Here is a 71,198-nt window from a genome sequence, read left to right on the forward strand (position 1 = left end):
TCATCTGTATAACCATTAAAAAAAAAGACGAACAATGAAATTAAGCTGCACCTAATCAGCTTTTCTAGCATTAAACCTGATGGGCTTTGTAACCTCTCACTTCAAAGGTCGACTTAATCTGAGTCGATGAGGCACAAAATTAAGTTCCATCACAGTCATTGATAAATATCTAAATACTTCCAATAACTAAGAGTAAATCCCAAGTTGAAAAACGTTAATTGTTTTCACATAGTCACATGATAGTTGATGTTCTTTTCACAAACGAGAGCTTAAATATAGCTGATGGTGCATACTAGTACTACATAGAAACATTTCATAGAGTTTTGTTCATTAAATTATTTTATTACATTTGGGAACATTTTTTACTAACGTATGTTATTGTCTATAGATTGTACATGGTTTAAATATTACCAGTATCAATTATTAGCCATATTGTACCTTGCGTTTCCGAAAAGGAAAAGATATACTGTATTCTACATCAATCTTCCTACAAACAAGGCTTCTTCTAACCTAACCAAAACCTTGTTGTGCAAGGGAAGATAAATCATGAGCTAGTGTGCACCTAAAAAGTCACATCAGCATGCACACATCCAAGATCTATAAACAGTAAGTGGCATGTATAACCAGTGACTGAATACCATCACGTTCACAAAATATTTAGACTTGTTCTCTTGATCGAGGCAAAAAAAATTCATGTAGTGTCCACCATTGTGTATAACTCTATAACACTTATTATATGTGACTAATTCTAAAACCTGGATTGAGTTGTTATCTATTTGATTCAAAAGACAAAAATTTTGTATCAATAGTAAGATTTTGTACCCGCATGGTGTTTCTAGTAGTTTGTCCGAAAAGTTTTGCAAATCTAGGATATTACACAAGACCAGCATCCCCAACAACGCCGGACTTGCATTACATATTGTACGGATAGTAAGATTTTGAAACCCCATGGTGTCTCTAGTAGTTTATCAAAGAAGTTTTGCAAATACAGGAAACCCGACGTTTACAACACCGGCTTTCACGAAAATCATACAAGACTGGCAACAACAATGCCGACGATGTGTTACGTTGTCTGCCATTTCTAGCTTACGTGTATAGTAGTAGATAGGAATGGCAGACCACGTAACGCAGTGCCTGCATTGAGGTTACCCGCCTTGTATGATTTTGCTGAAACACCTGTGTTATAAACGCCGGTTTTCCAATATTTGCAAAACTTTTTTGATAAACTACTCGAGACACCAATACACCATGGGGTTTCAAAATCTTACTATATGTACAAATTTGTCTTCAAAAGACATTTGAAAAACATGCACTTCACTTTTACTAAATGCAAACTTCACTTTTACTAAATGCAAAAAAACATTAAAACATTTCCCAGAAAAAGAATTTGGAGTCATTAAAGTTAAATAATAAAGAAAAAGTAAAATAAAATCACCATGTTTAAACTAAAGGTAACCAACTAAAAGTAATATGGCATTTTTGGGAAAAGCCAAAAGGAGCAAGGTAAAGCACGAGGGTGGTATTAAACTAGTACTAGTATAATCAGTAAGAAGATTTTGACCTCAACGACTCCGGTTAAGTCTTCAAACTCCAAATTCATGGAAATTGAACTATGGGTAACAATAGATATGTCTAACAAACATGCCTAAAAGTGTGCCTAATGCATTCATTTTTTGACACATGAATTTATTTTATATGTGTCAATATACCATTGCACATATATATACGTACACAATATAGACAAACATCAGTCAATTCAAACAAACACATGCAGCCGGTAACGGAGTTAATAAAAAATACACACTACATAAAATGAATGATGATTCACCTGTAGATGATGATGATCTCCTACGAGACTTCCATAAAACAGGAGTAGAAGACACTTGCGAGAATCCATTCACAACAACTCCGCCACTTCCTCCTCCTGTTACCTCCTCCTCCAGCTTATCTGCTTCTTCCATTGATCTTTTTAATTAACTTTCAATGTTTCAAGTGTTATTATTATAAATATATATAATTATTATGTAATTAATATGACCACAGTTAGTTTAGACTACTTTAAGGTTGTAAAATTCTATAGTAACAAGACTTAATTGAACACCACAAACGTAAAAGACTTACACCCCACCACAGATCAGGTAAGACAGAGATCGAGCTTAAGAAACACTACTACTTTGGCTTTTTAGTATATGTTTTTATTTTCACTACTTGTTCTTGTAAAACGTGTACTACTTTCTTATTGGGCCGATGGGTTCGATGGCGGGATTGAACGGCCAAGATTTTGTGGATGTGGGGCCCATTGGGTTTCTATGGTAGATGTTCGGTTTGTTTGTTTGTCGTCCTTTTTTAATGGGATGTTTACGAGAGATTCACGCTAACATGTAGGATATTTATCGAGAGTATTGTTGTGAGGAAAAATGAAAAAGATAAATGTTTTTGTGTATATTAGTTTGTATGCAGTGTATAATGTAATTTATTCTTTATGAAAAAATGAATATGTTATTATCGTCATAAAAAAATATATTTGTGAAAAGAATATATGAATAACTATTAAACTCTTTGTAGAAAAACAATGTACATATTACTCCATGCATGTGGGGGATACTTTTTTAAAAAATAAATTGTCTTTCGTTTATATATATTTTATTATTTGTTGAAAAGTGAATAAATACTTTAGGCCTCATAATTTTTATTGAATAAAAAAATTAATATTTGAGGGTTTCTCAACTAAGCCGGAGAAACAACCCTATATTCATTTCCCATTAAAATATATATATATATATATATAGATATACTGATTCTTTTGAAGAGGATATGTAGGCAATTTGGCGCCGGATGTGACCCCATCCACTCCCTCCTATATATATATATATATATATGGGGATAGGAATATAAGGCTGTTAGGTACATAAGCTTAGATGTCGGACACTCACATATTAATTTTTTAAACCATAAAAATCATGGGGGTCCAGACATTTATTCATTAAACAATAAATAATAAAATATTAGTATGTGAGAGGTTTCACATCTAAGCTTAGGTGTCAGACAACCTTTCTATCCCCTTTTCCTATATATATATATATACAAGTACGTTCTCGTCAAAATAAAACAAGTATTAAGATAAAACAATAAGTTTTTTTCACTGAAAATTATCATGCCTCACAAAAATTATCGTGCATCTATATGTATATTGTGATTCGTTAATTTCCATGCATTAATTTTCTATCAAGATCTTGTCTTACATATTTAATTTACTTTAATACTTGATTTTATATATATATATGTATGAGTTATTATGGAAAGTGTTTTAAGGTGCGAAATGGACGAAACACTAACTAATATGCAACTTAAATATCACGAACATACAATGTCAATAGGAAAACATAGAACTTAATTATTTTATTTCCTATCCACACTAACACACATCTTAGAGTGTGTTAGTAATTGTTTAGAAGTACTAACATACAGTTTAACTATCACTGATATAATGTATGTTATGTCATTAATAGTTAAGAATGCTAGTACTTCATCCATGGTGAAACCATGACACGACAACCCGTCAATACATGGCAGAGCTATGACAGTTGTGTCACTCAAAGCTAATAGGTGGATCCCCCCATTACCGGCTATCCCTTATGACTTATCAGCACCCAGTTATCCTAATCAATACCCTTAATGGTTCAATCCGCTTCGAATCATAGTTTTCGACTACGGGGGAAGAAGATTGACATGGTGGTCGCATGGAAGAAGCATCCACCGTAAAAGATGAAAAATCACACACTTCCATTCTTGCATATTAAGGCACTTCCAACATAACCTTTCAAACACGCACATATATATGGTAAAGTCATGTCATGAAGTGTCTAAAAGTGTGAAGCATGTAAAGCAATTTTATTTTCATTTTTTGTTCTTCCTTTCTTCTACCCCACCACCACTACCGCCGAAAATTGTGATTTGAAGCGATCTACGCCCTTAAGGGGGTATTTGATATGAGGAAACCATAAAAAAAGGAATCAAATTAGAGAATATACATGTAAAGAAAGAAAAAAAGAAAAAGAGAGAATAAAAAGAAAAAAAGGGCAAATCCCTACTTTTGTATGTAACTATTGTGTAACACTTTTCTATTTTTATGGAGTGGATAATCTTTATAAAGGAGTATATATATAGATTATTAGGGGGGGGGGGGTTCGAGAGTTATGGATTTCATCTCAGGCATACATGGTTCGAGCTCAGCATACTGCCCACTGTGATATCTCGAATGCTTAACGACTAACTCGTTGTTAAAAAAAAAAAAAGAAAGAGTAGGTCCTGATATGCTCCTTGGGAAGGAACTCCAAGTGAGTTGGATGACTAGTTGGTATTCTACATAATATGTTCTTTTTGAAAGAGTTTTGATTGTCAGTATGTTTGATACTGTAGATAATGTCTTGAAAGTGGATACATTACTTGTAGATAATTGTCTTTGAAAGTGGATATATTTATACTATGCTAATAACTTATATGCTTTTACTAATTCTTATGTCTAAAGTACAACATCAATTACTTTTTAGTATTTATATATAATTTTGCATGGTGTACAACTTGAATGGCTTAAAAAAAATAGGTCACAACATATATACTTTTACTGATATTTGTTTGATTTTCCTTTATTTCCTTCTTTCTGGCATCTTCTTTTTACGTGAGCCTTCTATAATACACTTACTTCATGTTCAATCAATTCTATTACTCACATAGTCACATGGTTTATAGTCAAGGTATGTTGTAAATTTGTTTGATTATTTTATTTTTCTTATTACTTTATAACTTACATACTTTCTGTTATGTGAGTGAGTACGAGGGGTATTTTATTCGAGTAACCAAAACAAACACAATTATATTACAGCTTTGCATCTTAATTGTGAACTTTTTAATTTTTTTCATTAATTGTTTTTCTTTTAATAAGAGTTATTTAATTTGGGCCTTATATGATTTCCAAGGATTATTTGAGTTAATATTTGTTGTCATGTGTATGTTTTTTTTATATATATATATTTTTGTTAACCTTACTAAGAGTAATTTTTCTAACTAATTATGTTACCTTCCCAGGTGAATCTGTTGTATCTTTAGTTGCTTTATATTAAGACAGGTTTGTTATCTTTTGTATAGTTTTTTTCATACCACGGGGTAGTATCTGTAATCTCTAATATAACTTAAAACATGTCAACTTCAACAAAACGTAAACACAAAGAAATTACGCTTGAAAATGCTAATTGCACAATATTCAGTAATCAGCTAAATTGACCATGACCGTTCTACAACACATACTTTACCTCCTAATACACCTTTTTATTTAGACATTGGGGATTGCACTTGCATATGTGAGTATTGCATTACACGATTTTGCTATGAAAAACGTTGTCATCAGACATCAGACATGTCAAGTACAAACAATGTTGTGAAGAGTCAGGTTACCCTTTTCTACAAACATATAACCCTACTATTGTTAAACCTCTTTACAAAAAATGAATTTCTCAATAACATACGTGCCTATAACTCAATGTTTTCTATGACGTCATTCGATGCAAAAGTGGACGATACGGTTCTGGTCCATATGTTTTTAGAGTTGTAGGGCAAATATGCCAAATGGATTGGAACATTATGTCCTCCAAAAGATGAAAAACCAAGATTTTGCAAACGCACATCTACGACACCAAAAATGAAATCGATCACAGATTGGAAGCGTTCAAGGACAGTAGTCGACCTCAAGTACTTGACCTAACTTTTTGTCAACTTTCTTTCACTTATTTCAAAGGAACTTGAAAAGTCCAACAACTTAGTTAAGCTTTTCCATAGCGCTAGAGACCTTATTCGGCTATATGGTATGTAGTAGATAACGCCTAACCAATCTTTTGTTATGATGGTTGATGTTATACAATGTATGTAGTAGATAACGCATAACCAATATTTTGTTATCATGTAAATAGTTGGTGTTATACAATGTATGTAGTAGATGACGTCTTTCACTTTCAAACTAGGGCCTTGATAGTCTAATATAGACTTACTTATATTAATGCAAAATGCAGATTATATTGTTTAATGAAATTTATAGCAAATATAAAAGATTTGACCTGCTTTCTACTACAACAACCATTACTCTGAAACTGATTTAAAATTATAGTCTATAGTGTACATTGTATATAGGCAAACTTTACTCTTTTGTACTAATGCATCTACAACCTACCGCAACAACGCGCGGGGTAAGAATCTAGTTACTTCTATATCTGAAATAGAATGTGATTGGCAGACTTATATAACTAATGGTTTCATTTGTTTTTGATTGATACATACTTTCAATGATGTCTGGAAATATATTAGGAAATGATCTACTTCAATCTCCCTACATATTCTCTGTTTTATGTTTTGCTTTTATATTTTATTGTTTTTATTTATATTTAAATTTGTTTGTGCTGGATCATATATATCATACAAGGAATTGTCCCCTTTGGTGAATAAGTATCAACTAGCAAGAGGTGAATAAGTATCAACTAGCAAGAGAAGAGCTACCATCTGCAGCAATTTAGGACCGCTTGTCTCCCAGACTCCCACTGTGTTTTATGGCTGGAACTTTTTGAAATTATTCTCCAAAATGATAACTTACTAAAAGTCTAAAACTACTTCAATCGTGACTTATTATTATTTCTTTAAATCTTTTATGTGCAATTGATTTGGTGGTTGAAAGGCTATTAGATTGAATGGCCTCGGTCAATGTTGGAGTAAATAGTTATTTTGTTGTAATTTTGGTGATTGGAAGGCTATAAGATTGAATGACCTGTGTTACTCTTGGTCTATATCTATTGATAGCAGAATCAAATGCCTCTTGTGATGCATCCGTATCTGCAGTTGCCATTTTATCCGCTAATAATAGGTTCACAGAGTTCCCACGCCAATGGAGATGACGACGACATGGAAGCCGGTCTTCATTTCTGATAAGATCCAGCATCAAGATTCTGTCAAGGGCAGCCGCTGTCTTTTCTGCAGCCGTTTGGGTCTTAAATGCACTTGCAGAGGAGATCCACGCCATGACTGCAAAAAGGGAAATCCTCTAATATTAATTGATGACCTTATTACGATTGTTATTTGAGTCATTAGATCGGTTCTAGTGTAAAGCTGGATCCCCTAAACGTGCCAAGTCTTGCCCTCCAGTGAACCTTAATCTTTTACAGGAGTCAAATCCTGAATCTTAATTATGGGGTGCCGGGATTCATCAAGGGTGTGTTTCCTAGTCTTTAGTGGTAACGTGAAGCAGATAAAGAAAGAAACCTCCAAGTTTGACAAAGGAGAATCTTTTGTACTTCTCAAGGGTCTTCAACATTAGCTAATAAGACTCAACATATGTTGGAGGTCGGTATGCATAAACCTGCAAAAAGTAATGTGAAAGGATCTATAGCCTTTTCATCAGTGAGATGTGTTCAACCTTCTATTGATGATTTTGAAAAAAATCTACTGGTGAGCCATGATATGGGATCGGTTTGTAACGGTTCAACCCGTATATTTGAGCAAATGCTCCATTATAGTAGTGCTGCATTCAGTTTCCAATGAATGTTCTTTCATTAAATGTTTGCAGTGCGGGACGTGTTGATAAACGTAGTGATATAAAACCTATTTTGTCTGAAAAATAAAGTACTATTTTTGGAGCTCAGGAAACGTTTATGGTATCTCATGACAACAACAGTATTTGGGGAAATATATGTCGATTTGATTTTGCTGAGGCGTTATCCGAGGGTGAGTTACCTTTCGGTATGGGATTCGAGTTCTTTCAATAAAATATCAACCAAGTATCTGTCATAAAAACTACATCTTTGTGGAAGGAGTTTGGTGTGCTTTTAGGTTACGATGTTTCATGCTCCCCAGGCAGAAAGTGATAAGGTGGCAATATGGCAAACTATCTTAGATTTCAAGGCTGGCAATCCGGTTCACTACATGATTTTAACTATGGATGGCCTGGAGAGGTGTCTTTTCGAGTTGGTTTTAGCCTGATGGTTTCTTTTGAAGAAAAGTTGAAAAGATTGAAGAATGATGTTTAGGTGTGGAGACATGATGTTTAATATGTACGTTGATGACAAAGAGTATCAAGCAATGGGATGAATTATTAGCACAAGCTAAGTTTATATATAACATTTCCCCCAACCCAAATTCTACCACCAGTCTGAGCCCTTTTAAAATAGTGTTTGGTCATAAGCCGTGTGCTCCAGTTGACCTTGCAATAACCGATGATCGTTACAGCCCAAAAGCTAAGTAGTTTGCCACTGACATTCTGTCTATACATCAGCAAGTTCAAGAACGCATTGTTCAGATGAATGAAAAAGTTAAACAGTGAGTTGACAAACATCGACGCAGCCTTGTATTCCATCCCAGTGATCTAGTCTGTGTCCATTTTCACAAGGGACGATCTTCTTCTAAACGACGTTCATTGCTCAATTCCAGATCTGATGGTCCTTTCGAGGTTCTTTGCAGGGCTGATGACAATGCCTAGTAAATGCAACTTTGTACGAAAAGCTGATGATTTTCTGAAAGCTACAACCATTAATCTCCCTTCATGTGTAGATGCGGAACATGAAAGACTGATGAACAGATAGAAGCCAACATTCCTACCAAGTACCCAATGATGGCTCCATATGTCACACATATAGGCCATTCCTGTAAACGGAGAAAGGGAGTCTTGTAAGGAAGAATAAGGTACTAGGAGTGGAATGGACCAAGAAAATTATAATAAGTTAGGGCAGAAAACCAACTGTAACCATCATATTTGACTTATAATATCAAATTACGCATTCTACAGTCTGCACAAAAATAACATTATATCGGAAAAACTGACCCCAACTTTTAAAAGTTACCAAGTAGAAAGTTTTCTTGGACACCAAAGTCAACGCCTACAAATGACTTACATTCCCTAGTCTGCAACTACAATAGTTTCTTATAAAAACTAAAGCCAACCACAATTGTAATTCACTACAAAAATACATATATTACATAAGTGAGGGAGACTTGATAATGATTTGAGTCATTTGACTAGCAATGAACATCATCTTAGAGTGGCCAAAAGTTAGCCTTACAATGACAAAGTTCCAAGAGAGTAATCAGAAACACATTTTACCTTCCCAAGCAATTCTATATCTATGTACTTTCTACAGAGAAAAATTGTCCTCTATAATTCCTCTCATTATATATGTCATTTTTCTTACCATAACAACATGCAAAGATAACACATTATTATATGAGTTTATGTAGAGGTGAAAAGATGGACTGGTGCAGCAAGTTGGTTAATATATCACAGATGGGTTCGCGGTGATACGGGTTGCTTTTAAGTACTTGTGGCTGATTTGAGTAGTTGACCCGCTGAAAATTTTGTTTATTATTAATGTTTTAATATATATGAATGCTTTCATTACACAATAACATTATCGCTACAACAATAATCTAAATCCAAATCTTTTAATATGACAATTAGAAGGCAGTATGCATTTAATATAGATCCTAAGCTGGAGTTCAGATTTAAGAAAAGGATACCTGCCACGTCCTTTCCCAGTCAAGTGGCATGGGCCAGGCCCCAAACCAAGCTCCAATTACTGCAGCATGTGCAGGTAAACAGATCATATAATCAATAGATCCAATTGGCCTGAAAGTTAATTAAAAAAAAAAAAACACATGTAACAATACCACATAATAACGGATACCAAAATATTGATGACACTCTTTTTTGGCTTGGTATAGTGTACTATATCTAATTGTACTGAAAAAGGTAATGTAATTAAACTTGTGTTTTGATGGATAAGCATTAAACACTCATCTATCTTTACATTTTAACCATGTCAGACGAAGTCATGTGTACACTTTATATCAAGGGGAACTTACTTTGTCTGCGCATATATCCGATGCCAACTACCCCAAGATGAGCCATAGACAGAAGCTGCAGGGACAAACTGCAATCAACATATGAACACATATGTTATCCAATTGAGCACAGACACATCAAACCTTGTAGCAGATCAATTCGGTGTTCAATATGCAGCCCAAGTGATGTTAATTGGGTCACTTCAATTAATATTAGTTTAGTTTTATTTGTTATGTCAACAAAACAAGCCCGAGTCCAGAAGTTTAGAAAATGTCACACGTGAAGTTTGCTTTTAATTTAGAAGTTTGTTTTAGTTTTTCAGTTGTTTGAATTTGTCAATTCATCATATTGCCTATTATTTAGCAAGTAGTGGGCAGTTTTATTTTTCTGGTATTTGTATACACGATGGAATGAAAGTGGCAGATTCTTTTGGCTTAAGTTTATTCATTATTCTCTTTCAAACAAAACTGTTAGGGAGTAATTATCCAATGCTAGCCTAAATTGTGGCAGATTTGGGTGGTGAACTTTGGAGTCTAGTTTTGTAGTCACGTGGTGTAACTGTATCGTGATTGCAAACTGGAATTGCTCAACGAACAGATTCGAGGGGTGTGTCTGTAACTCGAGTTTTTCGTTGTAATTTGATACTTTTGACATTTTCGGGTAGGAACTATCCTATCAACATATATGATCAACAAGAGAATTACAAACTATAATACTTAGATACCTTAAACCACAAGAGTGGTACATATGATACAGTAAACTAGAGGTGGGAAGTCCAAGCTGTTTCTGACATAACAGTTTGATTTTGGATTTCTTTTAGCACTAACTGGTCAATGATTAATAAAAACTTAACTAAAACGGAAATGGGTCATACAAGTTGAAATTCTAAAAAAGTGAGATATTTCTATAGCTTTGCACTCACAGTAAATGCAGACATCAGAAGAGACCAGTTAAGGGTTCTTAGAAAGTACCTGTATTTCAAAAGAGAGATTATCAGCAAGAACTGAATATGCAAACTTATGCAAAGCAACAGCCAAAAGAGAATTGTTTATAGGAGAAATTATAAAATGTAATAGCACATTGTATCAGATGATATTCTTCTGAGTTTGTCTTACAATATACATTAACTACAATTTCTGGTTAAAATTTGGGCAGTCCGGAAGGGCTTTTAAGATTGATTAAACTTCTGTTTAGAATCATTTATTAAATTAAAATGCCGAGAGAAACCCTCCATTTAAGTGTAAAGTACATACAGAGTACCAACAGGTGCCCCTAAAGCAATAGCTCCAAGTGCATTGACAACAGCCCCTGCATATCAATGCATGTTTAATGTTATTAAAAGTAGACCATAGTATATTAATATTAAAGGGAAAAGATTATAGAAAACTTGTAACATCTATATATTTATTCTAAAGAGGAATATTTACAAAAAGCCATTTTCCAAAACCAACAATACATATATTCAAAATATTTCTATAAATGCACTACACAATTTGAAATTTGTGTGAAACTTTCAATAACAAAAGATTTGAGAGTAAGACTAACCAACTGGAAGTGCTAATAAACCTCTAGCTACTGCCTTTAAGTACTGCAATGTAACATATGATAAACCCTAGTTAATTACATACAATCAAATTTACATATGAAAACCCAATCAATTAAGAATAAAAGAGCCAATGGTTTACCGAATTCTGATTCTTATCTTTCCGAAAGGAACTGTATATCAAAATTACAACTGGAATATGAATCAGCTGCAAGAACAAATTCATAATTAGTTATGAAAACGACCTTTTGTTCATGCTGGGTAGATACATATGAATGGATTTTTAGTGGCCGTTTGGTTTAATACTAAATTGGCAATGACATTGCATTCAGGTAAATAAAGTTGTTGAGCACATTTATCCTCTGGTAGCTTTTTGGTGCATTTTGATTACACTAATCATTTTGACCCAATGGGTAAACAAAAGCCTTTTGGTGTTACAACCTTTCCTGACCCTGATAAATTTCTAATGGCAATTTATGTGAAGCCTAGTCATCATATTGAAAGATAACTTTTTCTTTTTGGGGTTTTCTACGTGTAGTCCAAAATATGACAGCAGCGTGTTTGTGATAACCCAGAAGGGTAGCAGATTTGGTTCAAATACTGGAGTACTGGACTAGCATCACAACAGAAGATAGATCAATACTTTAAAAATATTCAGCTAACCACATGCCAAGTCACTATTCAATTTCAAAAACTTTTTAATCAGTTTCATGGTAATTAGGATATATGACATGGTGCAGAATGCAATGTTTAAAGCAAGATGTTGTAGCCCCTGGTATCTTTTAAACGTGATTTCTACACTACCTAAGTAAAGACACACCAAATGCATAAAAAGAACAGAAAATTATTCACTTAAGTTTAAATAATAGCTTCTTATTTCAATTTTCAGGAGATCTGCAGGTTTAGTTTGGTGATGCCAAGTCTTATAAGCATTTCTGCAAATGAACAAGACTACTCTACTTACGGTCTACGGAATGTTCTTTGGCAACCCAATTCATCTTCTTGCATTTTACTTAAAAGCAATTCTCTAACGCTCATAATGATCCGAGATACATCACCAGGAACACCACTAGTTTCCTTTAGTTAAATAAAACCAATTAGTGTATAAAAAACAAAAAAGAAGGCACACTGCTAGTAGCAAGAAGTAAAGCTCCTTAACCGGAAAGGATGTCCAGGACTACAAGTCATAGAACATATAAATACAATCGATAAAATGATCTTTTTCTGGTCTTCCCGCTGGTTACTATATGTATATGGATGCCATCAAGCCGAAAACTATTTAACAAAAATAATTCACGAAATACAGCCGTGATACTTTATACAATCTCAAATATTGCCGAAATCAATAACTCAACTTAGCCATCCCCTATCACTATCAGACCATATTAACCTCTGGTACTTGACTAACTCGCATCTCTACGTCTATCTTTGTTACTATAAAACATTTATCCGTCTGAATTTTGTGATTCAACACTATCAATCACAACCTGCCATATCTTTCCTTTCTAATATCCACAATTCCATACACCCTTACTTACACAAATTCACCACCATAAAACAGTCATAGCCAAAAAAATAAATCCGGAAACTATTCGCCTATGTGGCCGCTTTGCTAATACATAGTATTAAAATCACTCATACTTATGTACAGATATCATCTAACACCTAGCTACAGCATAAACAAATGATTCCTAATATATGACATCATCATAATCATCATCAATATATATATGTATATATATATATACACAATCTATTATATTAGGATATTGAGAAATTACCGATAGTAAACGGAGAGTATGAGCTGGATTATGGATCAAATTAATGGAGTAAACATTATGCGCCATCCAAAACGATGAGCCTAACGCAATGACGCAGATCAAATGCGATACAACTACTTTCATAGGCGATATGTTTTGTACGACGTCGTTTTCGCCGGTGGTGCTTTTCATATTGTGAACCTTCTTTTTCTTATTCTTCATCTCTAATATCAACTACTAAAATTCACAGCTACTTTTCTTTTTCTCCTAGTGATGGAAATTTGTTATTTGTGAGAAAACAACGGTGAGAAGATGTGTCGCCGGAATCTGGAGGTGCATTTCCGAATTTTACGGGTATTGATGTTAACCCGAACCGGAATGATTGTCTCTTCAGGCACGACTTAGCCCAGTTAGGTTTTGTTTACCAAGCCCATCAAAAGAAAATTGTTTTACTTTGGGAATTAAAAAGAATAAAATTGTAACTCTTCGTTAATCTCTGTTTTTTTTTTATGATTACAAATGCCTGTTTTATGTATTCGCGCGTTGCGGCGGTGAGATGGTGGGGGTGATAGGTCATAGAGTATAATAGCCAAATGTTTTAACTGTACGGGTTCCGCCCTCAGATTTAAAAGTTCGTCGAAAGTATATCAAATAACATTCTAATGAAACAGTATGAAATTTTAAAAATACCCATATAACTTTTATAATTTATTGATGTACGGTTTTTGAGATAAAAGATTTTGAATGAATTGGAGGAATAAATGATTTATAGAGCGGGGAGAAAAAAATGATTGGTTGAGATTTAAGAAAAGAGGAAATGTATTATAGTTAGAATAGATAAGGGGACATTTTGGAAAAGTAATATTGAAACTAAAAGCTTGATAAAAAAAAACATGTTTTTAATTCTTTTTTTTATTATAAAGGTTATATAAAAAATGTTTTAGAAAAAGTGTTTAAATTTAGCTTAAAGTACACATAAATAATAATTATTATTATTAGTTATTCATAATGTACTTAATAGTATATGTATACCTATTAATGCTATTTTATAGTTCATTGAAATAACTCTTCTTTTCAAATAAAAACATATAACAAATCATGTAACATTTTTCAATGTTAGATCAAATACGAAATGATTGAGGTTCCTTAAAGTTGATCCAACTTTATCTATAAAGTTGGATCAATGAATTATAAAGTTTAAATCAATAGTCAAAATTTAAATATCATATTTTAATCTTGACCATTGAATTTAATCCAATGGCTATAGTTGATCAATTTTACCTATAAAATTGGATCAACTTTAGGAAATCCTAATCCAATGCGAAAATAACAATGAAAAATGTAAGTAAATGTAACACCAAATGACGTCTTTTACGGGTTTTGGGTTCTAATACATCGACGGTGTATGGGAGAGGTTAAATGTAAATATGGTTACTTCTACCGAGATAAAGAGACTGTTTTCAATTTCTATCTAAATCATAGAAAAAGACCTCCCACTTTTATTTGAGGCGAGGATTGAACTCATACATGAGCATTATATCTCCAAAAACAATGGATGATATACTAACTTTATAATCACACGTTCACACTGGTAGCTATATCCCCTGGGTTTATAAAGTAGTTTATTATAGATATAGATAGATATATATACTTAAATCATAAAACTAACTAATTTAGCACGTAACATATAAATAATTGGGTTAGAGTATGCATTTCGTCGCTTCTCACATTCTCCTTTTATTTTGTCACATATTTGAGTAGTATCTCGGTGTATCACACTTATTCTTTGAAGAGAAAAAAATATGTGTGTATGTAACTTGTCTTCATCCACTATTGTAGGAAATAAATTTTATTTTGGTTTATTATATGTAAGTTTGTCTCAAACCTGAACAAATGGTGTAAGAAATCGGTCGGATACTAACGTGGCACCATCAAACATCTGATACGTGGCCCAATGAGAGACCGCTACATCAGCATTTAACAGATTATTTACACGATTCGTTCAGTTTTAGCAGGTTATTTACATACAATCAACCGAAACAAAGTTTTTTTTACCTACAATAGTAGCTGAAGACAAGTTACATAAACACACATATTCTTTTCCCTTCTTTGAAAGTCATAGACGATAATATTGCTAACACTAGAATTAATGCAATTGAAAAAAGTTAGTACTTTGATGGTATATAGTACGTGAGATGAGCAAATACAACTATAATGTCGTTTAAATTAATTGGTTTTGTTTTTGTATATCTTGTTACTAGTTCTAATACCTATACGATATACAGTAGCTATATAGATTGTATTATACATGATTTGTGAATATATCACATACATGATTCGTGAGTATGCAATAAGCTGTGGTTAAAGTAAACCGATGATCGAAGCTAAATTAAAGTAAATAGTAATGATAAATATAATATATGTTTAGTTAGAGTTTTGTATTTACCTTAAATTTTTACAATCACATCAAAATTGAAACTTGTAAGCATAGTGTATGACGACAAATAGCCTTGTGATTTTGGATCGTAAACTGAAATTTTATTAAGTCTTCATGTTAATAACTTATTATAAGTAATATAAGTAATAAGAATTGAATAATTGAGAAATAAAAAGCGACAATTTATTTATAAGAAAATGATCAATCAAATAATGTTATAATGTGTTTTGAATATATCTGCCAAGAGTTAAAGTTTAATTCTAAGTCTGCTAAGAAAATTGAATCTATATACAATTAAAAAACTAATTTAATAAAATAAATAAATTAAAAGAACACGTGTCGATCAATAATTACACCACGTATCTTTAAAAAACATATCAATCTTGTGTTAGCTTATTGGTATATAATAATTGAGTTTGACCGAGGGCATATTGTTAATATTATTATAATATGATATGTGAGTAGTTAATTTCACTTTTGATTGACGAATAAGTTATCATATCAATTTTTATTTCGTAGCAAAAAAACTTTTATCATATATTGATTTTTATATTGTATGTATCATTTTGCTATGTTCATGTGCCAAAAACCATGTGCGAAGAAACAATATGTATGGAAAAGGGTTAGTTAGACTATAAGGACGTGGGTCGCTAAAGGAGGTGAATCATGTATGGGGGTGATGCGCTACCTGGCCACGTGCAAGACGGTGGTGCTTGTGGTTCTGGAACAACATATCTGACAAATCAAAGTATGAAGAAGAGACATATGGTGTTTTTTGGCCATAAGTACCATGTCCTCTTTGATGTTGCTGCTTTTTAACGTGATACCGAAAACTCTTTTTCCATTGCAATACGGTTTCATATATTTTAACGTATTGTTAAATTTGTAACTATGGTACTTGTATATGTTTTGGTGATTGAAGTATTTTACCAAAGAAACTGATGTAACTAGGGATGAGCACGGTCCCGACTCGGACCGGACCGGCAAAACCCGAAACCCGAAAAATGCACAAACTAGGAACCGAAGACCGACCCGATTAGTGATCGGTTCGGTTCGGTCTAACCCGAAAATTATCGGTCCGGTCTCGGTTCTACCCGATTAGGCCCGTTTTTTGACATGAACTTTGTTGGGCTAGAAAAGTTGGGCTTCATCCCACCTATATGTATGTGACATACATCAACATAAACAAGAAACAGAATACGCATCAACAAAATGCAAAATTACAAAGCAGAATGTAATTTACATTATGTAACCAAAAGAAACAGAAGAACGAGAACAATAAAATTACATTTCCAAATTTTCATTTCATTCCATGACATTGTTCTTGTAATATGATTTTCGAAAGAAAAAAAAAATGAAGGAAGATTGTGGTAGGTTTTTGTTTTTGTTAAGTTGAATATTAAGTGGTATTTAAATATTCAGTGCGTGTGTATGATCAGATCGAGAGATAGAGGGAAACGTCTAGTTTTTCAAAACTAAAACTAAAACTTATTAGTTTAATTTTTATAGATAAGATTCGTCGAATCCTTAATACATATCACTATAAAAACGAGAAAAGCTTAACCCAATACCCACAACATACATATTAGTGTTATTTCCGGGTTTTTTTCGGTCTCCGGGTTTTTACCGGGTTTGGACCGAACCGACCCGAGAACCGAATTTACCTTAAACTAGGAACCGAGGACCGGACCATTTGGCATACGGTCCGGGTCGGGTAGGTCCGGGTTCGGTCGGTCTTAGGCCGGTTTTCGGGTTTCCGGGCTTTATGCTCATCCGTAACATTATGATTTATGATGGTAAAATAATAAAAATCAACTAATTATGTGCAAACTAGGGGATTCAAAGAATCCGCGTTGAAGCTTTAAAAAGAAAAATATACCAACGCAGTCAACCCTTTGCAAATTGCAACTAATGGCAATTTAATTATCTGGTCAACAATGCCCACCTTTGCTAATATGTGTTTTTTAAGACTTTGTAAGATAGATATGAGAAAAGCTTTGATTGAAATATTATAACCAAAAATCTTAAACGTAGGAGCACAAAGCTAAAATTTTCCAAGCAATTAGCTGCCTTTATCTTACTTGTTTTTTTCTTTGTTTTTCCTACTCTACTCTTAGTTCGTCTTATGACAACATTTACACTTATTGATATATGTCGACATTTTAGGTGCATGAATTGTGAGGCGCAAAGCATACAAATTACAAAGTCCATCTTATTACTCTTATTTTTACATGCATAAAGGCCCAACCGTAGGAGTAGAATTAGGTATTGAAAATATATATGTATGTATGTCATACTACTTGTCACACGTATGCACAATATCGTAGTGTAGTGGCGACAGTGGTGGGTGATGACGATGATGATAGTAGGTATGGTTATTTATGTAATACTCCGTAGTAATTGTTGTAAAAGAGATTAATGTAGTTTTTTAAGAATTAGGGGGAGATATTGTAAATTAATTAAGGATATTATAAGTATTTCAAGTAAATTTTTTTAAAATAGTACGTGAATAAAAAAAAAAGCATTTTGGGTTATTAATAACTTAATTGAAAAAATAAAGTAAATTAAATACTTTATCTATACTATATTATATTATAAAACAAATTCACTTTTGATTTTTAACATTGAACTTAAAATTTCAATATTAATTTTAAGTTTCAACAATGTACAACACTTTAATGCATAATTTATCACACATCAATAACTTCCACCACTCACTGACGTCACCACTACCACCACCACTGATTGCCGCCACCACCACCCGTCACCGTCACCACCACCGCCGCCATTAGATCACCGCTGCAACACGCAAGTACCGTTCTCATAATATAGTATATAGATTTAGATATACTATATAATATTTACAAAATAGGGAATGGTTATATAAGGTTGTTAAATACCTAAGCTTAGGTGTGAAACACTTATATATTTATTTTTTAATCCATAGGGGGTTAAACATTTATTCAGTAAACAAAAAATATTAAAAATTTAGTATGTGAAGAGTTTTACATTTAAATTTAGGTGTCACACAGCCTTAAATTCATTTTTTCATTGCAAAATACACTTTAAAAATGAAAATGGTGCACTAGAACTCTTCATATATATGGTACAAGGTTTCTCTTTTTGGATCGCATAATTATATATGGTATGAATTACGATAACAAGTCGAATTATTTCCAACAACATGGTAAGTAACTGCCCTTTTCCATACACGTTGGGAACTAACGTGTGTATGGACACATATAGTTGACAATATGGGTGAGAGACAGTTAGTTATTCCGTTAAAAAAGCAAGAAAAAAAAACACTCATATGACTTGTGTAATGTATATATGTACTATGTACATTTTGTACACAAGTTTTCAAGTTGAAGGAAACGCGGCTGCCTGTTTGCCAATCCAAACTCCCACATGCCTAATTTTAGAAACTCCATAGAAACAACCAATTTTTCATTATTAATCTACAATAAACCCTAATATTTTATCATATGACATTTTCTTTCTAATTATTATTCTTTCACCTGGCTTATTATAACCCCCTCTTACCCTAAATTCCATCTCACTCAAATATCAAAATTTTATTATCATCATTGTTGTTGTTATTAGTTTATTGAGGGGTTTGGATACTTTTGCTTTTATTTTTGGTAATCTAAAGCTGTTTGTTTACCAAAAACCTACAAGCATTTTGGTTTGATATGGATTTGGGGTTAAAGAACAAGAAAAGGAGTTTATTATCATTATTATCTAGTAATGATAATAATGATGATAACAATTGTGAACCAAATAATAAAAAGAGCAAGAAAGAATATGAGAGCAAGTATTATGGAGATGGAATGGTGTGGTCTAGAGGTTGTTTGATAGGAAAAGGATGTTTTGGTTCTGTTTTTCTTGCAAATTTAAAGAAGCCCAAATCAAGGTACACATCATATCCACCAATTATGGCTGTTAAATCTGCTGAAGTCTCGGTTTCGGGCTCCATTCAGAAAGAAAAAGAGGTTCTGAATAACATTGTTGGGTGTAGGAATGTGATCAGATGTTTTGGGGAAGAGATTACCAACGGCGAAAATGGTCAGATGGTTTATAACTTGTTGTTAGAGTATGGTTCTGGTGGAACCCTAGCTGATTTTATTTTCAGGCAATCTGGCACCGGATTGCCTGAATTAGATGTTAAACGTCATAGTAAGGAAATTCTTTGTGGATTGAGGCATATACATAATTGTGGGTATGTTCATTGTGATTTAAAACCTGAAAATATTTTGCTTGTTGGGAATAATTCGGTTGATAATAAGTTGTTTGCTAAAATATGTGATTTGGGGTTAGCGAAAAGGGCTGAACAGATCAAGAAAAGTAACAAGATGGTGCAATTTTGGAGAGGGACACCAATGTATTTTTCACCTGAAGTTGTGATGGATGGTGTTCAAGAAGCTCCTTCTGATATTTGGGCATTTGGGTGTATTGTGCTCGAGATGTTAACCGGGAAGCCTCCCTGGGATTCTAAGTTGGATACGAATGGTGACGAGGTTTTAGCCTGTATTGGTGAAAGTAATGAAGTGCCTGATATTCCAAGTACGGTTTCAAAAGAAGCAAAGAGTTTTTTAAAGGGTTGTTTCTCTAGGAAGCCTATGTATAGATGGACGGCCGAGATGCTGTTAGCCCATCCCTTCTTAGAAGGGATTGGTGATTATGATGAATATGATAACAGAGTCGAAGACTTGGGTGATCTTTTTGATATAAACGCCATCACCTCTTCGATTCTCTTCGATAATGACGATGATGATGAGACTAGTTTCTCTTTGTTTTCGGATGATTTAAGTTATTTATCTGAAAACGAGCTCGATTTTTGGATAGAAGAAGATGTTGATGCGATTGAAAACGATATAAGTTCTTGTTTATCTGTAGAAAAAAGAAGTAGCGCCGCAGCATTAAATGAAGTACATCAATATCCTGTTTCCTTTACCATTACTTCAGGAGTCTAGCTAGGCAGATATATGTTTGTAACATTTTAATTAGTAAGTGCATCATAGTATTTTTGTTCTATAGTCATATTTGATTTTTACACTAATCATTTAGTCAAATTTGATTAATTCTTTGTGTAATTTACTTCATGTATCTTTGTTTTCTCTAGTCATACAATATGATGGCTGGATTTGGTATGATATTTGTTGGATTTAGATCTTAATTAGTACTACTACTTTCCTTTTTAAGCATTATTGGAGTAATTTCAAAAGGTAGATTTGTACTTTTGTAGCCATCTTCATATGAAATATCTGTTTTGCAGAACCATAAGTACCCCTGCTAAGCCATGGATTCGATATGTTTATTTGATTTCCACATGGGAACTTCAACTAGAAATGTTTTGTTGTATCTTGCTACTGCTTTCTTATACTCAAAAAAAAGTTTGTGACTCGTGTTTTATTAGATACTCAAGCTGCTTGTTCCTGAAGTTTAGGTGTGTGTAAAATTACCTGAAATTGATTACAATTTACAAAAGATGATAAACATGCTATGAATGAGCAGAACTTTAACCCTCTGCATTTAAAGTTTTGGAGATTTGTTCAGTGCTATACATTTCTGTTTGTTTGACAATGAGCTGATATTAATTTGTTCATGCAATAGTCTGAGCTAAATGGGCATCTATATGTACATGTCATGAAGTCTCGGTGAATATGATGAAGTGACTCGTTTTTATTGTAGTCAAGCGTGATTTCAAGAGTATCAATCTATCAATCAGAGATATTGCGGTATCCTTGTGCACAATGCCGGTTTGGTTTACTATTATATCCAATCTCTATCTTTATGAAATTTTGCCATCAATGAGACATATTGAGCATTTTTTGTGAAATAAAACACCACCTCATTTAATGGAAATACATCGATACAATTCATTAACAAATGAAAATCTACACTTCCTAGAAATCGGACATTACCCAATGATGGAAGTCAACACCTTAACCTGACTTTTTGATCGAATGTTCAAAGGAAAGTTAGTTGGGCTTTTCTAGGACCAGCTTGGTCTAGGCTCTTATTAGCCCCAAGACTAACTGTCTTTCTTATAACATATTACATATCGATTCATGGAAAGAAATAATTCATTTGCAATACTGGATCTAAACTGAATATTCTTATAGAAATAAAAATCAAATCAACATTCTTACTTGGCGAGTGAACCTCTTCGGGAAAACAGTGGATCATTGCCTAACTAAATGTCTCTCTTATTCACCTATGGATAAAATTTTTTATTATTGGAATTCTTATCCTTTCCTGCTAATAAAACAAATTAACAAACACAAAGAATCAAGAGCGTATGGCAATCAAAATTAAACAAATGTTAATTAGTTTTTAATTTTAGAAAAACCAATAGAAATTTAAACTAATAATTGGGCAGGGGCTGCGCGAACGCAAGCCCCCAAAGCAACAAATAATGACATAGATTCGACCACTTGGGCCGATCTTAGACAGGCACCTCTCCGATATGTGCAATGGAGATCACCAATCTAGGCCATGGACCTTCTTGATCGTCCATAGACCCTGTCCAGGTAAGTGCCTTTTCAATTGCCCTCCCTCACCTTTTATATTACAAACTTCACTTCCCCTTTTTGTTCTCCCTCCAATGTGGGATCAGAAACCAATTTTATAAAATTTAAGTTCGCCATCATCTAAGCTTTACTAATTAACGTCCTGCAATATTTAATTGTATGAAACTAAGATCAAATACAACTCTTCGAAATCAAAGAGATTATTATTAAAAAGAGATGAGGCCATCAACAAGACTTTTAATACTCTGTTAGCCTTTCTAGGAAGCTTGTTTAAAAGTGTTCCTAAGAAAGTAGATTAGCTATAGATGAGATTTTGTTATTACTTTCGGGGTGTCGTCGTTGGCTTGTTGCCAATCTAACAGCAGTTAGTATCGATTGAATTGAATCTTCCAAATCATCGGAGAGAACCACTACAAAAGTAACTTCAACCGAAAAAAGTCAAAATGAAAACGTGCTAAACACATCAGAAGCAATGGTTTGTGCAAACGAGTTAGAAAAGGAGTCAGAGGTATGAATTCTGAAGGAGTCAGAGATATTAAGTGTCAGTGGTTGGGAAGGAGAGCGGTGGTTCCTTAATGTATGGAACCTGAACCGGAAACCTTGTTTGAAAAAGTTAGGATATTTTTTTAAAAACTTTTTGGAAAGTTGATACTTTTACTTCGTAAAAAAAAAGTAGGATACCTAACAATTAGAAACAGACCAAGATGAATACCTTAAAGTACGATATCAATGACGGCTTTTTAGTCATAATGAACACTCCTTTATTTATTTGCCTGTCAATGATGAATCTGTAGACACCAAAAGGGTTCATAGGTTTTGTTTTGTTGCTACTGACACTTGGAGGAATGAGTTAAAACTATTGATGATAAACACACCGACATTGACATACCTCTCCATCACAATATTGTACACATGAGCATTCTCATCACCTGAAAACCCTATTCGGGTAAGTCACTTACCTGGTTACGTTTTGACGGAATTCAGAAAGACATGACATTAAAATTCAGACATGCTAAACCATATCATAATCATCAGAACAAGCAGAAATAACCCAAAAAAGATCATCAAGTTTAAAAAAGTTAACTTAATACTGGAGGGGTGTGCCAGGCCTTGGTGGTAGTGTAAGACCAAGGCGACACATGAAGAACCCCACTAGCAAGCTAGCGTGATGGGCCTTCCCCCATAAAAAATAAGATTAATATCGAGTGAGCCGATGGCTCACATATCAGATATTAAACTGATAAGAACAGATACTACACTTGATCTTAGCCAAAAGGCCGAGAAAGGTATGCTTATCTAATTCTTGGTCCTTGGTTTTTATAGCTACGCAGAAGTTTTCTATTTCTTTCCTTCAGGCGATGTGGGAGGCATCTGAATGAAAAACTTCTGCTTATGCTTATCACTTATGCTTATGCTTTGCTCATCACTTACCATTAACTTAATACTACAGCTATAGTTACATATCTCTTGCAACTATCTATGAACATGTTTCAATTTTTTTGAGTTTCTTATCCTGATTATATCGTCTTGTCATGTCATTGATGCTTTGGTTTAGCAAAGTTGGTGGCTAGGTTTTTTAATGAGGTATATATGACATGTCAGATTATTGCCAATGGTTAAGCCTTGTGTACTTTGATACCTCTGCAATTCTCTGTATGTATGGATGATGGTATTGTGTATCTATCAAGACCTCACTTTCCAATATGTTAACATCCAAATTAGATCGTTCTATATCATGCAAAACAAGTTATTCATAATTCTTGTCATTCTAACCATAACAGTTTGATACTTTAGATGAGGAAGACACATAAATTATGTATCATCTATACTTGGATAAGAACTAATATTGCAAGGGAGGAGTAATGCTTAACATTATTGTCCTTTTAGACTAACTATATAAGCTGCAATCATGAATGCTATGCTGCAAGAATATGCTTGGAAACAATATAAATAGCATTTTAGCTGTATGTTTACTGAGAAGAGTTATTGATTATTATGTAACTCACGAAAACATACAACAGATAAAGGTTCAATGGCTGAATATGTTGGCTACTTTGAAAGAGGGTCGAGATCTCTCTTCACGACATATTATTGTGTTAAGATGTTATTTTATACTGAGTTAGATTTGCTATATATCCACATCATTGTTCATTGATTTGCACTATAAAGTTAAAGTAGACTAATGTGCCATTGATCATAATTTACATATATTACTGTGATTCTAAAAAAACAGTATTAAAACCTTTATATGCACAGCTAATCAGTTTACATATACAATATACTAATAAAAAAAGAAAGATTTGATACTATAAAATGGGCAGGGGCTGCGCGAACGCAAGCCCCCACAGCAACAAATTATGACGTAGGTTCGACCAACTTGAGCCGACCTTAAACAGGCACCTCTCCAATGTGCAATGGAGATCACCAATCCAGGCCATGGACCTTCTTGATCGTCCATAGACCCCGTCCAGGTAAGTGCTTTATACAATGGCTTCCCTCGGTTTTTATACCATCAGCTTGCCCATACTTTTCTTTTTCCAACCAATGTGGGATTAGATTTACAATTCAGAACATGGCAGAAACTGAACTCTTCAATCCATTACTGGAACTATATAGGGCACGAATAGTAACTAAACCTTTGTACCTATTACCTTTATTGCAAGACTCTCTATTGAATGAAACATTGTAAGTCGTTGCAAAAACCTATACAAGACATATGTTACGACTCTCCCATTCCTTTTAAGAATTTCTGCCCCAAAATCCAGCTCAATGAGACCCTGACACCTGATTAAGTTTACTGATCTTATACCGTGTCCACTTACCACCACGCGTCTCATGACTAAAGTACTAAACCATTAGTTGACTTTAGTTTAAAGCACCATATCTGTTAGAATATAAGCATATAATCATACATATAATCACGAGTAAGCATAACGGAAGAAATCGAAACATATATGCAATCAAATTAATTAACAAAGAATAGAATCGAGATGTGTACCTTATGCAAAGCTTCAATATAATTATAATAATAATAGTATTATTATCAAGTAGGGTTTAAAGCAAAACCCCTCTTCGATCGCACACTAGACACCCCTTAAACCGTATGCTAGTACCCCGATCACGAACCAAAACAACCCTTTGTTTAAAACCTTAAACTTAAAACCGAAAACCCTCTATGAAGAGGAGGTTCGGCCGAAACAAGAAAAGGAGAGAAAAAAGAGAGAATTTGCTTTTTTTAAATGTGTCTGTAAAAACCCTTAACTTCCCTTAACTTAACCCTCTATTTATAGGGTATAATTAGGTTTAACTTTGCTTGGAAAATAAGCTAGATTAAGGCTTTACAAAGCCTTAACCCAACCCCCCCCCCCCTTTAGAATTAGGGTCCAATTCCATTATCTAATTTTCACATTTGAATCCTTCTTTTTAATTAATCAAATACAATTAACCCTTTAATTATGTTTAATTAATCATTTCGTGATCAAACTAATTAATATACTACTTTAATATATCAATTAGTAGTTTAGAGTTACCGTGTCATTTCGTGTGACCCCGTAGGCTTGAATTATTTCCGGACATGCGATTTATAATAAAATGATCACACTCTAACAATATCAACTCTCTAACTTGCAATCTTGCATATGAAAGTGTACTTGGAAGGTATAAGCATATACAAGTGATTGCTTTGAGTTTGAACCCAATATCAAAATCAGATATATTATTACAGTAGTAAGTGTGTTAAAAACTTAGTAAATTATTATTAGCAGGTGAGAACAACCAAGTTCCTATTTAACTCACTTGAAAGTAATTCGTAGCTCCAAAGATGAAAATAGGGCAGTGGCTAGCAAAGACACTCCTGCTAACATAAAAGATGAAATAGTTCTAGTGTCTTTGAAGTTTGTTGGGCCTTATCCAACTTACTATAAATTGAGGATGTAAAAATTGGATATTGTTAATCTATTGTTCACCTTTTGGTAAATTTAGCTGCAGTAAACTTTTACTTGATATTGGAGAGGTGTGCCAAGCCCTAGTGGTAGAGTAAGACCAAGGTGACACTGAAGAACCCCACTAGCAAGCTAGCGTGATGGGTCTTCCCCCATAAAAAATAAGATTAATATCGAGTGAGCCGATGGCTCACATATCAGATATTAAACTGATAAGAACAGATACTACACTTGATCTTAGCCAAAAGGCCGAGAAAGGTATGCTTTTTCATTCCTTAGACCTTGGTTTTTATACCCAATTCTGTCTTCTTTGCTTTCATCACCCAGACAATGTGGGATGGATCTTAACATATAATTAAAGTTAAGCACTCAGTAAAGCTAATTAAAATGCATCATATTCTCAACTATCTTTACTCAAAGTCTTGGACAGGCATGACTGTTCAACTACCACTAAAGATAGCTTATATTATAAATTAATAATAAGAAAAGAAACAGATTGTGTATCTGATATTCTATGAGTATAATATTCTTTCTTTACTTTTACTTCATGAATCATGAATATGGAAAAACAAAGCAAGCCCACAAACGAGTAAAATACACCGAAAAACTAAAGTTAAAGCTTCAAGATGAAGTTTAACAATGAGTTTCTTTTAGATAACTATTCTTAAAACATATGTATTATATGATTAGTATTAAGGTATCAGTGTTAAACTGCACAAGCCATACATCTGAAATGAGATCAAATATCCTAGTATGCCTATTCTTTCTGTTCTTATGTGACCAAGTTTTTTCAAGTTATTTTGTTGATAATGATCTCCCACACTCAAATAATCGAAGTTTACTTCAGGAACCTCGTGGTTAGTATTTAATGATTCATCCATTTTCATAGCGTTGTATTGATTCGTGACCCACACATATTTGCAGGGGTGGTTGAAGGAAACGAAGTTACACACAAAAAAGAATATGAATTAGAAGAGGGGCATCATGGCCCAGGTGGTGGTGGAGCAAATATGAATCGCAATCACCGTGTTCCACAAAATAAAGCACAATCTAAGCTTACAAGGTCTATTGCGGTCACTTTTGGACCCTATTTTGTTCTCCTTTTCACCTTCTAAAATTACAACTTTGGATGTTTCTCAAGAAGGTTTATCTGTAACTGTATTTGTGATGATGAACATATATGTTTTTTGTATATAAAAGACCATACTTAATCACATATGTATTGACATAAAAGTAATAAGCCGATAAGCTGATGAAAAACTGTTTCAGCCTCCACTGACATACAACAATGTGTCTTGGAAAAGTTTTATGGGTAGTAAGTAATTAGTCATTTATATATCATACAGGAACTCACTGAAAAGCTTCATGTGTTCGGCTTGCAACGAAATAGCAATAGAAAGGCTCCCATCATTAACCGGGCTTGGTAACACAAAGCTCAACCCTTCATATGCTATCCCACCCGGCCCCATGAATATGGGTCGACCCCATCCAAAATCCGCGTCATGGATAGGAAGTCTAGCCCAGCTAGTTATCCCAAGATTCGGGCATTTAAAGGTATGAGCACCACGAACCAGGGCCTTTAGATCAGGCTGCAGTTCCAAGTAATCAAGTGCTGATTTTAGATAATCATTGTCCATCTTTGCCAAAGCGTCATGAATTTTACTAGCAGCGTACCAAGTAGGCTTGGACTGTAGATCCCCTGCTACTGCTATCGGGGTGGTCGTGAATATGACATTTCCAAAATAGCCCGGGGGCAGTGCTGGGCGAAGCCTAGCTCGCCCATCAGTTGCTATGTAAAGCTTCGTGTCCTGATCATCAGGCAGGCCACGGGCTTTACATACTGACCTCCAAACATGGCCCGAAAGCATTTCATAAGAGCTATAGTTGATTGTGTTGCCATCCTCTTTCGATTTGGCTTTTAGTGCATTGAGTTGATCTCGAGTTAACTTAAAAATAGAGACCGCGGTTTCAGGGACTGTTTGGTCATCTGTGGATGAAGCGGTTTTCATTGCCGGAGCGGGCTGGTACTCCACATGGTCAAAAGCCGGCTGGGGTGGGTCACGGGCACGTAGAAGGGTTCGGTCAATAAAGGGTGGGATAGTTAGGTCAAGGCCACGAGCCATATCGGACCATGTGTTGATGAAGTGCAGTCCAGATGCACCATCTGCAGCATGATGCTGCATCCCAACTCCTAATGAAACCCCACCACATTTAAAGTAAGTGACCTGCATTTAAAGATAAGAAAAATAAAAATCCACCCCACAAATACATAAACAATTATACGAGCTAGTACTAATTTAAAAAGTATATTAATTCCTTTTGATCATAAATTCCAATTTGTCAGATAACATGTTTGTTTTACTGCTACTCATTTAACTAAGAAGACAGTTTTTTCAGTACTATGATATGTCATCTAGAATTCACATGTCACGATGACGTAAAAAAAGTGTCTTTTTCTAGCCGAACTACACCTATATATACCAACAATTCATATAACAAAGTAGTTTAACCTATTATTGTTGTATATAATAACATTTGATTGAAATTTATTGTTAAAATATATTATTGACGACGTAGATGTTGTGTGACTTAGTCGTAAAATAAATATACCTGTAACACTAGTAATGCATAGGATTCAATTCCTTGTGTATAATCAACAGCTGGAATGAGTTTCCTTAGCTCTAACGTAGGCGCGAAGTCACCAAAATCATCAACCACACCATCAGACTCGGCTTCCACGAACAACACACCTTGTCCTTGACAATCAATTTCTATCCGACCATCTTCGTCTCTTTTCAACCGTCCTCCCATTGGATAAAACGGAACCAACGCCTTACTCAACGCGTCTTTCATCACCTTTGGGTCAAAAAAATTTGTGGCACCATTAGGCCGGTAAAAGTACACACTTGGTGTATGAAAATTCGGCACCACTAGGTCCACATTCGAATTCCATAGACGTATTTTTGGCGTCTCTTCAGCCGGCCTAACCATTGTCGATTCTCTCACCTCGATCTTCATCTTGTTTTGATAAACGAACTGCATTGAATGAAACGTAAAACAAGTTAATAACAAATATGTACAAATGATAAAAAGTTGATGTAGTTGAAAAAAGTTCTACAAATGGAAATTATGTGATATTGTGTTTATATATTGATTACACAAAAAGATATACAACAACACAAGATGAAATAGATGTTTCAATGACATATATGAAGCTAGATGTACGTGTTAATTACCTTTGAAGAAATGAAAACAAAATCAAGATGTTGTAGAATGTGGTTTAAAAAAAAATTGTAAGGAAGGTTGTGTGTAGGTTGGTGTTAAAATTGGTGTGAAGTTGGATTGAGTCAGGGACTTGAAAATGAAATTGCAGGCAAGGGTTTTATAATACAAGTGGTCTCACCTACCGCACCTAAATACCCAATTTTAAGTTGTAAAATTGACTCAAGATGAATTGGTCAATAAAATTTAAAGTATAATTAATTGACTTGGCAAAATAAGGTAGAGAAAATACTTTTTTCTAAAAAAAAAAAACTATAAGCAGATATAAAGTGGATTCGGGGGCATGGATTTATGTAGATGGGTCCATATCAAGCATGTCAAAAATTAATATTGGGTTGTTGTAAAGATACAAGAACTAACCTATACACAAACAAAGGTTGAGTTAAGGTATAAATTAACAAGATGGTTATCCACGCAATGCAGCGGTGGTGACGGCAACGGATGGTATTAGTGGCAGTGGTAGTAACGATGTGGTTATTAATCTAAAAGTAATTGACGTAAATGGTAGTTTAGTTATTTTATGGTTAAGGAATGTTTTATTTGTAAATAAATTTATTGAAAATATTATAAAGATATTAGTTGAAAATATTTAAATTAATTAATAAAGAAAATAGATAGTTTAGACAAATATGGGTGTAAACTATTTTAGGGATATATTTAGTAGATTTAGTGTTTGAGTTAGAATGTGTTAAAAATTAAAGGTATTTTAGATATTTTAAAGGTCAAAAGTTGAAAACATATGATAGTAGTTTGTTTATTAATATTGTATAGATGTATAGATATAGATATATAGTGTATATATATATATATAGGCAGACATGTATATAGCTACTTAAGTTCTTTTTTTTTATTTGTAATCAAATGAGTTTTGTAATTGGCTGTATAAAGGTGTAGAAATGTGGATCATATGATTATGAATCTCACAAGTAGCCTAGTGGTTGGTGCCTTCGCTTGGTGACATTTATGTCCCAAGTTTGAAACCACATGGCAGCACTTTGAGATATGTATGGAGGTCCTTCAATGAAGACTTGGTCTACTATATCCAGGTTCAGGTCTGAGGGGGCAGGGTTTATCTGTATTAATTGTTGTGTTTCAGGTGGATTAATAAGGGGTTTTTCCTCTCATTGGATGAGACCTGGTGTATGGGGTGCTCTAGCGTGGACCCGATAATCTAGACCCCCAATAAAATTGAAATTTGCCATTAAAAAAAATAATAATAATAAAATAAAAAAATGTGTGATCATATGACGAATACCACATCGATTATTGGATATTGTGAGCATTCCATCATTGTTACTCAAATTCAATCCTCTGTAATTTCATATATATTTTTTGGCTGTATGCTAGGATTTAGATCCGCATTTATAAATTAACGGGTTATCAATAAATACTTTCAACACATATTTCATTATTTTGTTGTTTTGTAGTTTACTAATTATGTTTTTACTTGATGTATGTATACATTTTTCTATATTTAATTATGGGATAATAATCAGTGCCAGCAGTGCTGTACTTCTCTCACATCAAAATTTTTCATTTATCACATGATTAAATAAATAATCATCCCCACCCTCTGATTTTAAGGGTTGCAGTTTTAAAAATTAAAACTGTCTACAATACAAATACTATCCCCTTTAATTAAAGTTTTCAAAATACAATTTTTTTGAGTATATGGTTATTTTTATGGGATAATGACATGAGAGTGTAATCAATTATGATCAAAATGTTATGTAATATAACCAACTACTCGACTAACTATGTAGTGTAACCAACTTTATTTTTTAGGTTATGTAATGTAAGTAACTGGATACAAAACAAGTTGCCGATTACCACTTTTATTTTTATAGGATAATGGCACCGGAGCGTAACTAACTATAACCAAGAGGTTATGTAATGTAACCAACTCACATATATTAAGAATATATATATATATATACACACACCTTTTCTCTCTATCAAATACACCACATTGGTCCTTGAGCTTCAACTCAATGGTTGAAAGACCATTCCCCTTGCATGAGGTCTTGTGTTCAAGCCCTGGGGAGGACATAGAAATTACATCCCTTTATGAGGGCTTGGCTTAAGTATACATAGGTTCAAGTCTGAGAGGGTAGGGTTTACCCCTATTAATCGTCGTGCCTTCGGGCGGGTTAGTAGTGGGTTTTTCTCCTATCAGGTATTTGAAATAGGCATTTCTACTTCGAGTGAGCTCTCTAGCGCGGACCCGGTTAAGACAACGTATGCTAGACCTTTCGCTATCGAATCGCGACACGAAGTTTCGAACGAAATTCACCTTTCAAAAAAAAAATACACCACATTGATCATGGTGGTGGCAGTATTGATTTTTAAGATTTTGACAACAAGTAAAACCCATTAAGGTATCTGATCATGGTATAGTGTGGTAATTAGTATTAATATTATAGTATAAATCGGCGTGGTGAAACCATTTGTCTATGACGGCGAAGGAGAAATTTATATGGATATATATATATATATATAGAGAGAGAGAGAGAGAGAGAGAGAAAGAGAGAGAGAGAGAGATATTGATAGAAGAAGATATATTGGTTGATCATGATATGATAATATGCGGGGTAATATATTTGGGTTTAGATTCTCATTTTGGGTTGTGTTGCACAGTCCTTGTGATGAAATGAATAAGATAAAAGAAACAAAAGAAATAAATAATTTTATAACTTTATTTTTGTTATTGGATTTACAAAGGTGGTTACACTACATAGCTAGTCGAGTAGTTCATTACATCACATAACCTTTTGATCATAATTGGTTATACTCCGGTGCCATTATCCTTACCTTTATTTTTTGTTTAACCGGATGGAAACTTGAAGTAGACGGTAACTTACATGACATAACCCAAAAAACAAAGATGGTTACACTACATATCTAGTCGAGTAGTTGGTTACATTACATAACCTCTTGGTCATAGTTGGTTACACTCCGGTGTCATTATCTCTATTATTATTCGGTATACTCTACCATTAACCAGATGCTTTAAATTGTGAATAGTTCATTGTGACCCTATGTTGTAATCTGTTGGGCGATCGCTATATTTATCATTTTAATATATATATATATATATATATATAGAAAAATGAATATAAGGTTGTCCGACCTAAGCTTAGGTGTGAAACCCCTCACATACAAATTTTTAATATTTCTTGATTAATATATAAATGCTTGGTACCCCCATGAATTTTATGGATTAAAAAAACAATATGTGATCTAAGTTTAGGTATCTAACAGCATTATATTCCCATCACCATATATATATATATATACTAGGATTTTTGTCCCGTGCGATGCACGGTTCTTGAATTATATTTTCAAAACTTTTAGTATTTAATCAATAAAAATTATAATAAGCAACATTTAAATAAAAAGTTATATAAAATTAATTGAAAATATTTAAAAATCTAATATTCAAAATTTTCTTAATATCAGATCCACTACATTAATGAGTGGAAAAACAAAATATTAGAATACATACATACATTTAGCAATAACAATTTTGTGAAATAAACTTGATATACTGACTTAGACACTTCGTACAAAACACATATTGATATAGACGTATTTATAGGTTAGTAATTAACAAACTTATATATTGAAAAAAGATGCTAGCAATTTTTTTTTGGAAACAAATAAAAAGTTGACTATTTTATTTAATATATTGTTATTTTATTTTATTCATGTTGTAACGAAAAAGGAATGTAATATATATTAAATGGAAAAATTCATGGAGATGACACATAGAAAAAATCTTATGTGGCAAAGTATAAAGATAGTTTTAAGTTGAGTTGGATGGCTTTAAAATGCTAAGATAACTACTGTTTTAGTAGATATAGATATAGATATATTGTAATATGTAATTCTATTTCTTTATGTGTTTTTTTGTTATTCCACAATTATTGTTATATTAACAACAACATGATTATATATCATTTAGCTGTTATTTATTTGTATTTTGCTATTACCTATATTATCATTATATGTAATGTTGACATACAACTTATAATAAAATTAGTGACTGTTCGCCATTATTTGCCTTAACATAATTGTTATATTATGATCAAATTAAACCTACTAGTCTATTAAAAAAAAACGTTTCCATATAACAATACACGAGCGGATTCCTTAGTCTATAACAAAATACAAACAAGAAATGAAGATAACAAATAATGGTGAAAATTCGATTTAAAAGAAGCATATAAAAGTTTCTTGCATGTAGCATGTCATGTAGGTTGGCCCCATGATGTCAGCCGCAAAGTCAAGTATTTGCAAAGGAAATAAAATAGCTTGTCAACAAAAACACAATAATTATAATAATAAATATTATCAAACGACTCTAGATTATAATTAGCAGACAGATATTCAAACTATTTATCTGTTTGTACGTTGTGTGCTCAAAATATTTATGTTTAAATAACTAGGAGTCTAGGACTAAAAAAAAATCAATAAATAAGGTTTTGGGAGCACAAGGATGGTGAAAATGTGATTAGGATAAGGAAGGTGGTGATATTGGGTGGTTGGTGAAGGGAAGTTGGTGAGATGGTGACCCGAACACAAAACGTCAACAGTTTACCAACTCTTGTTTGCACTAAAATATGGCAATGTGTATATGTGTGTGTGGGTCCAACCCGACCAAGTGATCGAATGCAGCGCAGCACTCACATAGTTTGACATGGCTCTTCGTTCTTGATTCCCTTTTCGACAAAGTAGTGTTTTAGGTGGAAACTTGCAATCATGGGTTGGACTTATGTTTCCCTAGCTAGTATTTTTTTAAAAAGTACAAAATAAAAGAAACTTTCATAAGATTTTGTGGTAGCTATCATTTCAGTTTTTTATTTAACTACGCAAATATATATCTTGCTATTCAATTTGATTATTTTGATAATTTTTATTTATAGTAAAATAATACATATGGATGAAATAGGTGAAAATAGAAGGTATGGATGTGAGTCTTGAAAGTCAAACAAGTAAACAAATTGGGGATGTAGCTCAGATTGTAGAGCGCTCGCTTAGCATGCGAGAGGTACGGGGATCGATACCCCGCATCTCCATTTAATATTTTCCATTTAATATTTTCCATTTGATCTTTTGTATGTCATCTTTTTTTGAATATGTTGCATTAATTTTAGATAATGTCTGTTGCTCTAGTTCTAAGTATATTCTCTCTGTAGTACATAGGAGATAGGACTGCCAACATATTTCAACCAATATTGAAATAACTTTAGTAGACTAAGTCTTCTGATTCTAAAAAATGAATAAGTTTGTTTGTGACTGACATATTATAAGTTTCTATATATAAGTTTATAATCCAACAATCCTTAAATCATTAATATTTGATGTCATGATATGCACATGCATGCTAACCAATTTGTGTTTTGATCAGATGTATTTGTCGAATAAAAAAAATGATTAATTAACATGTCGAGTGTATAAATATTTATCATTATCGATTAATTAGACGTCTGGTACATTTGGTCGTCTGATGTGTGTTCATTGTTGAATTGTCCATCTGGTACACACGGTTATATTATCTTAATATGTATACAAGTATTTTCTATATATCATACTCCGTATATCATCAAGACCCCTACTAATTAAGTATATCCTGTAATTCTTTTTAGGTGAATACTAGACTAGCTAGTTTGTTAAATTAGAATGTGTTCAAGACTTGTAACTAGATATCATGCCCCCTCGTATGAAATTGTACAATCTATCAGAGCTAATTTGTCAAATGAAGCTTCATAACTAAGAGCCTCACAAGCCATTACTCACAATTCTTCAATGAGATTGACAGTACTAAAGCCTTATTTACAATTGACGGGGGGCGGGCGATGAAAGATATCAACTTGAAACTTTTTAACAAGTAAAAGAGTCTCATAACTAAAAGTACAACTTAGTATATTATTCACCAACATATATTCCAAATTTTATAGTTGCATTCAATATATAGAAAACTTAAAAAAGAAAGGGTTACATTAAAGCGCTTGAAATATTAGAAGGTTGTAAATGAAAAATGAAATTAAAGCATCTGCTATGGACCCATTTTCAAAGAATAAGAAAAAGATAAATTGGACCCACCACTACTACATTCATTAATTCATATGTACTGCATCATCTTAAACAAGTCAACAGGCTAAAACTTCCGATTTTCCTCCATTTTTTCAGGCAACAACTTCCGATTTCCACCATTTTCTCTTCTAACAGCTTCGCTTTCCTCCATTTTTCTTTCTAACAGCTTCGATTTCTACCATATTTCGTTTCATTGGAGGGGCTAAGCTATATATACCTCAAAAAATCACCTCCCGGACTATAGAATATCCGTAACATATCCGCCTATTGGGGGTGGCTTGGCACCCCCCAGCCCCCCCTTGTCTCCGCCAATGGAGATATGACTTGTTCTTGAATCTTGACCGTTTGATAACAATATTTTGGTCACGAATATAAACTCATTCTACTAGTTCCATGTGGGTTAAGGTTTGTCCTAAAAAGTTGAATTTAATTCAGCCAATTGAAATTGTACGAGTTCAATTCACTATACTGAATATTGATGTCTTGATGATGGCAAGCTTGTATTCACTAATGAAGTTGTATGGACCCACAAAGTAACTTATAGAAATGGAAAAAGACTTTGAGTTATCACAAATGAGGACTGCTTCTGTCCATTACTTTCAACCATCAATTGTCTAGCTAGGCTGGCCAGGCCATCCCATTGTAGATATAGGATTATCTACTAATCGACCAAACTTAAAAAGTTGAATTTAATTCAGCCAATTGAAATTGTACGAGTTCAATTCACTATATTGAATATTGATGTCTTGATGATGGCAAGCTTGTATTCACTAATGAAGTTGTATGGACCCACAAAGTAACTTACAGAAATGGAAAAAGACTTTGAGTTATCACAAATGAGGACTGCTTCTGTCCATTATGTTTAACCATCAATTGTCTAGCTAGGCTGGCCAGGCCATCCCATTGTAGATATAGGATTATCTACTAATCGACCAAACTTTGTTTATGTTCATTCGTTAAAAAAAAACAAAAAAAATATTTGCATGTTCGATGATTTAGGCGTAACAAAAAACAACGAATGAACAGTGTTTGTATAGCCAATCCGTTAGCCTAGAAAGGAGGAATGGGGGTGTTTGTGGTTGTTCGTTGGCGATTCCCTTCCGGTAAGGTGTGAGAACCTTTTGTACGCCAAGAAAGTATGTGTGTGTGAGATTATGTGATTATGAATAATTCTAGTCATTCTTCGCCCTATTTATAGGGGTTCGTGACTTATTCCCCAAGTAGGGTTTGAATAGATTTAGTCGGGCCGTGCATATCTCTTCTATAAATAAGGGATTTGATGTGATCTTCTTTCCTAGAATATAGGATTCTTGATAAATGCAAATCCTTTCCTTGTTTACCGAGAGCGATACGTACCCTCTGATCGTACCCTGCGTGATTGCATCTGGGTGGGTACGTCATCAAGCCCCCCAGTCTAATGGGGTGACTCTGCGAAGATCATCGTATTAGACTCATACCCGCTCTTCTCCGTGCTCTTTTTGTAACAGAACGCAAAGTTCAGGGTCTTTTGTGTAAATATATGTGGTAGGTTTTGGGTATTAATGTGAGAGATAGTGGACGCGTATCTCAAAAATTAAACCTCTTGATCGACGGTTCCACTAAATAAATATCACTTGGAAAACGGATTTCCGATCAAAATCTTCATTTAATCAAAAGACTGTTCCGCTGCGTCTTGAAAAAATCTTCTTTCAGTAAAGGTACGATCTTCCTCCCTTGTTTTTATTTTTTTAGAATGAATGCAAAACGTGGTATTGCGACCACCAAATCTGTTGTCGATGCCGACACGCTTAGGGAATTTGTTGATGAATTTTTCCCCGGCCGCCATGCATCTTTTCGATTACCTACTCGTTCTCAAAGTGCATTAAAACCCCCAAATGGGTTTGTTACTGTATATGTGAAATCTTTCACCATGGGAAATCTTAGGTATCCATTCCCCAACTTCTTTCTTGAGGTTCTGAAATACTTTAAGTGTCACATATCTTTGATGCATCCCTTAGGGATTGCTAGGATAATAGCATTTGAGGTTGTTTGTCGGGCGTATGGTGTTGAACCGTCTTTGACCTTATTTAGAAAACTTGTGAGTATATCGGCCGCTGGTGACTGGATCACCATTGCAAATAGGCCTGGTATTGAGTGCATCATAAAGGGTGATGTGGATATCCACGATTGGAAAGATGAGTATGTGTTTATGAACCATAGTTTATTCCCCCCGCATTGTGAATCTTTGTATGAAAATAGTAGACTAAAAGTCCAAAAGAAAGGTTTCTTTGGTGACCCCATTCCGGATGATGATGTTGGTGAAATATATGACATTTTAGAGGAGGAAGGTTTTGTTGTGTACCGTTATCCAGAAGGTGTATTGTTTAGGGCCAATCTTATTCCTGCTCTTGCTGAAGCGGAGGAAGAATTTGATGGTATGCTCTTCTTGTGTGATCTTTATATATATTCTTATGCTTTGTCATTGTCTTCATTTTGTTTTGCAGATATGTCGTATTTGAAGTTTGTGAAAAAAGGTACGAAAGAAGTGTCCCAAGCACCCAACCCAAATGTATCTGTAGGCGGTAGTGTTGGGGAGAGAACTGGAGAGACAGCAGAGGTAGCTAGTCATCCCCCTCCTATGTTACAGGCTATTGATGTTGACCTTATCCCTGATGCTGGCAAGAGGAAGACCAACATGCTTCCCCCTGGTGGATCCATTGGTGCCCGTCTGAAAAGGGCCAGGGTTGCTGCTGCTAGTGCTCAGCCTGCAAATAAGGATGTTGAGGAAGGTAACACAAAGTCTCGTGTGTCAAGCAAGAAACCCAAAAAGTCTGCCTCAGCCAGGGATGCTCCAAAGACAGGTAAGAGTGCCAATTTTGTTGCAATTTCATATATAACTTGCATTCTGCTTGTGTATTGCATGAATTCTTCATTCGTGCTTTTGCTATATGTTATGTGCAGAATTTTATGAATAAGAGTGGATCTTCAGGACTCAAATCCCAAAACACACTGTTGATGAGATAAGAGCTACAAAACCCCAATAGTTCTTGGAGTTGTTTGATGAGGACTGTGATGCCCATACAACTATGACCACTGAGATGGGATTGAGGTTTGACAGAGTTGCAAAAGCGCTGCAGGAAAGTACTCACCGGGAATCCTTGTTGGTGGATAATGTGGCTGACCTTGAAAAGAAGCTGGCAGATTATGGTGGTGCAGCATCTGCTCTTAGTACTTTGAAGGAGAAAGAAGACCAATTGAAGTCCCAGGAAACTACTTTGCATGCCAGGAATGAGAAGATTGCTAAGTTGAAGGCAAAGCTACAAGCAAAGTCCATTGAAGGTGCCAGGATGCTGTCTCAGTCCCAAGCAGACAAGTTGTTGATTGATGATTTTTCCAAGCAGTTACAGGAGTTAAGGGTTGACCGCAACAGGATTGTTTCTGAGTATGTCCCATATGTGTGCAGGACTTTGTTGGCTCATCCTGATGTATTGAAGGCAGTGGGTGAGGGCATATCGGTAAACAGGCTAGAGGAGAGGTCCAAAGTACTGGAGGAATTCAGCCAGGAGGGCCATGTGGACTTGGCTACCCGTCTTGATTATGACGCAACGGCTTCCCAAAAGGTTGAAGCTGCTGCAAAAGATTGGGAAGATGCCAAGTTTCCTGTCATTGCCTCGTTTGCTGCTCACCCTGATTTGTTCGTTGATCAACTGCTTGTCTTGGAAATTTGAACAATGTGATTTGGTGGCTATGTAGCCTTAGTCTGTAAACAATATAATATTCCTTAGCCCCCCAGTCTATCTGGGTTTCTTCTTTTGGGCCTACGGGTCATTTGAACATTTTTAACTATGCTTATATTATGCACGTTATTTAGCTGCTTACCTTTTTCAGGTGTTTGCATACCATTCGTATGTTTGATAGATTGTGTACTTGCTTTACTAGCAAGTATGTATGTGCTCTTTGCCTCTTCGGCAGCTCGAGCGTATTCTTTAAGATTTGTGCATTCTGTTTTTTTAGCAATGATGCATGTATGTAGTGAAATCATAGGAGTATGATTGTAATTGACTTATTTGGCGTTTGTTTAGGCCTTTATTTTCTTTATAGTCATGACTTTGTCATAAAATCATAGGAGTATGATCTTTGCCTTTGTTGGCATCTATTGAAATTATGTGTGTGAGGTTGCGATCCTTCTTCACCATGAATCATAATTTTTATTTTATTGAAGCATAGAATAGTACTAGATATACGAAATAGATAGACTTATTCTGCTTTATGAGTGCTATTATCGAGTTCTGGGTCTTCTTGCTTTTTTATTTCCATTTTGTGGAATGTATTTGCAAGTTCCCCTTCTTCTCTTCCTAGCCTCTGTTTCTTTGTTGGCATACTGGTGCCAGTTTGTCCATGAACTCTGGGTGGCTCGAAACTTCCCCGGAGATTTGCTATCCCATCCTCCGTTTGAAATTTGATCATGTTGTGTATGACGGAGGGTATCATTCCGAACTTTTGTAGTGCTTGTCTTCCCGGGATTGCATTGTAGGGCGAGTGTCCTTTGATTAGCATGAACGTTAGCTCCTCTATCCTCCTACATGGTCCTGCAACAATGGTGACTGCTAGGGTAACTTTTCCTGCAGGCTCTGTTTTGTCGCCAGAGAAACTTATTAGCCGAGTTCCTGGGGGTGATAATAAGATACGCAGGAGTGGGTTATCCCTTAGGAACGCATGCTCGTATAGTATATTGCAATCGCTTCCATCATCAATGTGGATCTTGTCTACCCAGCGTTCCTGTAGTATCGCTTTGATTATTATTGGGTCGTTCGAGACATTTGTTCCCAGTATTGGTGGAAATGAGATTTCTCCCACGCTCTGGATTAGTGCGTCAACCCCTTTTCTCTTCTCGACTTGTCTTTCTCGTCTGATTGTGTAGATTGTTGTCTGGGTATTGTTGTATTTCTGCTCCCCAGACTCATCTGCTTTTGGTTTTCCCTGCTGTCGGATTCCTTTTTCCAGATGTGCCAATTTTCCTGTTTTAATGACTTCATCAATGGCTTTCTTCAATTGCATACACGAATTGGTGTCGTGTCCTGTGTCATTGTGGAAATCACAATATTTATCTTTATCCCGTCTTCCTTTTTCACTTAACCTTGATGGGGTGGGGAATGTTTTTCCTACTGCCTCTGTGAGTAATATTTCCTTTGGAGTTTTTGTCATTTCTGGCAGTGATATGTTATAATCTCTTCTCTTTTCTTCTCTGTTATATGGGCTATAGCGTTGTTGGTCCTTATTTGATTGCCATTTTCCTTTTTTGTACCTTGTGTCATCCAAATTACTTGCTCCGATTTCTTTTGTGTCCAGGAATTTGTGGGCTTTCTTCTTTGCTTCATCAAACGTCTCTGCTAAATCTGTATTTAAACATTCGACCAATTCTCTATTCCGGCAACCGTGTATTAGCCCAGAGACCCTTTGTGAATCTACTAGACATGTGATTTCTTGTGATTCCACGGTGAATCTTTCTATGAAGTCCCTGGAGGTTTCATGTTCTCTTTGTTTGATGTTGTGGGCTGCCACATGTGTTTTCTTGTGTTTTTTCTGTTGACAGAAGTGCGATAAAAACTTTGTTTTGAGTTCATCAAAGTTATTTATCGATCCTTCTGTCAAACTACCCAGCCATTCTCTTGCGTCACTTGTTAACCCCAATCTGAATGCTTTACATGCCACTGGTTCGACCCAGTTTTGCATTTCTGCTCTCCCTTTAAATTTTTGTAGGAAATCATCTGGATCGTCTTTGCCATTATATGTCCCTAGGTGTGTTGGGTATTTCATGTTTGCTGGCAGTGGGTGATTTTTTATCCATTCTGTAAATGGTGATTTTACTGGGATCCTGCTAAGAGTGAATGGTCTGGGTGTGTTTTGTTGATATGACTGTGGAGTTTGGTATGTGTTTGTACCCCAGGCATTTGTGCCGTAGGTGTGGAAGTTTGGTCCCCAGACTGATAGTGTTGCCCGTACCCTTGGTTATATGCCCCCGAATTATAATGATAATTATAATCCTGACCTGGTTGTGGTCCTGTATGATGATAGTGCGCTCCTGGGGCTTGTCCCGACATTTGAAGTCCTTGTGGGTTTTAGGGATTCCCTGTCTGCACCTGCGGAGTGGTCTGAATCGCTTGGGGCCCGTAGGCTTGAGCATAACACTGGGCGTAGTTTTGCGCCCTAGGAATGTTGAGTGCCTGTGTATTAGTCAAGAAACCTTGGTTGAATTGGTTTTGTGAATTCTGCTGGTACCCTGACATGTTCATCCCCTGACCTGTGTTTGGGGGGTGTTGGGTAAATCCCCCCTGATTGGAGTAACCCTGATTACCGGTCCCTTGTGCCTGATATTGTGGGAGTGAATTTGTCGAGTACTGGGGGATATTGGTATACTGCGTATGATGTACATATCCTGGTGCATTATGTTGTTGTCCTGAGTTCGGCACTCCTTGTGCAAAACTTTGATTGTTATGGTTGTTTGAACCTGGGTTGATCTGCCCTTGGGTGTTTAGGCCCAGGTTGATATGACTCTGGGTGTTTGACCCCGAGTTTGTTTGACCCTGGGTGTTAGGCCCCAGGTTGTTTGGATTTTGAGTATTGTTTTGCGATCTCGCTGCATTGTTTGGCCTTTGGACTCTTGATCGAGGATCGTGCGGTTGCCTTCGCCTCCCGCTTGGCGGTGTGTCGCCGTCATACTCATCGTATTCTTCATCGAAGTTGATTGCCCTTCCTGCCAATTCTCCTGCGTCTTGAAGACGTCTCAGAGTGCTCAAGATGCTGGTATAGTTTTGCCTTATATATGCATCGTTGAGCAGGGGTTGGGCTGATGTGGAGGCATGGGTTGCCCCTGTTGTTGAAGGTGTTATGGGTGTGCCATCTTGATTTCGATTTAGATCTATGCTTTCTCCACCGAAACCAGGTGGCGGCCTATTTTCCTCGCTCATGATTCTAGGTTTTTAGGGTTTGGGAAAACAAAAATTTTGTAGATTTTGCTGTTCGGAGAATGTCTCGTGGATGGCACCAATTGTTTGTACAGCCAATCCGTTAGCCTAGAAAGGAGGAATGGGGGTGTTTGTGGTTGTTCGTTGGCGATTCCCTTCCGGTAAGGTGTGAGAACCTTTTGTACGCCAAGAAAGTATGTGTGTGTGAGATTATGTGATTATGAATAATTCTAGTCATTCTTCGCCCTATTTATAGGGGGTTCGTGACTTATTCCCCAAGTAGGGTTTGAATAGATTTAGTCGGGCCGTGCATATCTCTTCTAAGAATAAGGGATTTGATTTGATCTTCTTTCCTAGAATATAGGATTCTTGATAAATGCAAATCCTTTCCTTGTTTACCGAGAGCGATACGTACCCTCTGATCGTACCCTGCGTGATTGCATCTGGGTGGGTACGTCATCAAGCCCCCCAGTCTAATGGGGTGACTCTGCGAAGATCATCGTACTAGACTCATACCCGCTCTTCTCCGCGCTCTTTTTGTAACAGAACGCAAAGTTCAGGGTCTTTTGTGTAAATATATGTGGTAGGTTTTAGGTATTAATGTGAGAGATAGTGGGCGCGTATCTCAAAAATTAAACCTCTGATCGTACCCTACGAAGCAATTGATGCACGATGATTTTCATGATGCACATATATATATATATAAAGGGTAATGATATCCGTACCATATCTTTTGATACATTTATCATTACTGTGCATCAACCAGTTGTACAATATACATAAAATATTGTATTTTGTGGTAAATACATCAAACTTTTGGTTAATTTTGGAGGCTTTTAAATTTTGGAGGTCCTGAATAATTCTACACCTTGCAATCCTCGTCGACATCCATGATTAGACTAGCAAAATTGAAAGAAAGAAATGTTTAAATTGATTAGTTGTTAACTTCGTTTCGTTAAACTTGCCAAGTATACAAAGTAGGGAAGGGGGGTTATCTTAAGCACGTGATCAATTATCAAAGATCATAATGCAACATTGCAACTACATTCGGAGGCGATTGAATGCTGTGCATAAATGATAGTTTGGGGTTAACACTTATATTAACTCATGTGTTTGTGCCATATATTCACGATTATTAACCTGCACAATGCGGTGATGATCATGATGACGACACTCTGGTGGTGAGAGCATCGAATATTATTGATGACGACGACTATTGATGGTGATGACAATATTGAATAGTGTAAGTTAAAATATTTTAAAAGATAAAATGATTATAGTGTAAATTATTAGTAAAAACTTATTTTTGTTTATTTTGAATTTCAATTTTCAACACTTAATCAAGATTGCATTACATAAATAATCTACTCTACTCGCTGTCATTGCTACCACCACCAATCGTCTATGTCACCACCGTTGCCGCTCCCGCCAGGAGCCATCATCACCTGTCACCGCCACCACACCGCCGCCATTATATTGTCGCCACCATCACTACCGCCGCTACCGCCGCACGTCACCACCATCCGTCACTGCCATCACCGTCACCGATTCGCCGTTATTACACCATTGTATCACGCAACTACCTTTTTAGTATGTGTAAGTGTGTAGCTGCAAATGTTGAAAAGTCAAATCTAATAAAGACACACGAAAGTATAGATATGACATATTTTCTAGAATAAAAAATCAAATCAAATAAACCTTAATAAAATATGAAAAAGATATTATTGCACAAAAAGAAATTGAACTTTATTGATTTTTAAATTTAAGGTATCATACTTTTTTTTTATCAATAAAAAGTATCCATCTTTTCAAAAGTTTAAAATAAAACCTTTTTTTGACATTTTAAATCGTGTTTCCGTTAATTTCTGTACATGGCTGTGAAAGTGATATACTAGTTATACAAATACCCAACATTTATATTAAAGAATTTTGACTTTTCAGCCAAAATCACTTTTAGGAAGACCGTAAATAAAGTAAAAGTTTTGACAAAAAAGTCAGATCTCAATGAAACTTGAGCAAATAACTTGTTAGATCGTTTGAAATGTTTTATGTGACGATTATTTAGTCGTTTTGTATCGGTGGTTAAAAAGAGATTGACGATCCCTAGTAGCGGATCTTGACCAATTTAAGACAGGAGACTAATATTCATGGGAACAAAAAATAACACTACGAAGAATACTCAGATGGTGTCAAAAAGTCACAGGATCTAGAAATACTAATAAAAAAAATAATTTTTCAGACACGTAACGAATAAAACTACACTAATGAACGAAAAAATAAAAGAGGTCAAGGCCCATATGGGTACCAACAAAGTTTCACCCCTCAATGAACTAAACAGAAGTCGTGCGTTAAAATGTTTTAAAAAAAGATTTGTTTTTACTTTTTAAAAAGTTGGATACATTTTATTGATAAAAAAAAAAGTTAATTAAATAGTTTAGATTTAAAAATTAATGAAGTATGATACTTTTTTGTGCAATTTACCCGATAAAACAGTATCCATTTATTAACTTGATGATACAAAAGTTGCATTTATTTGCATTGGAAATTTGGAATCACCATGATCAGAAATTAATAATCTTGGTGACGAGATGTCAGGTCCGAACCGCGTTAAATCAACTAATTTGGACTGTCATGGTAAAAGCTCAAAAACGATTACAAATATTTCGTTATATCGTGGATATCAGAGTCAAATGCTCGTCTTTTTCGATACACACGGGTAGGCAGGTTTACATTTACTTGCATTGGATGGACTTGATCAATAAAAGCTACAATATCAATTTGGTGGTGACATATTTTGAAAGCTAGAATAAGGCATATCATGAGGACATTAAAGAAAATAGCTCGGTTATTTTTAGTTCCATTGTCTCGACATCTTTTCTTTGGATGAATTATAGAGATAGAAAAAGTAATGTTTTGTGGGAATCTTGGAAGACTTTTTTTTGGCCTCCTGACTAGTGGCACAAATGCACAATGGTTGTTCTTGTAGTCGTCTTTTATTGTTGTTGTTTGGCCTCGGAATATGTTTGGGATCGCAACAAAAACACTGCGAAGTGAAAACCGATGGCTCGACTTTCGTTTGGTGGGGTGTTTTCAAGTGTCTTGGCCCCGCACAAGTTTTTCACAACCCCATTTGCAATTTTAGCAATTAATGTTCCGAGTGGCGAGTAGGTTTTTAGAATGTGTATATGGTGTTTTTCTAGAATTGTATTCTGTACTCTTTGTCCGCTGATGCCTTGCTAGTGGTGGTGTTTGTTTATATTGCAATATAAATTTTCCGCTGTTAAAAAAAAAAAAAAAAAAACTCGCACGTCAAAAAACTCACGCGCACCAAAAAGTGTGTCTATTTGGGCTCCGTTATAATCTGATTTAGGAGCTAAACTTGGTTAAAGGTGTCAAAAACCAAATACCAAATAGACTAATAGAGTACTCTCATGGAGTCATGTATATATTTGCAAATATTTAGGCCCAACTCAGTAGTCTAATAGATTATGAAGACCAAAGACGTTATTTGCAAATATTCAGGCCCAACTAATTTAGCGATTGCCTTTTAGAGTTTTAGTCTTATACTCTTATACGTTATACACAACGCTCTTCAACTACTTTTCACTACTATATCAAATTTTCGGACGCATGCTTCCATAAGTCACAACACTCATAACTATGTATTTGCTTTATTATGACTTTCAGGAATTTATACTAATGCCTTGAGTGAAACTCAAAACTCGTGGAAATTACTTCATTAATCAACACTCATATATATGAGTAATCGGAAACTCAAAGTCAAATATCTTACTAATGAGATAACCACATTGGCGCATTATTACTATTACTAAACAAAGTTATTGTTTTTTTTTTTTAAACAACAGAAACAAAGTTATTGGTGATATCATCGTCTAAAATAACACAAAAATATTAAAGATCGAACCGGTGAACTTCTAATTTACAATACTTATTGAGTCTAGCTTGCATTATTAGCCTGAGTTCATCACTAATTGTTTTAGAAAATTAAATAGATTTCGTCAACAAAAAAAACACCATTTACCTTCCATTTGATGTTTATCAGGAGGACCAGGACTTACATCAAATATGATTTGATGGCAATGTTTTGTAAGTGATATTATGAATGAGCTTTTGGTTCCATGATCCATCGAACGAATTGCATTTTTGGTCCCTGTGTTATCACACATTTCGCAAGTTTAATACGAAAATATGAAAAGTTGCGACACCGTATCCCTGTCATATCACACCTATTGCAATTTTGGTTCAAAAGTAACGTGCCGTTAGAATTCAGCCGTTAATGCCCCATGTGCATGTCACATGGGGGTAGTTTTTGTTCATTTATTGCTCTGCACACAAAAAAAACTATATATATATATATATATATCTTTTTCATTTAATGTATATGTATATATCTTTTTCATCAAAAACAAATCTACCAACCAATTAACAACAATCTTCCATATATATATTCTATTTATGTCCATATTCATACATCGATCTATATCTATATCTTATATGATCATCAGAACTTTATATATCTATGTATCTATATTATCATCAAAACACCATTAGATCTATATCCATATCCAACCTTCTATATCTATATCTTTCGAAACTCCCATGAGCGGTGGCTGAGTTCGATGATCATGGTGGTCTGATATGGTGGTGTTGTGGCCGGCGGCAGGAGAAAGAAAGGGAGGAAATGGTCACTGTAGGTCGGATGTGGGCTGCCAGAGTGGTGGCTTCAGTTGGTGTTACCTTCAAACTATAATGACCGTGTCACTGCTTGCGACATAATGTAACTTAAACTTGACAGCCAACAACTAGATTCAACCAAACTTTACATGACTCGATTTGTTTTTAGTTTCAAAAATTACAATATACACATGACATTTATCTGAAACTTTATAACTTTCGTAAAAGGGCAAACATGGATATCAGAGAAGGGTTCAAGAAATGCCCATTACCCTTCCTCTGCGCTACACCGTTAGCCACATGAAATATTATTTCCATGCTTCGTGTTAAAGCCACTTTATATACCTAAAAAGATAAAATAAAAAACGGTAAGTACAACTACTTAGTGAGTAAACGGGATCTATATCGTAAAATGAATGCATATTATAATATCTATTCTAAACATAATCTGAAACGCATTCAGATTTGTATTCTGAGCATAGTCTGAAACATGTTCAGACACATATTCTAACATATAAGGAATTCTTTTTCTATTAATTCTAATGTACTTTAACGTACATATAACATGTGACCTACCCCAAAGGAGAGATATCTAGGTCCAAAAGAAAATAATATCTAGTTCTAATTCTTATGTTCATTGATTCTCTCTTATATCTTTCAAAAAGAAAGAATATCTATGTGAATATTTCCTAAATCTGAAATAGGAAAAACCCAATAACTAAAAAGTTTAGTATAGCCGAATTGGGGCTCACAAATGGTTGGCAAGCTAGATAAAAAAAATTAATAACTATCGTTGTAAGATTTATAATAAAACAGTCGCTTTTATACCCTCATCACAAATTTAAGTATTTTTGATCAATTATTTTCAGCTTTAGATATTTAATTAACAAATTAAAAACACAATTAAATGTATTCGTATGTTAGATAGCTCAACGTCAACTGACCGTCACTCATAGTTACATTTCTAACCGAAGTTAATAAACTCTATCCTCATGATTTCCAATTCCATTAGCATAAAAGAGTTGTTCAAACTCTTGGAACATTCTATAGTTCTTGAGCTGCCCGAATTTGATGAGAATGAGGGAATAAATTTTTACCTATTCTTTTAGCCTATGGTAAGAAAGGTCTATTAAGACTCAAAAATTATCATCGATCTTTTCAATCTCTTTAGTTGAAAATTCTTAGCCTTCGTTTTAGAAATTGAGCTCTCACAAAGCAAGTTATTACTTATTAAACACACACTTTCTAATTTACTTAGCTTATTTCTTTATCATTAGATCAATTAGGCAGGAGAAGACACTCTTTGTACTAAATTTCTCTTTCTTTCTTTTTCTTTGAAATCCCTTCACTTCCCTTCTTTGCTAACATGTATATGTCTTTACTTTGCGTAAGAGATCCCCCTATTTTTTACACCCTATAATCCTGATCTTGCTTATGCATCACTTAGAAAGGATTACCCTATCCCATTGTTAGGGGCTTTGGCTACCCTACCCCATTCCTTTTCATGAGCCAAGGATAAGATGAATTATTGTGCTGCCTCAAAAAGAAGAAATGACGTCAATCTATTTAATAGAAGACATTAAGCAAACTAGGGGATAATATCCTTATCCTTATCGATCCTCTTGCGATTTTCATGAAAGCTTTCATTAAAAAATCGAAAGACTCTACCTTAAATGTTGTTTTACACTATAAATTAAATGTTTTTCAATAAATCATTAACTACCACATATTGTACAATTGTTTATTTTAGTCAAGGTTAAGCAATCGGAGACAAAAGAGTAGCTCTGAGTTAAAGTTCTAAAGTTTGAAAAACATGTAGTTGAAATTAATCACCATGATGTGTTTAAATAAATGTGATAATGATGGATTAATGAAAATAACAAGGCTGCAATTCGACCATCATGATTTATCTAGTTGATGGGTGTGATGGCATATAGATAAGGATGAATTTTTGTACCTTTTAAATTGTTGGAATATGATCACGTTAAATAAATGCATGTCTGGAGTTATTTAAGTCTTCAGATCACACAAAATGACACGTAAACTGTATGTTATTAATTGATATATTAAACGTAATATATTGATTAATATGATCATGAAATAATTAATAAACAAAAGTTAAATGTGTAATATGTGTTTATTAATTAAAAGATGAGGACTTAAGTGAAATTAGGAATTTGTATTGTTTCCTAATTCCACCTATGGGGGCCGAAAATTCTAAGGCTTCTAGGCCTTGGGATTACTTGTCCATCGATCAAGTTGAAAACCCTCCTAATTAAGCCTATAAATAGAGGGTTAGGCTTAAGGGTTTAACACATATTTACAATACAATTAATTGTGAAGAACTCTCCTCTCTCCCCCTCTTTGTTTGATCGGCCGAAAAGGAAAAACTACAAGGGGTTCGGGTTTTAGGGTTTCGACTTTTAGGGATATAGACAAAGGGTTGTAGATCGTGATCGGGTACTAGCATACATTATAGAGGTGTCAAGTATGCGATCGTAGAGGGGTTTTACTTCAAACCATAAATAATAATAATCATATTATTATTAATATTATTGGAAGCTTACGCTAAAAGGTCCATATCCGATTCCTACTTTGTTGATTGATGGTATTACATATACGTTTTTTTCCACCGCGTACTCATGTTTGTTATATGATTTATATGCATGAATCCTAACACAAAATTCCCTATTTGGGGGGTGTTTGTTATTGAGATTGCAAAATAGATTTTGCGTTTTCAATACATAAATTATGCATTTTTAAAATGTGTTTTGAAAAAGCAGGTAGGTACATGCTTCTTTAAAACTGCGTTTTCATAGCAGATAATCACTTTTTTACACAAACACTTTTTCAGATTATCTGCGTTTTACGAACGTAATAATCAGATAATCAATTCAAAACGTATTCCCAAACACCCTCTTGGTAAGGATAAACCACATTGAAAATGAAAGTTCCTTTGTCAAATTCTCGAACAATAGGAATATAGGATAATAATATGTAACCAAAAAATTATTCAAAATATAAAACTAATTTCATTGTTAACACATGAATTTTATTCTTTTTACTTACTGATGTATACATTCAATCTTATCTATGTTTTGTCATGTTAAAACATATGAATGTATACATTCAATCTTATCATTTATTGTCATGTTAAAACATATGAAAATTAGACATGTACATATTTCATTTTTCTACCTATTTACTTCAATGAATTTGGAGACAGTGGCATTTAAAATATCTATGGATAGAGCTACTATATATAGTTTGACTTAATCGGAATTCATAGACTAAAGACCACTATTTATCACCCTTTACGGTTATAGCTTAGTGGTTATTGTGATTTCTTTTTAGGGGGTTATTAGTTTAAATCTTGACACATACAAATGTGGTGAGGGCACCTTAACAATGTTATATTCATTTACACATAGAAGAACAAACCTTAGGGCATTGTCAAGATTCGAACTCGACATGGGCACGTCAAAATTATAGGTGTTAGTCATTTATCCGCTCTACCTTTAAAAAAAATTAAAAATTGAGCGGCCAATTAAGCCTTTAAGCTTAAATAGGTAAATACCAATCCAATCTATGCGTATACACATGATTAAAGTTAATTTTATATGCATATATAAATATAAAAATGTCGTAAATAGTTTTTTTTTAAAATAAAATATAAGTAAGTGCGTTAGGAATGAATGAGTAACCCTACAAAAACGTATCACTCGTAGAGTGTTCTTATCCAAATACTTTTGATTGTATCAAAATGAAAATATAAAGATACAGCTTCCCTACATTTTGTGTAAATTAAACCTATCCAAACTCAGGAAAATACTTTTTACCCATTAAATCTGGTATTTTTTTTTGGAAAATGATTAATTAACCTAATTGGTGTGTTTAAAGATATGCCTAAAACCTTAAGAAGTTGACATGTGGAATGCACTAATTCTCTTTCCTAATATTGCCCCCTGATTTTTCCACATGTCATCATCTTACAATTAGACACAACTTTAAGCACACCAATTAGGTTGATTTGTCATTATCATTTTTGTATTGTTTTTTTGAAAGGTATTAAATCTCGTAATTTCAAAAACCCAATTCAAGTTCAAGTGGCCCATATATACTGGAAAAGCAAAAAGAGTAAAAGTGCAGATTTTGTCATGCTGCCGCATCACCAAAAATACTTTCCCATATGCCCCTTATACTTTCAGAATATGTTGATATTTAACCTTGTTCTTTTTTAAGGCTGCAAATGGCCCATACATATCGGAAGCGAATATACTTGTAAACCAAAGCATTATCTTTGGGAGATGATATATTCACAATACACATTTTTCATCTACAACAACTTTTTTTGACATGATTATTATACCTTTTTTATATATTACATTTTTTACCCTTTCATTTTATATCTTTTCACATGACCAAGAATATATTATACGTTATTTTTCTTTCTCCACACATACACTAGCATGCTTTTAGCATGATTCTATAATACAACTTGACTCAATATAATAAACATGACTATAATATTATATCATACGAGCTGCAATTCATAACCCAACAATAAAGACTTTTAACTTCAATAATCCAAGTGCAATAGAAACAGTAGTTCTGAATGGATAATTCCATTTAACAAGATAACAATCGAAATCATGAATAGAAAATGTCCCTTCAAAAACTAAATACCATGTCAAAAAATACCAAAGATTTTCTAGCAGTACTTCAAATTGTTCCATGTGAACATTCTGATCTTGCACATAAAAACTTTTTGTTAGCTCTAAAGAGAATGATATAATGGGTGCATAATGTTTAAATACATCTTCAGTTGATTACCTCATAGTCATATTACTCTAATGACGACGTAAAACTAAATGGAAAATTTGAAGATACACTTAAATCCATCAAGTTTCCATGATGCCCGTAACCAAACTCCTCGGTAACTTCATTGTTTCTTTGAAACATAGAAGTAGAACTTGAATAATTTTGTGCTTGTGACGATTCTACATACTCAAATCTCGAAGGATCCCTTGTTGTAGAAGTTATTCCTCTTTTCTTTTTTGCTTTTGGCGGTCTTCCTTTTGGTCGTTTAATCACCGGCTCAAAAAATGTATCAGATTCGTTGATAAAGTTACTAATCATTGAAACAACAAATTCTTTCTTATTCAAGGGCCACAATTGGATCACTTTAATTTTCTCACTTGAGAGTGTCACTTTAATCTCATTGAACTCATGCTCAACCGCAAGACAGATCTTATCTTTCACTTCTTGAAAGTCACCCGTAGAAACTTGTAAATACTTTTTTAGTTTCGCATGGGCGCCTTCAACTCTTGATGACGTACGGGTACCAAAATGCAAATACTTTTCGGTCCAAACGCTAACAAATTTTTCTTTCCAAGGCAGCCATACCTTTTTAATGTAATCAATTGGACCTTTCTTATCGTTATAAAACAACTCGAATTCAGCCCAATTATACTCAAACATAGCTTCTGTTGTTGAATATATCACATTTTGCCAACTTCCCATGAAGATATCAAACTCTTCACCACAACCAAAGTATTTCTTGCAATTCGTCAAAACATTCTTTTCAATATGCCAAACACATAAAAAATTCGTTGTAGCTGGAAATTCATTCTTTATGCCATTCATTAAGGCCAACTCCCGGTCTGTCATAATCACTGATGGTAGATTACCCTGTCCAAGAATCTTCTTGAATGCACTTAACGCCCAAACATAATTTTCTTCATCCTCTTTCTCCAAAAATACGAACCCAGAATAAAAGGTGGTGTTGAAGCATGAGATTCCAATGATATCAAGTAATGGCATGTTATACTTATTGGTCTTATAAGTGCAATCCATCACAAAAGTACTAGAAAAGTGTTTGGCCAATTTAATTGACAGTGGGTGTGCAATGAACAGGCGAGTTATTCGTCCATCTAGATCATGGACAATATCATATGTAAAACCAACCTTTTCAAGCTCTTCAAATAAGGCATTAATCATAGGCCGATTTCCTAATTTTTCCCTACGAATTTTTTTCTTCAGATTGTATATTGTTCTTGAGTTTGTTGGGAGACTCGGGGTTTCTAAACGTAACAAAGAAATAATTTGTCTAGGAGGTATTCCAGAAATTGTCATTTCCTTCATAGTTTTCACTTTATTTGGTGATAGTTGACGAAATGATGAGTGGCCGGACATGTCCTTTGATGGTTCATGGTTCTGTGTCAAGTTTTTCACTGTAAATGCCCAAAAACCATCAGCTCCCCTTTTGCCAACAATTTGGAATGGGCAATTGGTCAAACGAGAAGTGGTACTTCTTTTTCTATTAATCTCAGCAGGTTCCTTATGAGAACCTCCCCGGTCACATTGCAAAGTGACATGCTTGCCTTTTCTTGAATCACGTATAGAGAGCCCATATCCTTTAGCATAATAAAATGATCGCACACTTCGTAGTAACTCATCATATGTTTCAAATTGGGAGGTTGCTAGGAAAACTTGTTCACTTTGAATCATTGAACTTTTTGTGTCAACTGAGCTCATATGTTGATTGAAATTATAACACTAAAATGAACCATTTGCTGTTTTTAGATTGTTATTTTATGATATATAACAACTATTAAACATGAAAAAAAAAAACTTTCATTCACATGTACACCATAAATTTTCTTATACAGTGGCCACATGAACCAAGTTATGATAATAAACTAAAGATATTTGGATCCAAATTATAAACTAATTATCGATACCCAAACATCATATAAAAGGACTTTTAAACATGATAACCAAAAGGGAGTTTTAATCATGATATTACCCTTATGTTTTAAGCATATGATATTTCTCTTCAGAACCCACAGTCACAAACGATTATACAAATTTAAAAAAAAAAATGCCCTTAAGTTTGAATGGTAATACTATGTGTATAATTTAGGGCTTTTTCAGTTAGTTTAATCAAGTACCTGTGATTCCATAGTTGATTCGATTGAGGCTGTGGTTGGCTTCTAGATGATATAACTGATGTGGAGTATGAGAACAATGGAAGCAAAAGATAGTATTGAATAATTAGGGCTGATAGAGAAAAAGAAGAAACTGAAGAGTCGGTAATAAAGAAAATAAATATTTAATTAATTTTTTTGGTCATGTGAAAAGATATAAAATGAAAGGGTAAAAAATGTAAAATATGAAAAGGGTATAATAGTTATGTTAAAAAAAGTTGTTGTAAATGGAAAATGTGTATTGTGAATATATCATCTCCCATTATCTTTCCTTTATCTCGTTTAGAATTTTGTAACCATTTACGGAGTATCAGTTAAGAACTCGAATAATATATTTGAATTGAAATATAATAGCAAAAGTTTGAAGCAAATGGCGCGTCCTCAGATCATTTTAAATACAAGATAGCTATAAAGAAGATATTTTATTTATTTGTGTATAATCTTTTATAGTTAACTACCCTACCACACGTATGCTAAACATTTTTTTTTAAAATATGTATATACATGTGATTCAGGTTTATAATCGCATAAATAGAAACAGATAGTGAAAAAGTTGTTTAACAAACACAAACATGTAGTAACCGTAGTTTGTTGGTGGGTGTTGTATTACAAGAGTAAGGGTTAGAGTAGGATAATCGATAGCTGTATATCTCAGATCTCGATGAATGAATCATGTTGTTATATTTCAAAAGTAATTCTTTGACCCTATTGCCTCGGTTCAAAAAATGTTGGCGTAACACTTTTCGTCTTTTTAAGGTGGCTTAACAATACTTGATGTGATTGTAGTTTTTTTGAGGGCTTTTAATAATGTCGGCGTAACACTAACGTGAAGTATATGCTCATATTTCCAAACCATCGCGTTGTGATAGACTGATAGGAAAACCTTTTTCAAACCTTAAAAGGTAATACGGAGTAATACTTTTATATTATGGTAAATTCAATATTAAAAAAATATATAAAAGTCAATGTAGAAATAACATATTCCAAAAAAGAGCACAAATCTCTAGTATTGTCGTGTCGATATGATCCAAGCTTCATGCAAACTTCATTCTTATCCATAAGGGCCACATTCAATTGTATCGTTCGATCTTTATTGAACAAAAAACTTTATACAAATAAAACAAAACAAAACACAAGTTGCTTCCTTCCTTCGTTCCTTTGTGATATTTATTTTGCATGTAGTACTTTTGATATCAATCCAAATTTCACTATAGACAAAGAAAAACCCATTAATATTCAAGTATATTATATTATTTAGTCTTTATTCTTAACGTGCGATTTGAATTTACCTGATGGAGCGGACGAGGGAAGGGATCAAGTAGGTCCTCGGTATCCAGTCCAGATTGTTCAGTACTTCGCTGTTCTAAAAAAAATATATATTATATTATTTAAGATAATATGTGAAATGACGAATAAATCTTTATTCAATCAAGTTTGCGAACAAGTACAGCAAATAAAATGTAATCACAATAGTTATAGTTATATCTTACGGATGTCTAAAGAAGAGTAAATGGACCAAATATGAAAAACATTTGATTTTAAGGACTGAAACAAAAGATTCTCAAAATGGAGGGAGTAATGTGAGTAGGATAGAAAGATGGAAGAGATAAGGTGTTTTTGAAACCACAAAAGGCTGAAAGACACGTCATCATGTTTGTGAACACTTCTGACTTAAGAAAAACAAACGGATAAGGACCCGGCCATATCGCTCTCATCAAACACACACACACACACACACACTGTGTTGTATATGCCTATATATATCATCCAAAGGATACCACCATTTTCTCCATTATTATTATTATATTATATTGACTTTTTCTTCCAATCCAATCAACTCTTTTGATAACACAAGAATACATCATTATTAATTAATCTTATCAAATACTAAAGTTTTGATCCATATATAAACCTAAAACTATACGTATAGTCGTATAGACTCTCATTTCAATATATATTAAGATAAAATCTATATAAGTTTTATATAGAAGGGAAAAAAAATGGCAAGTGCAGCTGGAATGATGAACGGATACGTATCATCGTCGACGTCATCATCGTCGTGGTCGTTCGGAAAATTAAGGAAATCGAATAAAAAGAAAGGAAACCGTAGAGTTAGCTGTGTCTATTCTAGTACTGCTACTTCAGATCCTTATAAAACTTTGAGTATTCATCCTGGTGCCTCTGAATCTGAAGTCAGAAAAGCCTTCAGACAGTTGGCTTTAAAGGTAATAATACTATTACTACTATTTTATTCACAGGTGGTCTTGTTGTAGTTTATTTTATTTGATGATTCAATTCAATTAATCTCACCTTTTTTTTTATTATTTAATTTCAGTATCATCCAGATGTTTGTAGGGGAAGCAATTGTGGAGTTCAGTTTCACCAAATTAATGAAGCTTATGATGTAAGCTATCTTCTTTCTGAATATCTGTATACATATATGTCATCAGTTTAGATCTCACAGATCAGATCCACTTAGAGTAGATGATTATTGCTAATAAAATCCATCTAGACTGGAAGTTTCTAATTCAGTAATAAATTATCTGAATGGGAAATTTTGGGTATGCAGATGGTGATGAATAATTTGAGGGGAGAAGAAACAAGCAGTGTGGGTGAGATGGACATATATGGACCGTCGGATGAAGGAATAGATGAGCCGATGAGAGGAATGGACGATCCGGATTGGGACATGTGGGAGGAATGGATGGGTTGGGAAGGTGCTGGAATCAGGGACTATTCTTCACATGTTAATCGTTACATTTGATTTGAGAATGAAATTGATCCATTGGTGGTGGTTTTTAATTATTACCCCGTTTGAGATCTCAAAAGTATTCATTCAACAAGTGTATTGTTTTTCCTCTTCTTAATCTGTACATAAACAAGTAAAAGTAGTGGTGGTGTGTCTAAAGAGACTGATGATGGTATTAGTTAAGGTTCATCTCTTCTCTTGTTGTACATAACTTTGATTAATCTTTCTATTGTGTAATTGCTGCATGATTAACGATTCAGGAATAAAAGTTCCCTTGAATTTGGGTTTTTTTGGTTCAAGTCTTTGCAAGTCCAAAATTGGCCTTTTTCTTTTGATTTTGTCAATCATAACTGTGTTATGCATGCGAACCCGTTAGAGCCTTGAGAAATCAATGGAAGCAAATAGCGATAAGCTGGCTCATTCATCTAGTCGATACCATCTGCGACGGTGCCCTTAGTCCTACCACAGCGATTGTACTCGTAACATAATACTATTTAATAACACAAATGTATGAACAAAACTATATTACTAATTTGCATTCCTTTGAAAGGTACTGGCACAGCATCTAATTTGCAATCGTAAAGTATATTACTAATCAATGATTAACCTGGATTGGTAGTGGTGATGATAGCCACCACATTGAAATCGCAGGTCCTTTCAGCCATAGCCATCTGATGATAATATGCATCAGATGCCTAAGTATAGCATGAGCCGCCACCGTATCATTGAACAAATTAACCTTTCCTGGTCCACAAGCCCATCTAAAGCAGCCTCCACCATTTTCCTGTGAGTATCTTAATTTACTATACAAAAATGTCTCGCCAGTAATGTCTTTCGGGGGAGTACAGACCCTGAATCTATCAAGTGCAGCACGTAAAACGGTCTCCCATCTGCATAAAAAAGCCCCCCCTTTTTCTTGACACCATTCCTGGTCTCAAATCCCGTGGTAAATCTTGTAGATATAAGTACTAATTGCCACACCAAGGTGCTGTTTAGAACATGTTCGATAAAATTACTATTGCAAGTGTGTTATCGAGGGTGGGTCATGTTCACTGGAATCACCTACGCGTTTGGCGGCTCATAATCATATTATGGAAAATGAGGGTGGGAAAACGGCCACCCGGACGGTGTGACAATCATTGGGATGTTTGTGTAGTTTAAATACAACATATCATAGTATTTCGTGTCCACAATTGCATCAAAGACATTAGAGTAATGCAAAAGCGTGTTAGAGTTAAAAAAAAATAATAATTGAAAAAGCGTGTTAGTTAAAAAAAACAAAAAATTGTTAAAAGAGTCGACACTCAACAACTTTTGTTAGGGATTTGGCCTCAAACAGTATACAAGAATCACAATTCTTGCACCACACAAACAATAAACGAAAAGGAAAGACAGGAAATAAATCAACAGCAACAAGAATACCCAACTTGAATTACTTGCTATTGACAACAATTTGAATTACTTGCTATTGAAAACTTAAACAAAATATGCGATGTTTTACGGTTACGAGAGCAAGTACCCGCGCATTGAGACGGTGAGATGTTGAAGGTGATAGGTCATAGAGTATGATAGGTCATAGGAGGTGATATGTCATAGAGTGTCATAGCCAAATGTCTTAGCCGTACGGGGTCCGCCCTCGAATTTAAAAATTCATCGAAAGTATATCGAATGACATCTCTAATGAAAGAGCATAAAAATTTAAAAATACCCATATAATTTTTATAATTTATCGATGTACGGTTTTTGAGATAAAAGATTTTGAAAGAATTAGTGGAATAAAATGATTTATGAAGGAGAAAGAAAGTTGTAGTCATTGATATATGGTACATTATGTATTATCACATATACATTGTTGAAATTGAAAGTTGAAACCTTGTTTGTTTTATAATATAGCAGGTATAAGTATAGATAAGTGTATTCTGGATTGGGATGATTTGCTCTAAATTTAGTCTAAAATTACTCTAAACAGTTATACACATCTCCACCATTTGCTCGGATTTTGAATATAATAGATAGCATCAATTTGCAACCAGCTGACATTTGTAAAAGAATATGAACACTTCTAAGTCCTAACAAAGCCAAAACCTAACTCCTCTGAGGTTTAAGATCATACGAACACCAATTACAGTTTCTGTATTATACTTATACTACCCAATGACGTTAGCAAAAACCACAAACATGACCAAAGAAGTAACTGTGCATGCTTTCTGCGACTCTGAATCAACAAATATTATAAAAGTAGATCAAAGTAGCTGCCAGTCATCTTGTGCAGAGCCTTCAGCATCATCAGGTACATCGAAGGAATCGGCCTCCTGAGCTCTACTGGTGCTGCACGATTTTGGTGATTGGCGAGTCTGGGTTACTGTGAATAGTGGAGCACCATCTGATTTTTCTGCCAGCTCACTTGCCCGTGAACAAAAATCATCAAAATCACCTGGAGAACATGAATGGGTTTTTCAGATTGCATAACTCTCATATTAGTTTTAGCAATGCAAAACAGCTGGAATGATTGCTGGAATGTCATGATTTTTCACTTAAATACCTAAGCAAACAAGCATACATATTAATCGTTATAAAATATAAAAACTTTATACTGTCTTTGATGAATAATGATCAAATTGCATGAAAACTGTTTCAACTTTCAATTTAGGACACAAATATACCTCAAATTTTAAAACCTTTTCTGCTAGTTACCAATAGGTCCACTTCCACGTCATCATTTTTTAATCAATAAACACCTTATATCAATATATCTGACAGTTAGTTTACCTTGGACAATCTTTTTGGGAGTATAATGGGTTAGCCAACAATAAATCTATTACCTATTTTGGAATCAGACAAAGGTCGATTACCTTTTCATTCAAGTAAACTTAAAACCAAAGTATCATATTTGTAACCCCTGTACCTTTGTCTTGGCAATAAAACCCGATGGCCAGTGATGGATCGATGGATTCAAGAGGAATTTGTCGTATAACACTGCAATGATAAGTTAATGGGAGTCAGAAGCAACGGTATAAAGTGTAAAATTATGAAAACATGACTGATTACAACATACTTGCAGTGGTACGATGAAGTATCAGCCTCCAGATTATCTATTGTTGTGTTAACTGCCTGAACATGCAATACAGAAAGAGTAATGTGAGCAAACTAGACCTAAATATATTCCAAAACTATGAAAATCAGCAGCATTACTTTGGGATCATACGTTCAACCAGATCAGAAATCAAAAACGGGGAAACATGAAAAACCAAACATTGTAAATTACGATTCTTGAAAAGGTGCATGATAGAACATTATTATGACCTATAAGATGTGATTTGAATAAAAAAAACGTGTCCAGCTGATAAGCATACTACAACACATCACAAGATACTTAAAACCTCCCACAAACATTTCAAGTTATCCCAAAAATACTTCGTAAATTCCTTGACTAAACTTCTAAATTGTCATTCAAAGTGCTTGAAAGATATGACTAGCAGTCTAGCACTGATGAGAAATTGGGGATGGTGCTCACAGTAGGAGGGTTGTGGTTTATTTGGCAGAATTAAGGGCTGTCCTAAGAGTAGATGGTTCTAAATTCTAAGAGTGAACCAGTATGGTTTATGGATCTTTCATGCAGAAATGTAACACAGACACAAATGTAAAATAAAGAACCTGTTGAACTTCATGTGGATCAAGATAAAACACTTTATCATCTTGCACACCAATAAGATACGTTGAAGCACCAGGCCTACCACCCAATATGCCAAGGCTCTGGGGAAAGGTAAATGTGGCAGCCAGCAATGGTAGATACCTAGATATATTAGAAGTCAAATGCAATATTATGATCAATAAGAGCAAAAGTACATACATAATCACTCACTCTAAAGTTTTATTGGACCTAATAACTAAATCGACCACAACATTTTGTCGGAAGCTATTTATCCATGGACCATGATAACCAAACTGACTTCATTATTAAACTCTCATGACTTGAAATAATGTTGACACCTACTCTTACCATGTATATGGTGAATTTCATCAAAGAACAAAATGCATATGCATCGTCAATATTTATTTTAAAAATTGACATCCCCCTATTATTAGTAAACATATTGCAACCCACTTAGATTCACATGATTTATCTGACCATACATTAAAAGCACACATTGTACATAATTTAGATACATGAGAAATGTAGCAAATAACATCGCTTATTTCTATACACATATCAGGTAATTGTCACCAGCTTTGGCAAACTTAAGTAGAAACGAACAATCAAAAATTTTATATAGTTTTCTTACTTTGAAGACAAAATTTTACCCAGAAGAGCAATATCATATGGAGACCATTAATTCATAGAATCATGCAAAACTATTTCTACGAGAGCAAATTCAAAAGATTAAAATGAAACGGTTATGCACCTAGGATTTACTTTGTCAAGACCTAGAACCAAAGGAACCAGTAAGAGGATAGGTGACCACTCAGATTGGCCTCTTGAAAATTCAGAACAATTTTCTAATGCATCTTCAATGCAAAGAACTGGAGCTCCACCACGTTCACCATCTTCATCTCCAGCGACAACGTATATGGCCATCGGAAATGATTTATCTTGCACTTCATTTTCCTCTATCTTACGACGGGCGAGAGTCTCCCAAGTGCGACACATGGCATATGGCCCCACCCATGATCCTGGAGCAAGTGCATAACTCTCTCCAGATTTAAGAAGATTGTGAATGGAGAAAGGTGAATCCTCAGAATCACCAAACATGTGAAGTAATTCAATATAATCTCGATCATAAGGCTGCATCATTAGCAAGAAAATATCAAACATTTAACATAGCAAGTTAATGATTTCCATAAAGCTATCACTTTGAAACAGGGGGTATCATTTACTCTGAAATGTCAGACCTGGTGCAAAGGCTTCCTCCAAGATCTGCCTAGTCGATGAATTAGCAATGCCTGTCCACATTAACAATTACTCTAAATACAAATTGAGTGGATATGCCAACACCCAAGTGTAAGGGTCGGTACCTGAGCAACTAGCATCTGACTACTTCGAAGCATGCAACCCCAATTTACATCACTCGTATACTTTGAATCGCCAATAGACGCAAAACCTGAGTTTAACAAATGCTATTATATTCTTCTACGTTAAAAGACCCACCAAGAATGAGAATATATTATAACAAAAAACCTTTGCGGTATGTCATCAAGATTCTTGAAGAAAAATCTTCAGAAAATGCAGCATATCCATTTGTATTAACTGGTTCTTGAGACGAGTCTTCCAAACAAACTTTATAGCAGACTCCTAGAAGCCATATATCACTTACTGAGCTAGAAATACTCTTGTACCCCAAAACACGTTCCTGAATCCTCCTCATTGAACCAGCGTTTATAACTCTCTTCACAGCTGCAGTCCAACTGTGGCCTTTAGTACTGGTTACTTGGTTCTTCTTCTGAAAATCACTAGACTCGCCGTGGGTATCAAAAACTGAAAAGGCAGAAACCAAGATTCCTGGCCACAAAGAAGACTTTAGAGATCTGCAGTTGCTTGGTCCTGCCTCAGAGCAGACGGAAGCACAATTTCTATCTGAAGAATCAGTTGAGTTTGTATCAGTCCTGTCAGGTATATTCTTCATAACCTAACCATGAGCTGCACAACAATGACCAATCCAGCTTCTATATTAGGACTTTAAGGCCAATGTTTTAAAAACTGTACTGGACACTGAACCAGCCACACCATATATTAGGTTGGGGACTTGTAGTTTAACCAGAAACCAAAAGAAATATACATTTTGCATGATTATACCAAAAGAGTTTTTAACCTAAGCACAACATAAATATAATAAGTTCAGGAAACAAACGACAAAAACTAACCACTCAGTAGTATGATAATCCATAAGTTAAACCAATTATATGACCAATGACTCAATAGTTACCCAAAAACAAAACCCCAAATACAAGGTGACCACGTTGACCAGTTCGAACCCAGTCTAAATCCGGTCTGGTTCATCCAGTTTGGTCCAGTTCACTCCCAGCCCAAAAACTGCCTTCATTAAACCAGTATAATGGAAACTCCCGTTCGGACTGGTCAGACAGGCCCATTTAGAAACAGCGGTTTCGATAATATATCATATCACATCAATGTTAGATTGTTAGTCGCAGGTATAAATATATGTATATCTACAACATGTTATATTCTTATTGCATATTAACCAAATTGAAAACAATATGTAACTTAATTTTTGGTAGAGAAACAGACAAGAACAATAACTGTACCCAATTCCGACACCAACGAGGTATTGGGGTTGGTAATGAAACACAGAAATATGTAATCCTAAGTGGAGAGAGAAAAGTTTTACGGGGTAGCTTGCCTTAGGGGGTTTTATTCGGATTGATTAGAGGGACGTAATCACACCAAATAATTTACTACCGCTTATTGGATGTTTGGAAGGCTAACCTATACATACACATATGTACATACAATATCACATCATCATATTATAATTAAATAAAAAATAAATAAAGACTGAAACAGTGCATGGTAGATCTATAGATATATTTGCAATTAATATAGAATTCATATCAATTTATAAGTGATTATGATAATTAAAGCATTCGTGTGAATGAAAACTTACCGGAAAAATTAACCGATGATATTCCGGTGACAGTGATACACGCCGGTCGTGGACAACGGTGGTTGCTAACGGAGGTGCAGATCTGATTTGAAGTTGCTTAGGGCGTGGTAAGGCCGATTTGTATACGCAAGTTCTATAAACAAATATTACAACTTCATACGATGTTAACTTAAATTCGCTGGTTAACATGTATGAAAATTAATGTGAATATATTAACATCATACTTATAATATTTTTCTTTTATTTCAATTATCTTTTTTCTTTTGAAAATTCATTTAATATACGAAAAGATATTAATTATGTACCGTAAGTATTCGAAGGTAAAAACCTCATGGTTTACCATCCTTAAGAATCAAATTCGAGATCTTGGATAAAATTGAAAGTGTTTCTGACCAGTTAGACTAAACATCATTAACATCCAGCTAGACTAAACATCATTAACATTTAATTAACTATTTAGTGTATACATACATTATTCATGTATCTAATCTAATCACTTTCTACATTTATGTACAACAATAATTTTAGAGGTGTGACTTTTCGACATTTTAGTATATATTGTTTTAATCATGTTTGCGTTATAAAGCGTTTCGAACAGATTTTCAACTTAAATCACTCGATGAAAATTCCTTCGTAAAGTAGAAAAATTTACTTAAGTCCACCATAAATGAAAAAGATATATCTATTATGACTCTCAAATATACCTAGAACCCTAAATAAAAATTTCTATACATCATTGAATTACACTTCATGCCTTAAATTTCTAGTTAATACAATAATAAATAAGTCAGCTGGTGAAACTAACTCCAATCCAAATTAAATCAAGCACTAGACACATGATTTCCTTCTATCAGACGTTTATTGCTATGACTTAGAGTGTTAATGGAGTAAAAATATTTAGACCAAAACTCTAATTTTTAAAAATTAGAGAAACCACAATGGATGATTTTTGTAACTAACTTCAATACTTTTTGCTCCGACTTAAAGTGTTAATGGACCAAAACTTTTTTTTATTTTTTTTTATTTTTATTGAGGTGTTAGCCTAATGGTCAGAGGTTTTTCACAAAGTGATTTCTTCTTTGGGAGGTCTCAGGTTCGAATCTCGCCCCTTGCAAATGTGATGATGGGCCTTAACAATGCTATACTCATCTAATACATGGGGAGTAAACCCTTTAGGGCATTGCTAGGAGTCGAACCGGCGTAGACGTATTCGCGTGGAGATATTAGCCATTTATCCGTCGCTGCTTTAAAAAAAAAAAATTCTAATACTTTGCTAGTGAAGTCTTGCCTAAAAGAAATTGGTTATCGTTACCAGCAAATTTAACCATATGGAGAATTCTGTTGGAAAAATAGTAACAATTGAAAATGGTAAAGGTACAAACCACCAATGCATTTAACATCCGATATGAAACTAACATAAACACGTCAGGTCACGGACCCGAACCGAATAACACATCTCAATCTCAATATTCAATTATTTTATCTTTTATAATATTTATTACCAGATAATGAAATGATAATAGATACACAATATTTTGTACGTATATGCTTCCTAAACAATACGGTTGATTGATTAATCCACTCTACACATGCACCTGTAAGTGACAGTATTTATATTATTATACTGGTATGTGTATAAAATATCTTATCTGCAGGTTGTTTGATAATTTTGAAATGATCTTACTAACCTTTACTGGAACAAAACCATAGTAATTAATTCATAGTTGGACGGTATGAGGCGAGTTACAATTTATTTGATATTCAAATGAATCTGTTGCAATTAATATTTGATATTACGGAGTATTTGATAAAATAAGTATGTGATTGTATGAGTAATTAGTAGTATGATATATTACTTTTGGGAATATATGTATATGGAAAAGTATCAAGTTTTTTCTGTTGCTATTCATAGATAAAGTTAGTTATTGTCAATGGTTTTGGTGATAGACATAATTGATGGGAGACCTAAAAGAGCGCCTACTACCTAAACCTGCCTCGGCAGCGAACCTCGGAGATGCACCTTATAGGCAGTTTGCATCTTCTCGACAGCCATTTCAAGCCGTGGATGTTCTAGGCTTGAAAAAGCGTGGCCAAGGACTTCGATCATGGATTCGTGTTGATGCTTCTACGGGGGATTCTCAAGTTATCGAGGTCGATAAGTTCACTGTGATGCGACGTTGTGATCTTCCTGCTCGTGATCTTCGTTTACTGGATCCGTTATTCGTATACCCTTCAACAATTTTAGGCAGAGAGAAGGCGATAGTTGTGAACTTGGAGCAGATTCGTTGCATTATAACCGCCGATGAAGTTTTGCTACTGAATTCGCTTGATAGTTATGTATTGCAGTACGTGGTGGAATTGCAACGACGATTGAAGGCAACCGGGACAGGTGAGGTTTGGCAGTCAGTAGGATCTGACTTAAATAGATGGAGAGAAAGTAGTAGAGATTTTGGGGATGTATCTGGGAACACGTCATCTGATTATTTGCCATTTGAGTTCAAGGCTCTAGAAATCGCTCTTGAAGCTGCTTGTACGTTTCTGGATACACAGGTTTGATCTCCTACCACCTTCCAGATCTGCGATTTCTGATCATTAGGATGTTTGATGTTACAATCCGTGACCAGGAGAGTACAAGTGAGATCCTTATGAGCATGATCAATGATCAATTCTATTCTTTAAGTACAATGCAAATAAGCTTAAAAGCCATCTTCTCGCATATATGTACAAGGTTATAGGGCAAATTGTCAAGAACTGGGGTAATTAGTTTCTTTTTTCTAATAAAGGGGCCTTAATTTCACAACAATAAAAAAGAGTCACTAATCAATTTGAAACAAATAAAGGGGTCAATGCCACCTCAATACTGCTCAGGTGTGGTTTTTTTTTTTCCCCTTTATTAGAACTGAGCAATTTAAATTTTATGATTGGTTTTCTTAACTTCCCCTTAACATTCACCCCTTTCCTCTATATTCTCGTTATCTATTACATCTAGTCATTATTCATATTTTAACAAGTAGATGCAACATATCTTTATGTTTATAAGAAAGTTATTCTCCCTGTCTCATTGCAAGTTGTAAAATATCGCTTTAAATGATTCCCCTCTAAATGATTGACATAGCTTAGAAGAATTTGATTGCTATAACTTGCAACTTATGATTTCTGAGATAAGGTGTATTGCATTCTATTCCATTGTTGGTTTTGCAATTCCATCATAGTCTTCTTTTATTGTCATCAGGCAGCAGAGTTAGAAATTGAAGCGTATCCATTGCTAGATGAACTTACATCAACAATCAGTACTCTAAACTTGGAACGGGTTCGTAGACTTAAAAGCAGACTTGTTGCATTGACCCGGAGGGTTCAAAAGGTGCTGTTGTGTTTGTCTTCCATTATCGTTTTTCTCCATGTACCAGGATCACTGACCTCTAATCCATCATTATTATTACAAATACTTGCATACAGGTAAGAGATGAAATTGAGCAGCTAATGGATGATGATGGAGATATGGCTGAAATGTACCTGACTGAGAAGAAAATGAAGATGGAGTCATTTTCATATGGCGGAGATCAATCTATGTCTCTTTCTGCTCCAGTGTCTCCAGTTGCTTCACCTCCAGATTTCCGAAAGCTTGAAAAATCTTTTAGCTTTGCAAGGAGTAGGCATGATAGCATGAGGAGCTCAGAAAGTACCAAGCAAAACATTGAGGAGATGGAGATGCTGCTGGAGGCATATTTTGTTGTCATTGACAGTACTCTTAATAAGTTGACATCGGTATTAGTTTACTATATTTCATTTCTTTCTGGTTTCTATGCATCACTCCTTCGTTCAGTTGACAATTTTGTTGATCCTTTTGTTGTGTCATACACCAGTTGAAGGAATACATTGATGACACAGAAGACTTCATCAATATTCAGTTGGTATGTTTCCTTCTTTCTCACCCAAATTTGTTTGTGACTTTGTGCTCTCTCTCTGTACCAGAGGTGGCAACCTCGACCCATTTGCTGATGAATGCAGTAGTTCAGGACTTTGTGATGTTTTGTCTCTATGGGGTCAAACAGGTAAAATAGCTAGGCTAATTAAGGAAACAGGTCAAAAGTCGCCACGACACATTTTTCAATGCATACCTAAATCAGTTTACTTAAGGATAGGTTAATGTGGAAAGAGTGTAAATCATGTATGTCAATACTAATTGTTTGTATATCTTTTGAAGTTTTGGATACGAGACATAGGGGATGCTATGGGCCAATCCCCAGCCCATACAAACATGTACCGTACTGTATAAACTGTATTAGTCGATGTATATAATTAAGATTGTTGTTGAGTACCAGAGTTTTAGCTCACAACCGAATGAACATCAATTTTTTGGAGAACATTCTGTTGAATCAAAACGGAACCGGGTTTAATGAATTGATGGTTTGTAATTTTTGCTTATTGCATAACCTCGCGTTGCAGGATAATGTACGGAACCAGCTTATACAGTTCGAATTATTATTGACGACTGCTACGTTTGTGGTTGCCATCTTTGGAGTAGTGGCGGGCATATTTGGCATGAATTTCCCGATAACACTATTTGACAGCCCCTCAGCTTTCGAATGGGTATTGCTGATTACAGGAGTTACTGGAGTCATCCTATTCTGTTCATTTTTGTGGTTTTACAAGTCTAGAAGAGTAATGCCATTTTAGGTGGTCAATTTATGAGTTTTTTATATATAGTTGTGTTTTCTGCTGAGTCTGAAATTGTATAGGTTAATAGTATCAAATGCAGTCATTATATTGATGAGTAGATAACATTTTATTCAATTAGCACCAACCAAGTTTATTGATTAGTACTCTGTAGTAAAAAATAAAAATACTACAAAGTACTAATCGTATGCTTTGTTTTGTTAGTTAAAAAGAAGAAGAAAGTTTGGAAAGTAATGGTTGAAGACAAATCTTCTAAGTTTTTCATCATAGTTGCAAGTTTTTGCAAGTGAATCTTAGCTGGCCAAAACTTGTGTCAATAAGTTTCCTGATATTATGTTGCGGCTCTATCTCTTGGCCAATGTGATGTTTATGTTAAAGTTGTGGGTTTCTGACATCTTTGTGACCCCCCCCCCCCCCCTCCCTATACATATAGACTAATACGTTACCCGTACAATGCGGCTTAAGGTAAATGGTTAATGGAGACATTTTAAAAGATAATGATTGATGGTGTAAGTTAATCATTAATGTTAAGGTGGTAGTGTAGGTGAAAATAGTTTAAAGAGTGCTAAGTGAAAATATTACATATTTTTAAACACTTCCAAAAATAAAGTGATATTCTTTTTATAATTATACTAGCGTTGTACCCGCGCAAAGCAGCGGGGAATAAGAAAAAAACGCCGGTGGTTTGATGGTGGTTTGTGGGGCGGCGGCGATAAAAAAGAAAAAAAATTAAGCCGGCGGCAATGGATGGTGGTTTTTGGGGCGGTGGTGGATGGTGTTTATGGGGGATAGCGTACATAGAAGGTGGATTGCGGCGGTGGATGGTGGTATTTGGGTGGTGGATGGATGGTGTTTATGGGGGGAGAAAATCAGAGAAGGGGGGAGGGAGAGAAAATCAAAAATCGGATGAACGTGTGTGTGTGTAATGAGCGTGATGGAGAAAAAATAGGGTAGTATAAATTAGAAGGGTATAAAAGACATTTTAAAGGTAGAGGTGTTAAAAGGGGGTGAGGTAGTTTGCTTATTAATGGAGTATAGATATATTATTAATGGAGATTGATTCATGAATAGTAACTGCCACATGGCACGTTACTATTCGTGGAAATAACCATGAATAGTAACCGCCTACGTGGCACGTTGCTATTCGTCCACCTAGCAAGCAGCTACTTGCTGCGCAACAGCCTGCGAGCCTGTTTGTTGTGCAGCAGCCTGCCAGCCTGCTTGCTTAATATTTTTTTTTAGTATTTATTTGTTAATATAAACTTTTAGAATCATTTATGGTTTTGACTTTAAGCAAATATGTATTTTATATGTCAAAGTTCTTAACTAACATATATAGGAACACATCATCAATTAAAAGGTTTAATTATATATGTATTCGTTACTATAAACTTCTAGAATCATTAGTGGTTTTGACTTTTGACTTTAAGCAGATACGGATTTCATATGTCAAAGTTTTTAACTTACATATATATCAACACATCATCAATAATAAAGCCTAATTACAATAATTGAAATCTCGCAATATGCAAAACTAACCTAATGTGGTTTTTGTGACACCCCACAAATTCGAGGTCAGTTTGACTTAGGAATTCACTAGTAAATTTTTTTTTTTATATATAAAAATTTATTTATGAAATTACAATAAGCATCATAGATTTAGTATGTACATAACTATATGAGTATATGTGTCATAAAGTATGACTACTTGATTTATATGTGACTAGTTGTCGTAAAATGTTTATAGTAACTATTCAATTTACCTCCCTTGCATGAAAAACGCTAAAGGTAAAATATTAGATTAAAGACATGTATTATATAATATTTGTAAAAAAAAACTAAATTATATTTGTAATAGGAATCATCATTAAACTATTTTAATAAGCTTATCTATAATATAACTAAAAAAAGGTGTTGGGGGTACACTTGACACCCCTAATAACCCTTCTAGAGCCTAATCCTCTCTCCTTATTAATCCTTTAATTTTTTAATATTAATGTAAATTAATTTACACTTTTTGGTTTTCCATCACAAATTTACACTTCAACCCCAATATAAAATAATTAATTTACACTTTTTGGTTTTCAACACCAATTTACACTTTAACCCAATTTAAAAATAATTAACTTACACTTTTTGATTTTCCATCACCAATTTACACTTTAACCTAATTTTAAAATAATTAATTATACATTTTGGTTTTACATTACCAATTTACATTATAATAATTAATTTACACTTTCTGGTTTTCCATCACCAATTCACAATTTCACCCAATTTAAAAATAATTAATATACACTTTTCGGTTTTATTCGTAAACTATAATATAACTCACGTATGACAAAAAAAAAAGATACGATCAACTACAAAAAGGACTTTCTTTTTATATACTTTGGACATGATTATTAATTTTTAACATTGAATTTTTATGTTATTATTATTATTATTATTTCTTTTAATTTAGTTTGTTAAGCCAACACATGTTGACCATCATTTACAACTTTGTGTTGTGCATGTATGGACTGTTTCGGAGTGGAACAACCCGAAGAAAATCAAAACGTTCGAGATGGTATTTGTTGATGAATTGGTATGTAATTTATAAGTTATATATATAGTTTATACTTTTAGAATATAAGAAACTGTAAATTTTTTATTTAACCAAAGTTGAAAAATAAGGGGTAAGCTAGAATCAATATTTATATGGAGTTAATTTTCGTATGTTTCATTCTTTAGTTTTCGAAAATATAGTCTAAAATTGTTGTTTGTGTTTGTCTTAAGTTTAGATATAACAAAAGTTGTGATGAAAATGGACGCTCAATCAATCGTACAATCAACGTAATTTGCAAAAAGTCCTTCAAAATCTGTGACGATTTGAACTTAACATAAGTCATTTACTTTGAATAGTTCATACTACGAATTCTCTATTTTTGAGTACATAACTTCAATTAGTACATTTCCGTTCTAATTATAAACAACTTATTCAATTTTGACTTATTTGATTCGTATTATGTTTTATTTTTAAAGAATTTATTTTTATTCGCTATCTATTTAATATACTTAA

At 34.3% G+C, this 71,198-nt stretch overlaps 8 protein-coding genes and 4 non-coding genes across 14 annotated transcripts in view; 3 read left to right on the forward strand and 9 right to left on the reverse strand.

Moving 5' to 3' along the window:
* LOC122589035 (protein HEADING DATE REPRESSOR 1-like) overlaps positions 1-2,189 on the reverse strand; it is a 3,506-nt gene extending 1,317 nt beyond the window's left edge. Inside the window, exon 1 of the mRNA XM_043761272.1 lies at positions 1,829-2,189. Within this exon, the coding sequence (XP_043617207.1) occupies positions 1,829-1,961 (133 nt within the window). The 5' untranslated portion in view covers positions 1,962-2,189. The remainder of the gene's footprint in view (positions 1-1,828) is intronic.
* A 5,869-nt stretch (positions 2,190-8,058) lies between these two features.
* LOC122590112 (glycosylphosphatidylinositol anchor biosynthesis protein 11) lies at positions 8,059-13,622 on the reverse strand. Its single transcript, XM_043762447.1, has 8 exons — positions 13,196-13,622; positions 11,557-11,622; positions 11,417-11,459; positions 11,125-11,179; positions 10,794-10,842; positions 9,892-9,959; positions 9,547-9,655; positions 8,059-8,676 (listed from the first exon to the last, which is right to left on the reverse strand). The coding sequence occupies exons 1-8, from the start codon at positions 13,394-13,396 to the stop codon at positions 8,563-8,565; spliced, it is 705 nt and encodes a 234-aa protein (XP_043618382.1). The 5' UTR covers positions 13,397-13,622; the 3' UTR covers positions 8,059-8,562.
* Positions 13,623-19,156: 5,534 nt separating this feature from the next.
* Positions 19,157-20,670, forward strand: LOC122589572 (mitogen-activated protein kinase kinase kinase 20-like). The gene has a single exon (XM_043761875.1). The coding sequence runs from the start codon at positions 19,304-19,306 to the stop codon at positions 20,582-20,584; it is 1,281 nt and encodes a 426-aa protein (XP_043617810.1). The 5' UTR covers positions 19,157-19,303; the 3' UTR covers positions 20,585-20,670.
* A 1,319-nt stretch (positions 20,671-21,989) lies between these two features.
* LOC122590370 lies at positions 21,990-22,152 on the reverse strand. Its single transcript, XR_006322506.1, has one exon. It is a non-coding gene; the product is annotated as a U1 spliceosomal RNA (small nuclear RNA).
* A 1,085-nt stretch (positions 22,153-23,237) lies between these two features.
* LOC122590327 lies at positions 23,238-23,434 on the reverse strand. Its single transcript, XR_006322467.1, has one exon. It is a non-coding gene; the product is annotated as a U2 spliceosomal RNA (small nuclear RNA).
* Positions 23,435-24,461: 1,027 nt separating this feature from the next.
* LOC122590358 lies at positions 24,462-24,623 on the reverse strand. The gene has a single exon (XR_006322495.1). It is a non-coding gene; the product is annotated as a U1 spliceosomal RNA (small nuclear RNA).
* A 1,528-nt stretch (positions 24,624-26,151) lies between these two features.
* LOC122590330 lies at positions 26,152-26,347 on the reverse strand. Its single transcript, XR_006322470.1, has one exon. It is a non-coding gene; the product is annotated as a U2 spliceosomal RNA (small nuclear RNA).
* Positions 26,348-27,096: 749 nt separating this feature from the next.
* On the reverse strand, positions 27,097-29,452 carry LOC122586711 (shikimate O-hydroxycinnamoyltransferase). 2 transcript variants are annotated; one of them, XM_043758700.1, is made up of 3 exons: positions 29,322-29,452; positions 28,696-29,121; positions 27,097-28,310 (listed from the first exon to the last, which is right to left on the reverse strand). In XM_043758700.1, exons 2-3 carry the CDS (start codon positions 29,101-29,103, stop codon positions 27,417-27,419), a joined length of 1,302 nt encoding a protein of 433 aa, XP_043614635.1. In that variant the 5' UTR covers positions 29,104-29,121; positions 29,322-29,452; the 3' UTR covers positions 27,097-27,416. The 2 variants fall into 2 exon arrangements, with proteins under 2 accessions (XP_043614635.1, XP_043614634.1); XM_043758699.1 differs by lacking the exon at positions 29,322-29,452 and having other exon boundaries at positions 28,696-29,127.
* A 10,247-nt stretch (positions 29,453-39,699) lies between these two features.
* Positions 39,700-41,259, reverse strand: LOC122588332. Its single transcript, XM_043760440.1, has one exon. It carries the CDS (start codon positions 41,257-41,259, stop codon positions 39,700-39,702), a length of 1,560 nt encoding a protein of 519 aa, XP_043616375.1.
* Positions 41,260-55,902: 14,643 nt separating this feature from the next.
* On the forward strand, positions 55,903-57,139 carry LOC122588867 (chaperone protein dnaJ 8, chloroplastic). Its single transcript, XM_043761083.1, has 3 exons — positions 55,903-56,316; positions 56,427-56,495; positions 56,661-57,139. The coding sequence occupies exons 1-3, from the start codon at positions 56,092-56,094 to the stop codon at positions 56,853-56,855; spliced, it is 489 nt and encodes a 162-aa protein (XP_043617018.1). The 5' UTR covers positions 55,903-56,091; the 3' UTR covers positions 56,856-57,139.
* A 1,688-nt stretch (positions 57,140-58,827) lies between these two features.
* LOC122586963 (cysteine protease ATG4-like) lies at positions 58,828-63,652 on the reverse strand. Of its 2 annotated transcripts, none has more exons than XM_043759008.1 (9): positions 63,461-63,652; positions 62,017-62,475; positions 61,854-61,939; positions 61,731-61,781; positions 61,244-61,623; positions 60,495-60,633; positions 59,896-59,951; positions 59,746-59,816; positions 58,828-59,274 (listed from the first exon to the last, which is right to left on the reverse strand). In XM_043759008.1, the coding sequence occupies exons 2-9, from the start codon at positions 62,459-62,461 to the stop codon at positions 59,084-59,086; spliced, it is 1,419 nt and encodes a 472-aa protein (XP_043614943.1). In that variant the 5' UTR covers positions 62,462-62,475; positions 63,461-63,652; the 3' UTR covers positions 58,828-59,083. The 2 variants fall into 2 exon arrangements, with proteins under 2 accessions (XP_043614943.1, XP_043614944.1); XM_043759009.1 differs by having other exon boundaries at positions 62,017-62,412; positions 63,461-63,536.
* A 1,280-nt stretch (positions 63,653-64,932) lies between these two features.
* Positions 64,933-68,367, forward strand: LOC122589496 (magnesium transporter MRS2-1-like). The gene is made up of 6 exons (XM_043761792.1): positions 64,933-65,057; positions 65,408-66,010; positions 66,693-66,821; positions 66,917-67,225; positions 67,324-67,371; positions 67,907-68,367. Exons 2-6 carry the CDS (start codon positions 65,417-65,419, stop codon positions 68,135-68,137), a joined length of 1,311 nt encoding a protein of 436 aa, XP_043617727.1. The 5' UTR covers positions 64,933-65,057; positions 65,408-65,416; the 3' UTR covers positions 68,138-68,367.
* Positions 68,368-71,198: the final 2,831 nt, after the last annotated feature.

This window comes from Erigeron canadensis, chromosome 2 (genome assembly GCF_010389155.1).
Source record: "Erigeron canadensis isolate Cc75 chromosome 2, C_canadensis_v1, whole genome shotgun sequence".
Taxonomy (NCBI): domain Eukaryota; kingdom Viridiplantae; phylum Streptophyta; class Magnoliopsida; order Asterales; family Asteraceae; genus Erigeron; species Erigeron canadensis.

Excerpts from the sequence above, each read along its gene's own strand:
- LOC122590112 (XM_043762447.1), bottom strand. The coding sequence starts at position 13,396 with ATGAAGAATAAGAAAAAGAAGGTTCACAATATGAAAAGCACCACCGGC. Across the intron at positions 11,180-11,416 it reads TTTATTAGCACTTCCAGTTG|GGGCTGTTGTCAATGCACTT; the intron begins GTTAGTCTTACT and ends ATTGATATGCAG. Across the intron at positions 10,843-11,124 it reads GGGGCACCTGTTGGTACTCT|GTACTTTCTAAGAACCCTTA; the intron begins GTATGTACTTTA and ends TTTGAAATACAG.
- LOC122589572 (XM_043761875.1), top strand. The coding sequence starts at position 19,304 with ATGGATTTGGGGTTAAAGAACAAGAAAAGGAGTTTATTATCATTATTA.
- LOC122586711 (XM_043758699.1), bottom strand. The coding sequence starts at position 29,127 with ATGCAGTTCGTTTATCAAAACAAGATGAAGATCGAGGTGAGAGAATCG. Across the intron at positions 28,311-28,695 it reads ATGCATTACTAGTGTTACAG|GTCACTTACTTTAAATGTGG; the intron begins GTATATTTATTT and ends CTTTAAATGCAG.
- LOC122588332 (XM_043760440.1), bottom strand. The coding sequence starts at position 41,259 with ATGAAATACCCAACACACCTAGGGACATATAATGGCAAAGACGATCCA.
- LOC122588867 (XM_043761083.1), top strand. The coding sequence starts at position 56,092 with ATGGCAAGTGCAGCTGGAATGATGAACGGATACGTATCATCGTCGACG. Across the intron at positions 56,317-56,426 it reads TCAGACAGTTGGCTTTAAAG|TATCATCCAGATGTTTGTAG; the intron begins GTAATAATACTA and ends ATTTAATTTCAG. Across the intron at positions 56,496-56,660 it reads AAATTAATGAAGCTTATGAT|ATGGTGATGAATAATTTGAG; the intron begins GTAAGCTATCTT and ends TTGGGTATGCAG.
- LOC122586963 (XM_043759008.1), bottom strand. The coding sequence starts at position 62,461 with ATGAAGAATATACCTGACAGGACTGATACAAACTCAACTGATTCTTCA. Across the intron at positions 61,624-61,730 it reads GGAGGAAGCCTTTGCACCAG|CCTTATGATCGAGATTATAT; the intron begins GTCTGACATTTC and ends CTAATGATGCAG. Across the intron at positions 59,275-59,745 it reads GTTTTATTGCCAAGACAAAG|GTGATTTTGATGATTTTTGT; the intron begins GTACAGGGGTTA and ends CATGTTCTCCAG.
- LOC122589496 (XM_043761792.1), top strand. The coding sequence starts at position 65,417 with ATGGGAGACCTAAAAGAGCGCCTACTACCTAAACCTGCCTCGGCAGCG. Across the intron at positions 66,822-66,916 it reads TGACCCGGAGGGTTCAAAAG|GTAAGAGATGAAATTGAGCA; the intron begins GTGCTGTTGTGT and ends ACTTGCATACAG. Across the intron at positions 67,226-67,323 it reads CTCTTAATAAGTTGACATCG|TTGAAGGAATACATTGATGA; the intron begins GTATTAGTTTAC and ends GTCATACACCAG.